The sequence below is a fragment of the Pipistrellus kuhlii genome, unplaced genomic scaffold (assembly GCF_014108245.1).
Source record: "Pipistrellus kuhlii isolate mPipKuh1 unplaced genomic scaffold, mPipKuh1.p scaffold_m20_p_32, whole genome shotgun sequence".
NCBI classification, from domain to species: domain Eukaryota; kingdom Metazoa; phylum Chordata; class Mammalia; order Chiroptera; family Vespertilionidae; genus Pipistrellus; species Pipistrellus kuhlii.
In genome coordinates this window covers 2,567,835-2,639,923 of record NW_023425532.1, presented here as the reverse complement: position 1 = coordinate 2,639,923, position 72,089 = coordinate 2,567,835, and the positions used below count along the sequence as shown (strand labels likewise).

Here is a 72,089-nt window from a genome sequence, read left to right as displayed (position 1 = left end):
TAAGAGACACTCAGCGCCCTCAGCTTCTTCTCTGCCAGCCCTCCGAAGGATCCGACCCCTCCAGAGCACATCCTCACAGTGGAAACAGGAGCCCAGAGCGAGGTGGGTGTGGAGCCGCAGAGGCAGGGGGGCCGGGTGGTCAATGGCAGACTCCACCTGGGGGAATAATTTGATGAATTTGGGAGCTCAGAGTTGTTCAACAATAAGGAGGTAAGGTGTGTTGGCTGGTCTTGGGGGTGGTGCAGAAGGTGGTGACTGGAAAAGACTGGAGGGTGGTTGGAGGCTGGGGGAATGCGTCCCTGGGTCTGTTCTGTCCAAACTGTGTTGAAGCAGGAGACAGATCCAGGATGGCTGAGGGTACTGTTAGTACTTCATTCATTTAAAAAAAAATTCATTATTGTTGAAAGTATTACATATGTCCCTTCCTCCCTCATTGACCTCCTCCAGCCCTCCCCACCCCTGCCCCAGGTCCTTACCACCCCATTGTCTGTGTCCATGGGCCATGCATAGTTGCACGGAAGGTCTTTGGTTGATTACCTCCCATCCCCATTCTTCCCCACCTTCCCTCTGAGATTCCACACTCTGTTCCATGCTTTTGTGTCTCTGGATCCACTCTGTTCATGTTTATTTTGTTACTGAGATTCCACATATGAGTGAGATCATGTGATACTTGTCTTTCTCTGACTGACTTATTCACTTAGCATGATACTCTCCAGATCCCTCCATGCTGTCTCAAAAGGTAAGAGATCCTTCTCTTTACTGCTGTATAGTATTCCATGGTACAAATGTACCACAGCTTTTTTATCCACTCATCTACTGATGGCACTTGGGCTGTTGTAAATTGTGCTGCTATGAACATAGGGGTGCATACATTCTTTCTGATTGGTATTTCAGGTTTTTAGGAAATATTCCTAGAAGTGGAATCACTGGGTCAAATGGCAATTTCATTTATAAATTTTTGAGGAAACTTCATACTGTTTTCCATAATGGTTGCATTCCCACCAGCAGTGTGCCAGGGTTCCCTTTTCTCCACATCCTCACCAGCACTTGTCATTTGTTGATGGCAGCCATTCTGACAGGTGTGAGGCAATACCTCATTGTCATTTTAATTTGCATCTCTCTGATGATCGCTGACTCAGCATTTTTTTTTTTCATTTGTCTCTTGGCCTTCTGTCTTTCCTCTTTGGAGAAGTGTCTATTTAGGTTGTTTGCCCATTTTTTAATTGAATTGTTTGTCTTACTTTTGTTAAGTTGTATGAGTTCCTTATATATTTTGGCTATTAAACCTTTATCAGATGTTATCATTGCCAAATATGTTCTCCAATTCACTGGGCTCCCTTTTTGTTTTGTTGATCGTTTCTTTTGCTGAGCAGAAGCTTTTTATTTTGATGTAGTCCCATTTGTTTATTTTCTCCTTAGTTTCCTTTGCTGCAGGTTGGCAAACTCATTAGTCAACAGGGCCAAATATCAACAGTACAACAATTAAAATTTCTTTTGAGAGCCAAATTTTTTAAACTTAAACTTCTAACACCACTTCTTCAATATAGATTTGCCCAGACCATGGTATTTTGTGGAAGAGCCACACACAAGGGGCCAAAGAGCCGCATGTGGCTCTCGAGCCGCAGTTTGCCGACCATGGCATATTGCTATGAGAGATGTCTGAGATTTTGCTGCCTATGGTTTCTCTCAGGATATTTATGGTTTTATGACTTACATTTAAGTCCTTTATCCATTTTGAGTTTATTTTTGTGTGTGCTGTAAGTTGGTGGTCTAGTTTCATTCCCCCCCCCCCCCATGTATCTGTAATTTTCCCAACACCATTTATTGAAGAGACTGTCTTGACTCCATTGTATGCTCTTGACTCCTTTGTCAAATATTAATTGAGCGTAATGGCTTGGGCTGATTTCTGGGATCTGTTCTGTTCTATTGATCTATATGCCTGTTTGTGTGCCAGTACCAGGCTGTTTTTATTATAGTGGCTTTGTAGTATAACTTGAAATCTGGTGTTGTTTTTCTTCCTCAAGATTGTTGCAGCTATTCAGGTCTTTTTTTTATTCCATATACATTTTTTGAGTATTTGTTCTAGATCTGTGAAATATGCTGTTAGTATTTTAATAGGGATTGCATTGAATCTGTAGATTTCCTTGGGTAGTAGGGATTTATAAATGTATAATAAACATCTATAAGTTATTGATACAGTTAAAGGTCTATATTATCTATCTATATTGAAATATGTATATACCATACATATTTTTATTTAAATAAATGTTGATCACAATTCAAAAAATGTATTATTTCTATATAAAAAGTACCAATTGAGTGGAGAGTTCTCAAAAGAAGATATATTGATTGCCAAAAGGTATGAAAAAAGGTGTTCAACACCACTAGTCATCATTACAGAAATGCAAATTAAAACACAATGGTATACAACTTCAAATACATTAGGATGGCTATTATGAAAAGAAACAGAAAATAGCAAGTGTTGTCAAGGATGTGGAGAAATTGGGCCCATTGTGCATTGCTGATGACATATAAAATGGTGTTATATTGTAAAAGACAGTATGACAGTTCCACAAAAAATTAAACATAGAATTATTATATAATCCAACAATTTTACTTGCACTTTGAGATATATACTCCAAAGAGTTAAAACCAGGGACTTGAACAGATATTTGTATATGAATATTCATAGCAGCATTATTCTTGATAGCTAAAAGGCAGAAACCACCAAATGGGATAAACAAAATATAGTATATATAAGGTGGGCAAATGTAAGTTTTCAGTTGAGTACATGAAACATAGTTTATTCTTGTATAATTTATTACTTACTGTATTATTTTTCACATAAACAGCTGTAAAACTACTTTTGACCCACCCTGTAGATACAATAGAATATTATTCAGCCTTAACAAAAGAAATAAATTCTATACATGCCACAACAAGAATGAATCTTAAAGATCTGCTAAGTGAAATAAACCAGACACAAAAGGAGCTAGAATAGTCAAATTCATAGAGATAGAAAGTAGAATAGTGGTTAGCAGGGACTGGGGGTGGAAAGGATGGGGAGTTTGTGTTTAATGAATAGTCTCAGTTTCGGATAATGAAAAAGTTCTGGAGATGGATGGTGGTGATAGTTGCACAACAGTGTGAATATATTTAATGACATTTAACTACACTTAAAAATGGTTACAATGGTAAATTTTATGTTATATATTTTGCCACAATTAAGAAAAACTATGAAGAGGAGTTTGACCGGTGCTCATCTCTATTTTTTTAATTTATTTTAAAAAGTTTTTAATTGAATTTATTGGGGTGACATTAGTTCACAAAACCATACAGGTTTCAAATGTACAACTCATGCCTCTTCTCATTGTAAAATTTATGATAAGAAGAGGACATTATCTATATTACTTTGGAAAAGGTCATACTCCTTTCCAAGTTTGGATCAGCTTCCAACATTTGTACTTTGTGTTTTCAATGTCATGAAACACCTCTGCAAGTTCCTTTAATGTGAAGTTTTTCACTAGTGTGGCTTCCGCTGGGTCGTCTTCATCCTTTTCATTGTATGTCATAACCTTCTTCATTATGCCCATAAATTTGCCTTTTATTAAGTTCCTCTGGCTTCTAATCTAGAGCCCCTTAAACAGCAACAGTGTGTTAACATTCCCACTGTCAGCTATTTCTTCGATATCTCCATTTCCCTTTGATTAGAAACCTGTCAAGTTACTTACACAGTGCAATAAAAGTTCTTGACATGCTGTGTACATAATACTTGCTGGGTGCCTGAATGTTTTTAATTGTATGGCTTTTGTCTTATTTTTCCCCCCAAAACTCAGCTTAAAAATTACATGAAATCTCTCTCTCTCTCTCTCTCTCTCTCTCTCTCTCTCTCTCTCTCTCTCTCTCTCCCTCCCTCCCTCCCTCCCTCCCTCCCTCCCTCCCTCCCTCCCTCCCTCCCTCCCTCCCTCTCTCCCTCCCTTCCTCTCTCCCCTCTCATTGTAGCATCAATAGCTTGTCTGAAATTCCATCTAATAGGCTTTAAAGGTTGAAATGACTTCATGGTCCATTGAATAGACTAATGAAATTGTGTTTGTTAGTGAAAAGTAAATTTTTACATTTCCATTCAAGAGAATTAGGGTGACCTGGAGCATTTTCCAACAGTAGTAGTGCTTTAAAAGTTAAATTATTTTGCCTGGAGGACCTCTCTATTAGTGGGAGACAAGGAGGCACCACAGTACACACTTTGCTGTCCTTGTGTGACCTGAACAACAGATGAGCAGTGACCAGTCACAGACTGATTTGAAAAGAAGGGATGTGATTGATTACTGACCATAATATGTATTTGTAATTCACATAGTGATTTGTGGACTAGAGGGCTAGTAGTGAAATTTGTACTTTATGCAATAGCTCAGATGTGCTATTGGGGGACTTTTGTTAAATGAACAATGGTAATTAAAATTCATATATATCATAACAATGCCAAGTGAGGACTATCTGTATTATATGTCTATTTGTTTTTTCCCCTCTAGAATGTAATATATACAGGATTGCAACTTAATCTAATTTGTTTACAGCTTATATTCCCAATGCCTAGAACAAAGCCATAGTAGGGTCCCAACAAATACTTGTAGAAAAGAAGAAAGAGAAAGAAAGAAAGAAAGAGTAGGCAAAAAAGAGGAAGGAAGGGGAAAGGGAGATAAGATCATTGAGTCATAGAGTTAGTTCAACTGTCATGTGTAGATGGTGCTTAAAGAAGTAAAATAACTTTCATAAAGGTACCCACTTCTCTGAGGATCTGATTTAGGGTCTGATATGTACCCCCTAACCTACATTGTTCTTCTTCTTCTTCTCTCTCTTCTTCTCTCCAAACCTTCTTCCAGGTTATGCATTCACAGGAAGACATGACTAACAAAATGGTAGGAACCTTAATCACTTGACCTTTGAGGAAGGATTAGAACCTTACCTCAGAAAATCATAGCCCTGTGGGGGGAGGTGACAGTAGGGTCTTCCCAGACTTCCTAGTAGCACACCACAGAGGATAATAATTCTTAGATTCTGTCAAACTATTTGCATTTTCTTTCTAAACGTCCCTGTGTGGTGCTACAGCAGAGCTTACAGGATGCTGGGGTTTTCCTCTGAGCACTTCACTCCCCCGAGGTTAGGTTTCTGATTTACTCAGGGAGTTCCAGTGTCCCAGAGCAGATTGGGCAACCTGGCCAACTTGGAGGGGAACAGACTGACTTCAGATGAAAAACTTCTGTTTATGTGACTCAGGACTTAGTCAGCTACCTAGTTTAGGGTGTACTATTTGTCAGAAAGTAGATCTGGAGGAAGTATCACTCATTCTGGCTAGAGTCATGGCTTTCAATGCATTTTTTTACTCATGAAATTAAGAATAGGGTTCCAGTTTAGCTTTGTGGTTGAGGTTATGAGTGAGAAAGTTAGTTTAAATTGCCCATGGAGACCATTCTCTTAGAGTTTTAGAGCATTCCAGACTCTTGTGTCAACTTAAGCATATTGAGCATCAATAAAATACCGAGAGGGCAAACATTGGTCTGTTTGGAGATTCCCCTTGCCCTTTCTGTTTTTACTTGCCCCCTTGCTCTCTCTCTTCCCTGTCTCCCTCCCTTCCTCCTTGTCTCCCTCCCTTCCTCCTTCCCTCCCTCTCTCCCTACCTTTCTCTTTCTTTCCTTCTTTCTTTTTCTCCCTTTCTTCTATCCTCCCTCCCTCCTTCCCTCATTTCCTCCTTTCCTCCCTTCCTCCCTCTTTCCCTCCTTTCCTCCTTCCTTCCTTCCTTCCTTCCTTCCTTCCTTCCTTCCTTCCTTCCTTCCTTCCTTCCATCCATCCATCCATCCATGGAAAGAGCAGATTTTCTTTATAAGAATAAAATTACTAAGTATTGCTTTTTCACAATGGGTTTATCACCAAAACACAAATATTATGAAAAACACCGATAAAACTAAGATAACATGGGAAAGGAAAATCAAATACTCATATCAATATCATCATCATTGGACCTGTAGTTTTTGGTAAGTCTACCACTACTGGCCATCTGATTTACAAATGTGTTGGGATTGACAAAAGAACAGTTAAAAACCCAAGAAGGAGGCTGCTGAGATGGGATAAACTGAAAGCTGAATGCGAGTGTGGTATCACCAGTGATACCTCCCTGTGGAAATTGGAGACCAGGGCACAGAAACTAAATTAAAAACAAACAAACATGGTTACAGGCACACCTCAGGCAGACTGTGCTGTCCTGATTGTTGCTGCTGGGTTGCTGACTTTGAAGCAGGCATCTCCAAGAATGGGCAGACCCGTGAGCATGCCTTTCTGACTTAACTGACTGTTGGTGTTAACAAATGGATTCCACTGAACCGCCCTACAGCCTGAAGAGATACAAGGAGGTTGTTAAAGAAGTCAGCACTACACTAGGAAAACTGGCTAAAAGTCTGACACAGTAGCATCTGTGCCAATTTCTGGTTGGAATGTGACATCACTAACATGCCTTGGTTCAAAGGATGGAAAGTCACCCGAGAAGATGGCAATGCCCCTGGGACCACGCTGTGTGACGTTCTGGATTGCATCCTGCCACCAACTCATTCAATCGACTAGCCCTGTGCCTGCTCTCTGAGTAAATGAAGTCTGCTGAGATGGACCGAGTAGTTCTGAGTGTCGCTCTTCCTGGGACCCTGGGGGCTTCAATGTCAAGAATGTGTCTGTCAAAGATGGTCATCATGGCAATGTGACTGGTGACACAAAAAATGACCTACCAATGGAATAGCTGACTTCATGACTCTGGTAATTATCCTGAGCCATCCAGGCCAAATCATTGCCAGATATACTAGTACAGCTGTGCTGGATTGTCATAAAGATCACATAGCTTGTAAACTCATTGAGTTAAGAAAACTGATTATCTTTGTGGGTTAAAACCTGGAAAAAAAATGAGCTTGACTCCCTCAAGGGAAACTTGAGAGATGCCAATGGTACCTGAGTCTCTTGTAAGATGCTCTTGAAGAATGTTTGATGGCTAGAATTAGTCTTGGGTTTGGTACATTTCCAACATCTGTGCTTTCCCCGTGGTTGTCATTAGCATAAGTATTTGAAGATCAACAACTGAAAATTTTTGAAAAATGTATTGACTGAAGATTTTTGTCAGACACTCCATTTCAGTTGGCATCTTTCACTTTTTCAAAGGTCTCTCATTTTAAAGAACTTTTTTTTTAATTTCATGCTATTGCATTTAAATTATGTTCAAGCCCTGTTAGAGTTGTCTGACACTGGAATAGAGAAATAGGACCATCCCATGTCTGGGGGACTGGATTAGAATTCAGGATACATGTGTTTCTCCTTCTCTCTGCCAACATCTTGAAGCCTTGGAGAAGGGAGTTTCTAGGAGCCTCTTTATGATATATGACACTGACTACTTACCTTGGACCATAAGAGTTAAGAAAGGAAAGAACTTGGTAAGAGCTTTGGGCTAATCGGCACTAACAAAACTGTCCACCAATAATGCTCCAATATGTAGTCCTTATGGATACAAAGGTTGTAGCCAATATTCCTGACATTTCAGGAGCCTGGGAAATGCCAGTATGTTTCTGCTGTCTGAGGCAGAGCTTCCTCTGAGGAAGTCCTCCTGAAGTGGCAAGTGTTTTCTTTTCCACTGCTTGAAGGTCAAACCAAATCACTTCTTCCTCAAATAGATCTCATTTTCACGGACTCATAAAATGGTTGAGTTAGAATATGTCTTGGTTGATGAAATCAATTGAGGGTGTGAGGCTGACTCAGGCTTACCCAAGTTCTCCTGTTTATTTAGCACCAGGAATATTTAAATCAGACTTGACCTTAAAATAGCAACTCTTTGAAAAAAGGACTCAACACTGACTCCTGATAATCTCCTGTAGCCCGACCTCTTTCTTTTCTGTTCCTGTGGTCACTGCTTAAAAAAATACAATGATATATGCCTCATGTCTGATATTTTCATTCTCACTAATGAACATTATCATGCCACATAAAATTTTAGAATTCATGAGGACTGATGAGAAGACCTTAAATCCCTTAGCTCACTGAAAGAGCATATGTCAGAATTTTATCTCCTGTGCTGGGATACTTGGAAATTGGCCTGCATAAATATCTTTGCTTGATATTTGAAGTATAAAATTCTTTATTAAAGTTTTTCAGATAAAAAGAATTATATATTTTTTTCATTTTATGTACTATGATCAAGCCATAGACCATTGACTCTTAAACCTCTTTCCTTGAGGTCCAGTTGGCTGCCATAACTTTCCACCTGAATGATTCATGAAAACCCCAAATCCAGTGGGACTAAAATAATTCAAACTTATTTTGCCTGCTCTCTCCATCTTAGTTAATGATAAAACATCCATCAATTCTCTCAAATTGGAAAATCTAGAGGTATTTATCTTTGTCTCCTTTTCATTCATTCTTAGTGTGCAGTTGGTTACCATACACTGCAGATTTGCCTGAAGAAATGTCTCTTTAATTAGTCCACATCCTCCCTATCTGTGTTCAGGGACTCATCTTCTTTCTTGGGTGGTTTCAGAAGCCTCCTGCAGAGCCATCTTGTTACCTTCCTCTCCTAGAGAATCCAGGACCCCCATCTGACTATGTCATGTCTCTGCTCAGAAAGTGAGGCTTTTGGAAGATAAACATCTAGATTCCTTGGCTTGGTGCTCATAGTTCTTTGTAGCCTGGCCCCCAAACCCTCTGCAGCCTAATTTCCTGCCAAGTCACAGCCACCCACCCCCATTCCCCTCTGCTCCAGCCACGATCAGCTTTCACCACTCTAGAAATAGAACTTACTGTGTTTTTTTTTTTCCATATTCACTTTTGCCTACCTCATTGCCTCTCTCTCAAATGTCTCCTTCCTCCCATCCCTGCTGAGCCAAATGCTGCTCATTCTTCAATATCAATTTTAAATGTATATTCGCAGGAGAGGCTTTCTATGATCTTCTCACCAGTCCCACCCCAAGATAATGACTCAGCATTTTATTTACACCTCTATAACAATAGAACTCTCCACTATGTGTGAACACTTCACATGAGGTTTCCTATCTTATAATTCACTTTATCCCTGTCACTCATTAGCATTTGATAATTGATTAGTGGATGCGTGGATGGGTTGAGTGGTAAAGTTTAAATTTAGAAGAGTAGGGAGACATTGGAAAGTGCAGTAAGAAAATGGAGGGAAAAAATCAGAAATCATGTCTCCTCATTCATTCATTTGTAATCCTTTATGCAATTAATCCTTTTGTTTAAAACATGGTTACAATGGATATTGATCTTCTTAATAGTCCCATGCCCTTATATTTAAGAAGTTAAAAAACTAAACCAATTTTCCAAGTCTGCTTACTAAATTTATGAAAAACATTTTCCTACAGCTTATTATGGAAAATTTTATTGCCCTTTAAAATTTTTATAACAAAATTGGGACTCAAACGTTTCTTGTTATTATATGTTTATTTCTAGTCTGCAGATGCAAGATTTTTTAAAGAAAAGAAATGGGGAAAAATAGTTATAGAGATAAAGAAGCATTGAACAGACTGTCAAACTATAGTGGGAAGGCAAGGGAGGTTGGGGGTGGGGGGGTTGTAAGAGATCAACCGAAGGACTTGTGTGCATGCATATAAACATAACCAATGGATACAAGACACTGGGGGCCGGGGCAGGTGAAGGCATATGCAGGGGGGTACACATTATTTTTTTGGCTGATGGTGTCACAAGGCAGCACTAGATTCAAGTAGAACCCCATTGAAATGACCACACTTTTCCCAGTGGCTTCACCATAATCTACAGCCACTTCAGGCTAGGATAGGGGGAAAGAGGTGTGTGTGCGGTTGGGTTGAGTGTGGTGTGATGGAGCATGCCATATGAGCTATTTTTTTCTTTCGTTGTTTTCCGAATGTGTTTTTCCATGCGGGGAGCCGGGGCCTTCACAATATTGAGGCTCCATTCCTTTGTGTTTTTTGAAAACATAGTTGTGGAAAGTTTTGATTCCAATTCTTCTGTTGCTCTCTCCGGGACCCACTAAGTATGTGGCCTTCCCGGGCTGCTCTCAGGAACCCAACCACAGGCACAGATGCCAGATGAAGGATGGCATTTGCCTGTGAGAAACAGTGTGGCTAGAAAAAAAATTAGTTTTTAGAAATTCTCTAGAGATGTTGGCATTTGCTTGCTTTTCTTGAATGATAATCAAAATGATAATCAGAAATAATTCTCTATCACATGATCACACAAAAAAGGTTGATCAGAATTTGCAACAACATTTATTGAAGTCGGGTATGTGCCAAGCTGTGCTCGACTCCATTGGAGATCTACAGGCAAGTAAGATCCAGGCCTTGTTTTAAAGAAGTCAGTAGCCCATTCAAGGGGAAGGAACCAGTAAACTAATGGCTGGAACACAAAACTTGTAAATGTGGAGACCCAAGACAGGGTCAGCAGATTTAAGCTGGGGAAGAATTGGGGTTTCTCCCCATGTCTTGCAGGGGCACCAGGCAAACTATTTTAAAGTGAACTCTAGGGCCTCCATCCCAGAGAGCCAAAGTCACAAAGTAGCTTCAAGAACAGAGGGAAGATGGCGTTGCTGGGATCCTGCTGGTGTGGTGATGTGACAGATAACTAAAAGTCATGCCTTCTTGTATTAACACCCCTTTGCAATGTAACTTTGATGCTTTTCCCATCAAGAATGGATGTTTCTTTCCCCTTGTCTTGAATATGGCCTGATCTTGTGACTTGTTTTGATCAATAGAATTGTTAAATTTATAATGCATAAGTGGGGCTTGTACAACATAATTAGTACTTCCTAAATCCAAGCCTTCTTAAAAATTTCTTTATTGATTAAGGTGTTACATATGTGTCCTTATTCCCTCAACCCCAATCCCTGCCACTCATGCCCTCACCCCCCTGTTGTCTGTGTCCATTGGTTAAGCTTATATGCATGCATACAAGTCCTTTGGTCGATCACTCTCCCTTACACCATCCTCTCCTACCTTCCCTTTTGATGGTCTGATTGATGTTTCTCTGACTGGATCTGTTTTTGTTCATTAGTTTATGTTGTTCATTATATTCCATAAATGAGTAAGATCATGTGATATTTATCTTTCTCTGACTGGCTTATTTCACTTCGCATAATGCTCTCCAGTTCCATCCACGCTGTTTCAAATGGTAAGAACTCCTTTTTTACTGCAGCATAGTATTCCACTGTGTATTGTAATAGATGTACCACAGATTTTTAATCCACTCGTCTGCTGATTGGCACTTAGGCTGTTTCCAAATCTTAGCTATGGTGAATTGTGCTGCTATGAACATAGAGTTGCATATATCTTTTCTGAATGGTGTTTCTAGTTTCTTGGGATATATTCCTAGAAGTGGGATCACTGGGTCAAATGGGAGTTCCATTTTTAGTTTTTTGAGGAAACTCCATACTGTTCTCCACAAAGGCCGCACCAGTCTGCATTCCCACAAGCAGTGCACAGAGGGCTCCTTTTTCTCCACATCCTCGCCAGCACTTGTTGATTTGTTGATGATAGCCATTCTGACAGGTGTGAGATGGTACTGCATTGTCGTGTTGATTTGCAACTCTTGGATGATTAGTGACTTTGAGCATGTTTTCATACCTCTTGGCCTTCCTTCTGTCTTCTTTCATAAAGTATCTATTTAGGTCCGTTGCCCATTTTTTGATTGTGTTGTTTATTTTCCTTTTGTTAAGTTGTATGAGTTTCCTATAAATGTTGGCGATTAAACCCTTATTGGTGATAACATTGGCAAATACGTTCTCCCATGCAGTGGGCTTTCTTGTTGTTTTGTTGATGGCTTCTTTTGCTGTGCAGAAGCTTTTTATTTTGGTGCAATCCCATTTGTTTATTTTCTCTTTAGTTTCCATTCCACTAGGAGCAGTATCAGTGAAGAAATTGCTTCAGCATATGTCTGAGATTTTGCTGCCTGTGGATTCTTCTACTATTTTTATGGTGTCCCATCTTATATTTAAGTCCTCGATCCATTTTGAGTTTATTTTTGTGTATGGTATAAGTTGGTGTTCTAGCTTCTTTTTTTTTTTTTTTTTTTTTTTGCATGTATCTGTCCAATTTTCCCAACACCATTTATTGAAGAGACTCTCTTGACTCCTTTGTATGTTCATGCCTCCTTTGTCAAATATTAATTGAGCATAGTGGCTTGGGTTGATTTCTGTGCTCTCTATTCTATTCCATTTATCTATATGTCTGTTGTGCCAGTACAAAGCTGTTTTGAGAACAGTGGCTTTGTAATACAGCTTGATATCTGGTATTGTGATCACACCTCTTTTGTTCTTCTTTCTCAGGCCAAATCCAAGTCTTTATAAATCCAGAAAAAAATTGCTCAGCCTTTCAGTGGTTTTAAGGTGTTACTTCCTCTGCTACTTTCCATTGTCAAGCATTTGCGGTCTCTCTCGCATCTCGGTGGGGCCTTGTGATTAGTTCTCATTACTAGAATTGCACAGAAATGAAGTGTCACTTTCAGGTTGAGGCATTAAGAGGTGGTGGGCCTCCTTTTTGCTTTCTCCACCCACCATGTCTGTAAGTGGATGTCCCCAGGTCACTCTGAAACCATGTGAAGATAGTGGAGCCCCACAATGGAAGAAGTTGCATCTCTGAGTTATTGCTTGTAGCAGAGTCCCCTGTTAGCTTGTATGACACAATAATGTGAGAGAGAGAAATTATTGCTTCAAGTCATGGAGATACTGGGATTATTTGTAACAGCAACTCATACAACCAGTTGTGTGCTGGTAAATGTAAAGCAATTGGATCTCCACTTGAATGAAGTGACAAATATGGAATGGCTCCTCATTTGTAGTTTGCTGATTTTCATTGTATAAATACTCCCACCATGTCTGATTTCAAGCTACTGGAGTGATATTCTGTAACACAAAGCTGAGAAGAAATGCTAACCAATGGCTCTTCTGAGCCAGTGTAAACTTACTCCAACCCACTAATGTGCATAATTTACACTGACTTATTTACTCTGCCGTCTTTAACACAGGCTAGGTTAGTTGAGAAGCCATTTTGTCACATGAAGCCACATGCTGAATAAAGCTTGGATCACCCCACCATCTTGTCTATACTTACTGATTATATTAGCCTGGACTTCAATGTTTAGTTACTGAGATTTCGGATTGTTTGCTAAATGAAGTTCAATACCTTCTTAGCATCTGGCACAGTGCCTTGCACATGGCAGGCATCAATAAATATCTACAGAATCAAATTCTCAAAGTTCACTATTTACAATATTTGCATAGTGCTCAAACCTCACATGCACTTTTAGTATTATTAAGATGTACACTAGAAATTTTAAAATTCAAAATTAGCCTCTTCTGAGCACCTGAATATATATAGGACTAAAAAAGAAAAGAAAAGAAAAAGAACCTAGAAAATCTCAATCTTTCACCAAAATGACAGGCTAATTTCTTTTTAAAAAAATATATTTTATTGATTTTTTACAGAGAGAAAGGGAGAGAGATAGAGAGCTAGAAACGTCGATGAGAGAGAAACATCAACCAGCTGCCTCTTGCACACCCCCTACAGGGGATGTGCCCGTAACCAAGGTACATGCCCTTGACCAGAATCGAACCCGGGACCTTTCAGTCCGCAGATCGACGCTCTACCACTGAGCCAAACTGGTTTCGGCTGACAGGCTAATTTCAAGGAGATAATATGATTATTAAAACATTGAATGTAATAGTTCTAGAACATTACAATTAAGGTTAATGATCATACACATTACTAAGGAACTTCAAAATCCTGATGTCTTCAAAATTAAAAATAAAAAGAATTTAAATATAGTGATAACTGTATTTTATTGAATTTTAAAACTTTGAAAATCTATGCCCCATGTGGATTGAATATACTATTATTTAATTAATCAAACATTTCCTAACCATTGTGGATTAATTGCAACTTAGAGTTTCTATTAACAGATGATAGATAAGAGAACTCTCTTAACAGTTTATTCCTGTTAATTTGGCAATAACTAGTCACAGCCACAATGGATTATTGCAAGAGTCAAACATATTTTTTGTAGAATCTCTAATTCCAGTTATTATATATGTCCTGGGTTACCTAAGCACATTTGTGTTAAAATCTGAAATTGCACATAAACAAATTTACCAGATTTGTGTATGAAAAGGCAGGGAAGCTAAATTCCAAAAAGTGGAATCACTGGGTCATGAGGCAGTTTCATTTTTAATATTTTGAAGAAACTCTATACTGTTTCCAATAGTGGCTGTGTCAGTCTGCATTTCCACCAATAGTGTACTAGGGTTCCTTTTTCTCCGCATCCTCGCCAGCACTTGTCATTTGTTGATTTGTTGATGATAGCCATTCTGGCAGGTGGGAGGTGATACCTCATTTGTTGTTTTAATTTGCATCTCTGATGATTAGTAATGTTGAGCAACTTGTCATATGTCTAATGGCCATTTGTATGTCTTCTTTGGAGAAGTGTGTATTCAGGTGCTTTGCCCATTTTTAAAATCAAATTGTTTGTGGGTTGTTGTTGTTGTTGTTGTTTTTGGTGTTGAGTTGTATAAGTTCTTTATAAATTTTGGATATTAACCTCTTATCAGATGTATCTTTGGCAAAATGTTCTCTCATTCAGTGTGTTGTCTTTTTACTGGTTTTAATGTATCAGGAATAGTCTTATTTGAGAAGGGGGAAAAGAGGCCAAATTCTGAGATAGAACATTTACAGCAATAGACTACATTTTAATTAGATGTCCAAGAAGTTCTTTTAGAAAGGAAATTTCAGTAGCACAGTCAGTTTACCAACCAGAACTCTGAGTTAGTCAGAGTATCTGCCACATTGCCATGTGCTTCTGAAGACAATTAAAAACAAGATAAAAAGATGTAACAAATGATGCTACAGTGATAATGTAAAAAAGGAATTGGACCTGGCTGGCATGGTTCAGTGGTTAAGCATCTACCTATGAACCTAGAAGGTCATGGTTTGATTCCCAGTCAGGGCTCATGCCCTGGTTGTAGGCTCAATCCCCAGGGTGGGGCATGGAAGAGGCAGCCAATCAATGATGAGAGCAATTTTCATTGTTTTATAATATCTAATAATAGATTAGTTAAATAAACTATAGGGCAATCATACCAAGTAGCCAAAAATCATCCTATATAATAAAGAGCTAATATGCAAATGGTCATCACACCCTCATGCCGTCATGCTGTAATGGCTCAGACACTCAACACTGAAGAGAGAGGAATCAGACCAGTCAGGCTGTGGCTCAGGAGAGGGACAAGCCGCCCACCCCATGGTCCCAGGTGCCAGTGGCTGCACCTGCAGCTTGGGAAAGGGACAGGCCGCCTACCCACTGTCCCCTGCAGCTGCAGCCAGCCTGGGTAAAGCTTGCCTGGATCCTGAGTGCCTGTGGCCGGCCAGAGGGAGGGAAGCCCAGGTCCTGAGTGCCTGTGACTGGTTGGAGGAGGGAATCCTGGGTCACGGGGTACAGGGTGAGGCAGAGGCAGTTAGGGGCAATCAGGCCAGCAGGCGAGCAGTTAGAAGTGATCAGGCAGGCAGGCAGAGGTGGTTAGGGGCGATCAAGCAGGCAGGCAGGGAGGCAGGCGAGCAGTTAGGAGCCAGTAGTCCCAGATTGTGGGAAGCAGTCAGACATCCTCCAAGGGGTCCCGGATTGGAGAGGGTGCAGGCTGGTCTGAGGGACCCTGCCCTCCCATGCACAAATTTCATGCATGGGCCTCTAGTGTTTTATAATCTTGAATGTTATGGGAAAAGATCTGTGATGTACTGTAAGCAAATCTGGACACAAACAAATATGTAAACTATAGATATATATTCACAGCTAAGTAGAGTGGGAAAATATATATCAAACTGACTTAGTGGTTGGACTTTTGTGTGTGTGTGTACTTTCTCTATATTGAATATTGCTACTTTAATAGCCAGGGAGGGGGAAAAATTTTTTTCTGGAATTATGGTATGCTAAAATTTTTACACCACTTCAATGAAACTAAATTCAAACTAAATGAAAATGGCCTAACACAATAAATGCCAAGCAAGGAGTAATGAAGTATTTGTATGCACTGTCCTGTTTATGTAAATTTGATAAGTGACACATCATCAACCAGGGACTTTCAAAGCTGGGTTTCTTTATGGGGGTGATGGATCTGAATTAACCAGCCCATCTTACTGTCTACTGCCAACCACCTGAATTGCCAAGGAGAGGGCACTATGTGTCAGAGGTACAATTTGTAACTCCGGGATCAGGTCGCTATGGGATTCTGACTGACATTCTATGGGTCTTGACCTTATCATAGATTTCATTTATGTTAATTTGCTCTAATGAATGCAGAGCTCAACTCTGGATGCTTTAATGCAGCAAGGTAATTTAGTAGGGCTGAGAAAGTCTTTTCAGCAAATGGTGCCCCCCCAAAAAATAATTGAAAATCTACATGGGGGGAAAAAAGAATCTTTTACACCATACACAAAAATTAATTAGAAATAGATAATAAACCTAAACATATATGCTAAAATTATGAATATTCTGTAAAACACACATGAAAATTCTTCCTGTGGAGTAGGCAAGTATTTCTTTAATGGACATAAAAAGCATGATAATCTTAAGAGGTAAATGCATAAATGGATGTAAAATTCAAAGCATTTTGTTCTTTGAACAATATTCTTAAGAAAATGAAAGCCATGCAACAGTCACTCCCCACTCCCTCCTTCCTATAGCTCATGGCATCCCCATTCAACTACTGTGTCTCTAGACTTGTCTGTCCTGGACATTTTATATGAATGGAATTATACAATATGTGTTGTGTCTGGCTTCTTTAATTTAGTGTAATGTTTTTAAGGTTCCTCCAAGTTGTAGCATGTATTGGTATTTCATTCCTGTATATAGCTGAATATTCCATTGTATGGATATACCACCTTTTCTTTATTCATTCATCAATTGATGGGCTATTATGAACAGGAATAGTGCTGCTGTGAATTTAAGTGTACCGTAGGTACTCAGATTACGTCGGAGTTCTGTTCCTATTGCACGGTTTGCATTATGCGATTTTCGCTGTAAGTTGGAACCCACCTACATAAGCACCTATGTCACTCATGTGGAGCATGTACACTGCAGTGATAAAGTGAAACAGTAAAAAAGATTTAAAAGAAAGATAACAATTGCAGCCGAAACCGGTTTGGCTCAGTGGATAGAGCATTGGCCTGCGGACTGAAGGGTCCCAGGTTCAATTCTGGTCAAGGGCATGTACCTTGATTCCGGGCACATCTCCAGTAAGGGGTGTGCAGGAGGCTGCTGATCGATGTTTCTCTCCCATCGATGTTTCTAACTCTCTATTCCTTTTCCTTCCTCTCTGTAAAAAATCATTATATATATATATATATATATATATATATATATATATATATATATATATATATATTATATATATAAATATATATAAATATATATATTTATATATATATATTTTATATATATATATATATATATATATATATATATATATATATATATATATATATATATATATAAAGATAACAATTCCTGGCCTTTGCTTGTAAATAAATAATAAAAACCATAAAGCACATATATACATATGTTGAAATGATGCAACTTTAAAAAAAATAAATAAATTAGAGGCCTGGTGCATAAAATTCGTGTACAGGGGTGGGTGGGAGAGGGTGGTGGTGTCCCTCAGCCCAGCCTGCATCCTCTCCAATCTGGGGCCCCTCCAGGGATCAGGCCTAAAAGGGCAGTCAAACATCCCTCTCACAATCCAGGACTGCTGGCTCCCAACTGCTTGCCTACCTGCCTTCCTGATTGCCCCTAACCGCTTCTGCCTGCCAGTCTGATCACCCTAACCACTCCCATGCCAGCCTGATTGATGTCTAACTGCTCCCCTGCCAGCCTGTTTGCCCCCAACTTCCCTCCTCTGCCAACCTGGTCACCCCTAACTGCCCTCCCCTGCAGGGTTGATCGCTTCCAACTGCCCTCCCTTGCAGGTCTGGTGCCTCCCAACTGCCCTCCCCTGCTGGCCGTCCTTTGGTGGCCATCTTGTGTTCAGATGGGGGCAGGATCTTTGACCACATGGGGGCAGCCATCTTGTGTGTTAGAGTGGTCAATCTGCATATTACTCCTTTATTAGATAAGATAGAGGCCTGGTACACAGGTGGGGACCAGCTGGTTTGCCCTGAAGGGTGTCCAGGATCAGGGTGGGGGTTCCCTTGGGATGTGGGGTGGCCTGGGCAAGGGGCCTGTGGTGGTTTGCAGGCTGGCCACAGCCCCCAGGGACCCAAGTGGAGGCCCTGGTATCTAGAATTTATTTACCTTCTACAATTGAAACTGTAGCCTTGAGTGGAGGCCTAGGCCAGCAAAGGCAGGTGGAAAGCTTGGCTTCTTCCATTGCTAGAGAAACCCAAGCCTCCCTCCTGTTCTCTGTGGCTGTAGCCATCTTGATGGGTTTATTTGCATACTTGCTCTGATTGGCTGGTGGGCACGGCCAGAGCAGAATGATGGTTAATTTGCTTATTGCTTTTATTATGTAGGATGGGAGATGGCAACATAACCATGAAACGACATAACCCAGGGACTGCCTATATATGTATTTAAGTACCCGTTTTCAATTCTTTTCGGTGTATACCTAGGAGTGAAAGTGCTCAGTCATATGAGAACTCTAACTTTTTGAAGAACTGCCAAACTTTTCCAAAACATCTGCACCATTTTAAATTTCCATCAGCAGTGCCTTATGGTAACTTTTTCAAAGCCTGAAATTGTTTCAAAATGGAAACTTAACTGATTCATCGAACTTGACAGGGAAATATAAAGCTCCCCATGTGACTAGGAATAAAAACCTGACCGTGTAATTAGGGAGTTCTTCACACCAGGCCCTATTTTCAACACTATGTTGTGTGATGACAAAGGGAGTGGGAAAACTGTCCTTTGGATAATTACGATTTATGAAACATAACCATGCTGCACAAAGACCTTTATCATTCTTCAAAGGCTGTCAAATATATCAAGTGGAATGACTTTCTCTTCCCAAGGCACAAAGGCCAGTGGCTGATACAGAATAGGTGATGGAACTAATTGCTGAATAGGAAGCCAAAAGGCGCGCGCGCACACACACACACACACACACACACACACACACAAAGAAGCACAATCTTTTTAAAAACTCCAAGACATTAACTTTATTTTTACTGAATCCAGCATGAGTGACAAAAATGCATTACATCATTATAACTGACAATTACATCCAGGCATTTTAATTTTTCTTAAATTTATTGGGATGACATTGATTAATATAGGTTTCAAGTATACACATTTCTATGATACATCATTTGTACATTGCATTGTGAGCCCACCACCCAAAGTCAAATGTCCTTTATCACCATACAGTCAACCCTCTCTACCCTTCACTATTCCTCCCCGTTCCTTCCCCTCTGGTAACTCCCATACTGTTGTCTGTGTCTATGAGTGTTTGTCATTTGTACAGACATTTATCCTTGCATTCCTTATATTCATTTTCTACCTTAAATGTTATTTCATATTAATTAAAATACATATAATTTCTTACTAAAAATCTCCAGTTCATATAACCCAGGGATTATAACTTCTTCTTAAAGTTATATTCCTTTATGATTGAGAATTTAATAGCTTAAATTTTTTTAATATATATTTAGAGGATTAAATATATTTACCAGCAACAGAAAAACAAAGTATAATGTAAAAATGATTTTCCAAAAGGTTTTCATTCTCTTCATTCCTTCTGTAAACTGATGTTTTATCTTTGCAAGTTATCTGTCATTCCATAGGAAAGCTGTTTGTCTTCTGGTTTCATAAGAGATGGTGAACAGTAGTTAAAAAAAAAAAAAACACCCAGTTTACTTAAATTCCAAAGTTCACTTCAGGGAAAAATGACAGGGTGGAATGTTGGGGCAGAGTGAGAGATAAAGATTCTGGTGAAACTGAGAGTCATTCACAAAAGTTACAGGGTTGTGGCAAAGTGATAACACAAACCAGGTTCCTGTGAGTAGACAATAAGTCTATGACTTCTGATAATAATTATGAATAGAAACAGAATAATCAATGATAACATCTAAGTGATCAGTTTTAAGAGTTGAGGCAGAGAGAAGGAAGGATAGCATTACATCTTGTCTCTGGCTCATTTTACTTCTTAGGCTGGTGCATGAGACCATCTTGGATAAAATAAGGTCATTCTTTGCTATGGTGATCCGCTCTCTTGGCATCTTTTCTCTGCACTCTGTCCAATGAGAAAGACTACTGGTTGATGCTTCCTGGAAAAGAGTTATCCCAAAACAGTCCAGGTGAAGAAGCACATGAGACAGGCATGAAGAACATGTTTCCAGGTAGCCTGAAACCCAGCAGACAATGTAGCTGTTGCTTAACAAACACAGAAATCTACATTGTATGCCAGGTTCAAGCCCCAGACCTGGAGATTGGGCCTGCAAGTCCACACAGTTGCCTGCTGTTTCTGATACTTATTCTCTCTATCGCAGGGAAAAGACAACCACAAGTCAGAATGCACTGCTAGGACTTACATACTGCAAGTGAAATTTCCTTATATTGTCATAACATCCAGTTGGCATTATTTAATCATCACATCATCACATTGTCAGGAGAATGCCATTTAAAGGTGCAGAGATAAAAAAGTTCTATGGGTGGGTAAGATAGAAAGGTAAGTAGGTAGGTAGCTTTGTGATCAAATGATCGAGGGAGAGAGGAAGGGAGGGGGAAAGAGAGAGGGAGAAGGGAAGGGAGAGGGAGAGGGAGAGGGAGAGGGAGAGGGAGATGAAGAGATACCTTCCGCAGAGAGGAGAGAGGAGAGAAAATCAATCCATGGATAAAATATCTAGATTTCTCCCACTTCTGGTGTTGAAATCAAATACACTACCTCATTTATAAGACCTTAATGGTCCACCTATTCTGGCTAATAATGGAAGACTTACCACCCCATAACTTAGCTCTGTGTGTATAAATCATGCTAAAGTTTTCCAATAACCTTGGCTCAGGACAGTATAATACAAGCTCCAAGATGCCATCAGAGACCCAGTAGCCAGATGTAGCTACTGATTATCAAAGACAGGATCTACACTGACTACTGAGCCCTTGAGGGCACCTACACATTCCAGCAGTTAGACGAGCAGCAGAACTTCTGGACAGGAGCTCTGTGGAAGGAAAGAGGATACCATCAATCGTGAAACTCATTTGAAAATTGTATCAAGAGATTCAATCGCATATTTTATTTATTGACATGTTAACAACAATCTTATGGATACAGTTTAAAACAACCTCTAGATTGATTTACTTATGCAATATGTATTGATAGTTATACTGAGCGAATTGCCAGATACTCTCTCAGGTGCTAGAGATCCAGCAACAAATAAAAAAGATTAATATCCTCGCCCTTCTAGCATTCATTATTATTTGTGAGAAAATTCACATATGATTACTTGGAATGTTTTATAGTAAAATACCTTATATGTGAAAAACAAACAAGTAAACAAACAAACACCTCCCGCCCTCAACCACCAATCTACCCTTTTATTGTGGCCTCGGAGCATCTTTGTTGCTTTATGTCGGTTTAACTTGGGTAATCTAGCAATGATACACATATGTAAAATGCAGTAAAATTTTGTTTTCTGCTATAAATTGAAGATACACTTATTTATACCAAATGTCTAAAATAACAACAACAAAAACTGAAAAAAGATGTTTACAAAGTAATCAAAGCAGTAAATCACTCATATGTCAGTTCTAAATTTTCCTCCCATAATACAATGTAGGTTAAAAAAATTGAAAGATAGTTGTCCACTCCTTGATTTATTCATTTATTCACTCAGCCACCCCCAAAATGCCTATACTCAGTGACTTCTCCGTACGTTATGCCAGTCACTGGGGATGCAATCCCTCTACTTATGGAACTAAGAGTCTTAAGATTTAAGGTGCAGCTGGAGAAAGACAGAAAAATAAATAAATTTAAATTCTTTATTGTTTAATGTATTACATATGTCTCCTTTTCCCCCCATTGACCTCTCCCTGGCCACCCCAACCCTCAGCACATCCCCCCCCCCCCAGTCTATGTTCATTGATTATGCTCATATGTATGCATACAAATCCCTTGATTAATCTCTTATCCCCTCACCTCCCGCCTTCCACATAGATATGTATGGTCATCTCATTGAGTAATGCAACAGGGAAGAGAAATTCTATTTTTCATAAGATAGTCAGGAAAAGCCTCCTTGAAACTGTGACATTTGAGCAGATCTCTTGAAGGTGAACATCTATGCATAAACCTGGGGTGAGAAAGAGCACAGCTGACTGAGGCAAGAGCCAGAGCCAAGCCTTGAAGCAGGAAAAAACCAGAAGTAATGAAGAAGGCACTTACATTAGCATATGATCACTGTGGCCCATTATTGGTTTTGACTTCTAAAATTCTTCTAGATAGTAAATGACTATGTAACTTTGCTCCAAGTACACATGTTTTAGAATCCTACTTTTTTATGAATTTTAAATGCTTTGGCGATCACTTAGAAAAGATTAGGAAAGTTATCCCTCAATTGAAATAAAGACCATGCTTAGAACTTTAAATTAGTACAATTTGACTGGACATGCAGCTGGAACTCTGAATGAGTGATATTGCCAAAAAAAAAAAAAAAAGGCTTTAAAAAAGTGTTAGCTATGTGAAAAGACGTCCAGCTTTCTGAGAGCTCTAAATATACAGATTTCAAGGGAATGCTTTCATTATTTAATCACAGATGTCTAATTTTAAGAAGGAACCCACTTGGCAAGTTGTAGTAATACTGTTTCACCAGGAAGTTAGCTCTTAGGGGAGGAGAATGGTGGAATTTACAAGGTGAAGGAGGTTTTTGATTGCTAATTCTTTTTCTTTTTTAAATAAATTGAAAGCAGCTCCATCTATGAAGTATATACTGGCATTGCCTAAAACCCAGGGCATATACACTGAGTGGCCAGATTATTATGATCTCTGAACTCATAATAACCTGGCCACTCAGTATATATATATTAGAGGCCCAGAGCATGAATTCGTGCATGGGTGGGGTCTGGCTAGCCTGGCCAGGGGGAGGGGACATGGGCGATTGGGAGGCCTGCCTGCTGGTTGAACTCCTGGTCAAGGGGACAATTTGCATATTAGCCTTTTATTCTATAGGATATACACTGAGTAGCCAGATTATTATGTGTTCAGAGATCATCATAATCTGGCCACTTAGTGTATACCAAAGAGATAACAAAACAGTAACGCCCTCTTTATACATGTTTAACTGAATCTTATCCTCAATGTAGAAATCAAACAGTTATAGAACACAAATTTATCTTTCATAAACCACTAGTGTTAAATGCTCTTACCAATTAGACTAACAATTATAATGAAGCAAATATTTACTTTGGTTAGTTTTAATGCCAAAATCCGAATGATTATCTTTTTTAAATTTTGGTTCATATTTATTGTATGTTACAAGAATGGTATTTTTAATGCTCAAAGCTTGCCCTATTTATCCACAAGTCTTACTAAATCTGAAGAACTATAAAGTTAAGATGGTTCTTCCTCCCACTTTTAAATTTTCTAGGTAATAAAAAAAGGAAAAAGTAAATATAAAATTTTATTTAAGGCTACTTACTCTACAGATTGGTGTCAACTAGCTACTAATACACATCTTAATGTGTATTAAAATATAGACACTAGAATATATAAGGAATATACTGTAGCATAGAATAATAACCAATAATACATTTTCAAAGATTATGATAAAACACAAAGAAATAGGGTCTAAGTAAAAATGTCACATTATATAATTCCATTATCTAACAAGAACACAATTAAGCCACAGGGAGGGGTGAGAAAACTATAACCAAGGTACTCATAACTCAAGTTCTAGTCAAAGTGTACACAATCAAAAGAAAAATAATAAAAAACCTCCCTCCATTCTGATTTAAGATCATTTATTTGAGGTACATATAATGGGAAAGACCGTTTAAGGGGAGGAAAACATTGATTAAAAGTTAAGCCTGCCACCTGCTGTTGGAAAACTACTTGAACTGGAGTAAGGACCATTCCTTAAAATGTCAATGAAGAGGTTGAAGAGTTTACCATACAGAATTAGAACAGGGGTGCCCTGTAAGCCAAACCAAGAGGTAAAGAACCCCATTGATGTTTAAACCTAAGGTGACAGATATAAAATATCATTCTCCAACTTTCACCAAAAAGAAAAGAAATACTGCATTATGGGGCATTCAATGAAAGGAAGAGTATTCTTGCCCTGTCTTTTGAACAGATTGTCTAATTCTATTTTGCCCCCATAAGTATGTAAAACTTTAGAAAACATAGTTTTTGAAAAGAAATTTTGATCCCAACACTATATGTGGAAATAAATAAAGAGGGACGAGCAATTTGATAGCATTGTCAGTGTTTATTTTCCCAGGTCAGAATTGTAAAGTTTGAGGCTAGATGTCCCCTGCAACCCCCATCCATGATATCTCATAGTTCAGTGCATGTGCCAGGAGCCTTATATAACTAAATACGATCATGGGCAGCTTCTAAAACATATTTATGGACTTGACAGAACACATACAGCACTATGCTATTCTAACAAAGTCAGTGTTTACTTTAGAAATGAACTAAAACTGCCTCTCATGAGGTAATCTCATGTTAAGTGTTCTTTTATACACACACACACACACACACACACACACACACACACAAACACACACACGGACACTGAGAGGTGTTGGATATATATGTCTTATTACCTTGATTGTGGTGACGGTGTCATGGTGTTTGCCTATGTTTCAAATTAATCAAATTGTGCACAGTGTGTACAGTTTTTTGTATATAATTTTACCTCAATAAAGTTGTTTACAAAAAACAAACTGCCTCCCATGTGGTTAAGAACAAAAGTTCCGTTAACTCTCTAGCTGGGAAAGAAATGCACAGTTATACACACAGCGTGTCACAGGGTGAAATTATGCCAGAAGTAAAACTGGTCTTTTAGATACAGGTGTCTAATGAAAGCATGTTCTCATGGACTTTCATTCCTATTGTGTTACGTCAGAGTATATTTGAGCCAGTCTCTCCATAACTAGCACATGGCTGCAGCCCATCCAACTGTTGCATACCTGAGATCCTGTGACCACACTGACCCAAAACATGTACACCAGCTGATGGTCACTTGATTCTCACATCACTCTGTTTAGTAAATTGCTCTGCAAGTCAACTGGGAGATTTGAGGTGAACATTTTTGAGATGTTCCTGCTCAAGGCATTTGTATAAAAAGACATTCCTTGCCAAATAACTCTAGTCTGAACAGGACTGGGAAGGGATGGGTTTGGCATAAGCTACTAAAACGAGCTTCTAAAGGTGAAACCACGCACAGCCCATAAAGACAGACTCAGACTAGTTTTTACAAATGATAGTTAGCAATCCTTCTCAATGAAACCCAAAAATTCTTAAAACAGGCATTGGATAAAAAAATGAGTCATTTTATTCATTAAAAACATGCAGAGAAAAAGGATAGTTTTTAGCAAAGTAATAACCTTTTTATGAATAAGTTCTAGAAATTAATTGCACTAAATTCCCTTGCAAATATCTCTCTGAAAGAAACCCCTTAAGCATTCTCTTCATACGATGTTTGTAGTGTACAATACTGGTAAGGAATTCTTATAATTGAAAAAGAGTAAAATAATTTACATTCTATCAATAATAAATACAAAATCAAAATAAGGTGACTGTTTTCTGAACCTGTAAGTAATAGAAAAACCAGTTGGTTCCCCAAGAATTCTTGACTTTAAAAACTTTTATTTAAATCACAATTAACTCATTAGTGTTTTTTACTATTACTGGTTGTTGTTTTTTTCTCTCAAATTTGTTCTCATTTCCAAGCCTTGGGCTATGTTCTAAAGGCATCAACCTTACATACACATTATATTGCCATTTTCATTTATAATCAAATCTCCACCAAGACTGCATTTGCCACTGTACAGAATGCTCAGCATTCAATGTTCTTGTGGTACAAAATTCATTTGATCTCTTCCCATCAAGTTTCACTCAGCTCAGATGGACTGAAGGAGGAGCCTTTCCTAGAATTCTGAGGGACCTTCCTGGAGTCCTCCAGGAAGTTAGTTGCATGCTGCTATACTTAGTTGGCCAACTCCCTGATCACTCAGTTTGTGTGTGTCAGCCAGAAACACAAACCAAACTGCTCTTTAATGATTTATTTAGAAATGTGTCTCCCGGTGAGGAGGTGAGCTCCTTGAGGAAAGAACTGAATCTTGGTCTTTTGAGATTCTCCAAGTATTAGTATGAGATACATTAATGCACTAGATCATACTAATCTTATAGTAAATATTTGTAAGATAAAATGAAAAAAGAAATGTGAGTGAAGTACTGATAAAAACACTTAAAGGCTATCTTAACTGCCTTCAATTCTATACAACAAATAAGACCTATGGTGAAAGAGAAAAAAAATTGATAAATTGAACAAGTAATTGCAGCAGGGGTGGGGAGGGAGAATAAAACAGATAAGACAAAGGGAACATCCATATGTCAAAACTTATTTTGTTTGTGATGGTTATAAAGTGACCAATATTGGAATCAAGTGAAGCCTCTTCCAAGAATCATAGACACCTTCCAGAAGCTAACACTGGGCTTCACATATGAGAGCTATGGTGTTAAATGAAAGAAAAAAGGGGGGATATGTTTAAACTCTAGAGAGTGAAAGAAAGATAATGGTGTGAAATCCTAACCTACACATAAAGTATTTGTTCCAAGAGTGGTCACCACTGAGTAGATGTGTGGCCAGTTCTTCAACTGGTCCTAAGGAAACCAAGTGTTTTGGTGGTAATACTCAGTGCAAAGCAGGGACCATTAAAGGACCTGACAACAGCATTTCTTCCCCTTCTGCTCTCATTAGTTGATGCTAGAATACGTCTATGCTCACAATGGCGGGTTTTGAGAGTATATGGATGGTTCGGTAAAGCCAAAATGTCTGGAGAAATGCTATCAATGTAATGAAAAGTAAGATTAAAAAAATAAGAAAATATCAAAAGATCAAGTTCTCAACTTACAATTGGAGATGGATTCTTGAGATGGTCACGGAAGGAGTGTGGAATGTAAAAACGAAGAGGGATACTGAAGAGGTAGTGTCATTGAAAGCGACAAAGAACAAGAAGGAAAGGTGTTGGTCAGTAGGGCCAAGGAGAAAAGCAATGTGAAGAGAAGGCCAAAACATCGCCACAACATTGAGGCACTCAATGAGGCAACAACCTCATGGGCATGCACTGTGAACGAGGCAGAAGGGGAAGTTTATCAGATGGAGAAAGCCAGAAGGTTGGGAGAGGAAGGATGAAGGAAGAGGAACTCTTGGGAGTTTAAAAAAAAAAAAGTTTGAAAAGGTGAACATCCGGAGTCCGAGAGAAAGGGAAGATATTCATAGGCCTGGGCAAAGTCAAGAAATTGAGGAAGGAAGTATTTCTTCCTGTGCAGGGTTGGGGAGGGGGGAGTAGTAGTGGCCAACTTTATCACTAAGTTGGAAAGGGGAAATAACAGAAACAAAACTGCTGTTTATAATGATGGTAACGCAGGGGAAATCTGGTTCCTCTTTCTATGAGTGGAGAAAGAGGTCAGTAGAGGTACTTGGCACTAAAGGATAGTATAACCTTGACAGAACTGGCTCAAGGAAGATAAGAGAGTGAGTGAGTGAGTGTGTGTGTGTGTGTGTGTGTGTGTGTGTGTGTGGTGTTGGGGATAATCTGAGGAAGTGTAGATGGCAGTGGGCTGAAGAAGTAATTTTCAGAAAAAAACAAAACAAACAAACAAACAAAAAACACAAAATCCTTTCGTTTAGACAAAACGCCAAGGCATAAGAACTCAAAAATAAGGGGAACCCTCAAATTCAAATGAGAACAAACTGGATATATAAGTTGGCAATGCGAGAAAAGCAGTGAACTTCGGAATCTGATGAGCAATCCAAACCACAACTGGGGTGTTCAGACTCTGGATTGCCTATAAAATCCTATGTGGGTGTGACAAGCCAGGAACGAACCCGTTTACCTAAGCCCAGAATTACCTTGTCCCCTTCCAGACTCAGTGTTCTAACCCCATGTTCATTCTCCTGCCTCCCATTTCTAACTAGTATGTAATGGCACCAAACTATTCAAATTTCTCACTGACAACTATTATTCATTCTGACACTACCTCTTTTATGAGTCCTGTCCTGATGATTAAACTTTCTGTGGTCTGGGAAAAAACTAAAAAAAATCCATATGATAATTCTTTTCATCCTACTTCTGAGATCACCACTTTTCTTTCATATTTGCCCTTATGAAAGCCAGGAGGGGACGTGGACTTAGGGATGAACTAAATGGAGGTACTTAGAAGAGCAGAACCTATAGGATTTGTTGGAAAAGCAAAATAAAACAAACCCAAAATATGGATGCCCTCTATTGAATTTTATCCTTAGACAAAACCTTATAATCTTTGTGCTCTCATAATATTATATCTTCTGATTTTCTAAGATTAGAATAAACCTGAATAAATTTTAAAAGCATGAATAGAAAATTTAGAAACGGGAACTCTCAGGATTAAGTCAAGAAAACAAGTCAAATTTTAGATGTGCCACTAGGGACAGACAGAAAACTTGGGAAAATTACTATTTTACCAATACATCAAAGAACAGGTTACAAAACAGCATTTTCCAAAGTGTGTTCTTTGGAGTATTAAAACACGAGATGATTTACAAAAAAAGTTTTTTGAGTCTACTAAATTTGGGAAATGTTATAGTGTATCACATGCTCCTCATAAATTTTCAATACAAAGATAAAACATAATCAGAATTTCTGTAAACAAGAAGCCTATTTACTGTTGTTCAGGACAGCATAGATATTTTTTAACTTATTAAGAAAGAGGGATACTTAAGATAGTGGGCCATTGAAAACTACAAAGAGCAAAAAGAGATGTCAGTCAACCCAGCTAAGGAGGAAAGGGGTGCCAGACATGGGCCAATCTTATTGGCTAACAAAACCCTAATGGCATCTGCCTTATCTCTGTTTTATTTCATTTCAAAGCCACCAGTTTCAGTCACTGGGATCCAAATAATGACTGTTTAGTATCTTTTAAAGCAGTGGTTGGCAAACTCATTAGTCAACAAAGCCAAATATCAACAGTACAACGATTGAAAATTTTTTTGAGAACCACATTTTTTAAACTTAAACTATATAGGGAGGTACATTGTTATTAACTTAATTGGGGTACTCCTAAGCTGGCCTCTGCTAAAAACTCAAGGGGCCAAAGAGCCACATATGACTTGAGAACCGCAATTTGCTGACCACTGTTTTAAAGGAATTGAAAAGCATTCAGTACCCCAAATTTCACTTATTATGGAATTTGACAATCTTGATGGAAACCACGGGGCAACTAAGGAAATTAAGCTTTCATGTTTCCGTGTTGGTTTCACGAAGCCACTCTCTCAATTCATGCCATCAGCAATCAGGCCGGATGAGGGAAATCACATAGTAAATGTCAAAACCCACTGTGTGTATGGTGCTGTCCAGCTACTGTGGCTCATTTCTATAGGAATCTTTGACCCTTACAGCCTTAAGGAGCCTGTGGTTGTTATTAACCATCTACAGAACAAGACTAGAGGGGATCATTGTCATAAATGCCTCATATACAAATAGAAGGAGCTCCAGTAACTGTCTGACATATGGAGCAAAGAGTCTATAAAAATACTTATCAATTTCTATGCACTCTGCAAATAAATGTATTTCTCTAATGGTAGACTCTGAAGGTGGTATTTTCATGTCTTATCTTTGCAATCTGAACCCCACTTCACATGCTTCCACCTTCATCAGATGGTGAGTGCTACAGTAGTGTTTAAGTGCAAATGCTTACAAACTAGGCAGATGGCTGGCCCCATAGTGCTAAATAAGGCACTTGCTGGGCCACTTATTTCAATGCCTTGTAAACAGGAGCAACGAAAGCTGTCACATTTATGTTTGCAGTTTAACTTTGGTTTCTCATCCGTGCTAGGAAGTTACATTTTAAACCCCAAGCCATTAGTCAGCTTTTTCTCTAAGAGATGCTAAGTTGTTGTTTGTTTGGTGTTTTTTGGGGGTGGAGTGGGGCCAGAAAGGTCATCTAAAAACCTTCCATCTACTATAACAATGACTGCTCATTTTTAAGGTAGTGAAATTATCCACCAGCCCCAAAGAATCCTCATGCTTTTTTTTTTTTTTTGCAACCTCTAACAAATACCCATCCCACTTTCCCCACCCTAAGCAACCACCATCTGCTTTCTGTCATAGATTTCTTTCCATCCTTAAGAAATTTTATATAAATGGAATCATACAATATGTATTTTTTTCTGTCTGGCTTCTTTCATTTAGTCCAGGGTCATCCATGTTCTCTATTATTGAGTAGTATCCATCCTGGATATACCACAATTTGTTGATTTGTTCACCTATTGGTGAATATTATTAGTGTTGCTTCCAGTTTTTACCTATTATTGGCAAAACTGTTGTAAACATTCATGTACAAGTCTTTGTGGAGACATGTTTTCTTTTCTCTAGGATGGAATATCTGGGTTTTATGGTCAGTGTATATTTAACATCTGAAGGAACTGACAAATGGTCTTCCAAATGTTTGTACCATTTTCCGTTTCTACTTAAATGTACCGAGAGTTCCAGATGCTCTGCAAACTTGGTATGGTTGGCCTTTGTAATTAGCCAAATAGGTGTGTAGTGGTATTTCATTGTCGTTTTGATTTGCATTTCTCTAATGATTAATGATGCTGAACATCTTTGCATTTGTTTGTCATTTGTATATCTTCGTTGGTGATGCATCTGCTCAAAAAATGTATCTTTTATTCTGTTGTTTGTCTTCATATTATTGAAAATTCAGTCATAATGGAATTCCAGTCAATAATGGTACAAGACTGATAACTAAGAACTCAAAATTTTACGTGATTCATGGGTACTCAAGGATAAACATTTCACAATGATTATTTTCTAAAACCTATACTGAACGAAAATATTCTCTAAATGTTGACAAACTTGAAATTCCTTTAAAGCTTGAAAAGGATTTAATTATTTTTAATTAGTATTGCTGCTAAGTCTACAGAGACTCAGGACTCAATTAGTAAACAAAATAGTCTTATTTCCACATATTGTACTGGTACCCAAACCATCATAGTTTTTCTTCAGTGCATTAGCTAAAATCAACAAAGTTCCTGTCCCTAAGCCACATTTTACACTTTGTACTAATTATGGTCTAATTCCATAGGTTCCATTTTACAACAATAATTTCTTGGCAAACTTGTGTCCACATTAAAAAAGCGATGGATGCCAAAGCTTCTATCACATTGTGCACACAGTAGCAGCGAAAACATGATTTGCAAATATGAAGATGAATTCTGCTGATGATCTAAAGAACAGGCTGGTAGATTCTAGGGGAGCTACAAGCTTTCCTTTGAGGAAAAGCTAGGCCATAGGTTCGTAGCTCAGTTGTTACAGTTGATGTGGGTTTCCTTTCAGATGCCTGGAAAATGACTATGCTGACCACATCCACATTCTGAAATACTTTTTGAGAACTTGTAACCAAACTGCAGGAACTGACTCATTTTGCAGTGCCCACCAGCCACCGCACAATGGTTCAGAATAGACTCCAGTCAAATGCAGAAATATCAAGCAGCAGATTGTCTGCTTATATGGAGCAAGAAAAAAAAGGGAAATCCCCGGGCGCATGGGGCAAAATGGCTCAAGTGCCAGCAGACCAGCAGACATGACCAGAAAGACCAAACAGAACACACCACTTCTTGGGCAATACATACATTTTCCTCAAAGCTAGAAGTCAGAGGCTAATAGCAAAGGGACCTTTCTGTCTAGCTCTCTATATTACACCTAGAAAGTAGGCTCAGTTGAGAAAAATATATGCAGGAAGACTTGGAGAAGATGGTATCTTAAACACCCATTCCTAAATTCCTTGTTCACTAAATCAGGACCTATTGTCTTCCAAGAGATGAGCAGGAATGTCATGGATGCTAGAAAGAAGTGAGGCAAGGGTCTAAATAGGCATCTTTCTCTCTCAGCTCCCAAGGCATCTCATCCAAGGAGGTCGGTATCTTCATGAGGTACCAACTCTCACTCCCTCTGTCAGCGCAGAGTCCTACTTCAGAGGAGAACAGAAAGGAGCACACTAGGGCCCCTTCCACAAAACACTCTGTGTTCCCAAATTACTGATTCCTCCTCCCCACAAGTAAAGCTCTCATTCTCTCAGTCAGTTGCAGCCAGAGGCAGTAAGGAAATCCGATCCAGTGAAATTGAACTATAAATGACAAAACCAATAACTCTTTTCTGCAGGTGGGTCCCTGGCTAAAAGAATATGAAGGTTAACCCAAATGCATAACTAACTAGTGGAAAGTCAGGCTAGTATAAGTGTTAGGTATAAAGTCTCAGGAGGTGTGTAGTATGACAAACCTGGACTATACCTACTAGTATAAATAGCTATCAAGCCCCTCTAAGATTGGTTACATGGTCCAGTGTTTATAAAACAACATGTCTGTTCTCATTGATGTCATCATGTTTCTTAACATGTAAATTCCTACATGACAGAAACTGTATATACCTTACACAAAATGTAGAAATTATGATAGTAAAATAAGAGATCAACCAAAGGACTTGTATGCACGCATACAAGCGCAACCAGTGGACACAAGACACTGGGGAGTGTGTGTGGCTGGAATGAGGGTATGTGACAGAGGGTAGGGGAGGCTGGGGGAAGGTCAATGGGGAAAAAAAAGAGATATATGTACTATTATATGTAATACTTTAAACAATAAAAAAAGAAATGAAAAAAATGATAAGGGGCTACAATCCATTTACTGCAATCAACTCTAAGAAATTGCAAAAATGTTTTTAACACCAATTTGAAAGATAAAAGTAGACATAACCCCATTCTTCCCAACTGGGCAACTGCTTTTACTTTCCCACTCTTCCTTTCTGCCTCCAGTTGTAAAACAAGTACTATGCAACAAAACCTTTTAACCTATATCAGAAAACTTTCATGCAGAATTATGAGTGAACCTATCATTTGCATGAACATAAAATGGAGGGCCACCAAACATACTTTAAACACACAAGTACTTAAAACCATGCAGTTCCAACATTCTAAAACTGTTTATCGCCAAGGTTTCCATATTATAATAATTAAAGTTACAATAGTAGCATTTTATGAGAGCCCTTACCAACATGTGCACGCTCAGGTTATGGCCCACAATGGATGGATTCTCCAGAATCCCTCTATAAATAGCCTATACTCTAGAACCTGTACCAGCAAACTCACAGACCAAAGTTGTGCCATTACAAACTTAAGTTCTCCTTATCTTTAGTTATCACGTCTAATGTTCCAGCAGTTTCTTACCATGGCCAACTGCGTGATCTGCATTCGCTACCTCCCAACCTCATCTACTACTTTCCCCCTTGCCTGCTGTTCTACACTGGGCTCTTTTCTGCCCCTTAAACCTGCCCAACTTGCTCCTCCCTCCACTGCAGTGACTGTCTTCTCCGCCTGGAATCCTCTTCCTCCAGACACCCTTCTGGTTGGCTCCTCATTTCCCATGGATAATTCTCTGCGTCAACATTAGAAAAGCTTTCCCTGTCAGCCCTAGATAAGGTAGTTCTTCCCCTGTCCCCAGGGCACTCCCTCTCTGTCTGACACAGTTGTATTTTAATCCATAGCATGTACTAGCTCCTGCCATGTATTTATTTGCTCAATCACTGTCAGCCTCCCCCCTCCATGTGAGCAGAGACCTGTTCCCTGCTATATTCCAGGACAGAGAACACAGTCTGGCATGTAATAGGTATGTAATAAATATCTTTTTGTAAAATGACTACTTCCCATATGGTATCTTTGCCAATTGTTCTGTTATAAGCTTATGAGGTTTATATAGAACCTGGAACAATTTTTGCTAATACCCCGTACTTCAAAGGCCAGATGGTCATTTTCCCAACATTAAGAGAAATTGTGCAGGGATGAGTTAAGAAGGATCACCTTTATACTCTCTCTACTATCCATAGGCAGAAGATAAGGGTCTTTTAGAGTATGACTATCAAACAGGATGGAGAAAAAGATAGGATTTACTGTCTTTACTAACTTAACTTGTCTGAAAGAGTACTTATTGTACTAAGTCTACGACATAGACTTAACACTTCATATGATATAAAGCATTGTGGCGTGATCAAACTGGTATCAGAAAACACACAGACCAAATTTGTGCTATTACAAAGAACTTGATGACTACCGTGTTTCCCCGAAAATAAGACATCCTCTGAAAATAAGACCTAGCGCAACTTTGGGAGAAAAATTAATATAAGACACTGTCTTATTTTCAGGGAAACAGGGTAGTTGTGTGTTTTCTAAAACGTATGGGAAAAGAGTCACATGTTTAAATCATTACTAAATCACAAGTAAAGACTCTGTCTTAAGGGAGAGTATCCCTAACTACAGCATGGTGACAAGTAACACTTTTTGAAGTGTTAGTAGCATAAACCCTCCTCCCTGTCTTTACCTCCCCAGAAGAGAGGAGATCCCTCATTTTACACATTTTTTACTTAGTGATACTTAAAAAAAACAACCTTATAATAAATTTAATTGAGGGCAGAGCAGGACTTTGTACCTCCAAATTGGTTTAAATTCTATTTAAAAATCATCTTTCAGGACATCGTTGTGGAGGCCTTTGTTCTCTCTTAATGTTCTTTAAACAGGGAAATGAGTTGAAAGCTCAGGGGAATTCTTAGACATTATTTATTAACACATTCTCTCCTATGAATCTTTCTTCTACCTCCATTAAAGAAAGGAAATAAAAAACAACAACAATGTCTCTGCATTATTTTCCTGTCATAAGCCTTTTCTTTCCCTTATTAAAAAAAAGGAAGCTGGCTGCCAAAGGAAGATTAACTTAAAAACTTTTATGAATGTCATTAGGTAAAATGTGCCTTGTCTAAAAAATGACAAAGAATCAAATAAAAGACGTAGTCATTGAGGTGCAAGGAAGAAAGTGAATTTGTAGTTATTCCTCTTCCTTCCTTTAATGGACCTTAACCCTATCCTTCTTTCATCCATCTGCAGGTAGATGCTGAATGAGGTATGGGAGATAGTGGATGAATGAATGAACAACTTAACAAATAAAATGGTTAGTATATCCTCCTACAGACAGGCTCAGTCCAAGGCCAGGAGATTTTTGAAAAGATTTCTAAGCACTCTGAACCCATGGGTTAGGGTAGACTGCTCTTACCCTCCCAAATTCTCAGCCTACATCTGATAGGAGGAAATTCTCAATGTGAATTCCCTTTCTCATATTCTGAAAATTTAACTCCTTATCCAAGCACAAGGTTTTATGCAAATAGATGACTTCTTATTTACTTAGAAGTCTTACCCCTTTAGATATCCCCTAAAACTAGATGGTGACAAAGGAGAAAAATATTAGTCATTATAGATTGTTCCTCATTTTACTTTTCTATGGATTAATTCTACACCAGATAGAAGAATGAATCTCTAGAGAGGTTGCTGAAAGTACATCCCTAGGACTCAAATGCTCACATAACCTCTCCCTTTCACCCCCACTTTTCAAGTGAAAACATTAGAGAGAAAAAAATAGGGGAAGTTACATGAGTAAATTTGTTAGTGCATGAGATCAACTGAAAACAAGGAATTCCCCTCATGGACTTCGGTGGCCTAATTAAAACTCATAAAACACAAATGACTCAAACTGTTCCTGTTGCTTTGTAAAATAAGAAACAGAAAAAGTCAACTTTGTATTTCAATACTGAGAGGGCCAGGTCTGGCAGATGTGACACTTTGCAAATGAAAAATGAGAAGACCGTTTCTGAAACTTTCGGGTTCAGTCAACTTTTATTCTCCTTTTCTGCCAGAAAGAAGTACTTTCCATTTATACTGGCAACTGCCTATTTGGATTTAAAGCCTGGCTCCACAACTTATCAGTCACAAACATATTCTTTTACCTTACTATGCCACGATGTCTTCATCTATGAAATGGGTATAATAATTGAACCGATGGGTTGTCAAGAAGATTGAGCAGTTGAATGCAAGTAGAGCTAATACTATAGTGCCTTATCTAGAACATGGTTAAGTATGCAACAAATGGCAGCTGCCATTGTCATCACTGTTTTACTTAACCTGATATGAAAAAAATACATATGGATCCATAGGGTTTAAGATTAAACTGAAGTCTGATCCTAAAAGGATTTGAGAAGGGAACTCAAGTAAGCACCATTACTCCAGGGACCACAAAATGGAGTAGCTTACTCAGCTAGCAAGGAGCAAAGTCAGCTCAGCACACAAGTCTACTTGTTTCCAAAGCCTGGGCCCCTTAAGGAGAAAACATTGTGATGGATACTGGGAGCAGGCACCTCCTTGAAGTCATGGCAACCACTATCCTATATTTGACACTCACTGCAAAATGGCTGGAGGTCTGGAGAATTTCTTCAGGTAGCCAGAACTTTGGAAGGACCCTGCAAAATGTTGCTGGACCTGTCCAAATTCATAGTTTTTCTCATTTTTAAGAACCCTGGTCACACATTATATATATGCCCCTCAAAGCCTAATTGAGAGAAATCAATGGGTTTTCATTTTAAGCGTCTTTATCCCTCTGCTTTCAGAAAGGGAGAGAGTAAGCTTTCTCCCAATACCACAGCCAACAATGGGCTTTCTGGAGAGTCTGCTTCAGGAGATAAAACTCTTCCAGGCAGAAAGGAAGATCCTCTACAAGAAAACCTTTGCTAGCTTCTCATAATCAATGGCTCCATCTTCTACCGTAAAGTAACCAGCTACATTTCATTTTTCAGCAAATTATTACTTTGTTAGATTAACCTTTAAAAGAAAGCAGCTGGAAACTATTGTGTTAATAAAATATAGCTAAGAAAACAAAAATATCTCAATTATTATGTGGACTTACAAAAGCATATTTAACGTTTACATGCATCTCATCTGTTCCTTTAAGGATTTAAAAGAAAATTAATTAAGTGTATAAATGATCTAATGGTGTATTTACATGACTACGATATTTTTAGTAAATAATATATGTATTTTTAAATTATCTTTAATACTTCACAATGCATAAACTAGAATAAACATAGGATTAAAAGACAATAGACTGCAGTTGAGAATTAAAGAACTTGAGCCAGGAAATGTCCAAGATTAATTCCTTTACAATTTTTAACATAACATATAGAACATTTTTATCGATATTTTTAATTTTTCCAAGGAAAAGGATAGCACATGAGATAGTTTTAATTTTGAAGGGGGATTAAATGTTATGTATAGTTTCACACCTCCCTATCTAAGCTGAAGGTAGTTCACAAAATATAAAAATATTTTACTATGCATGTTCACCTTTGCAATTAATTACAATCTTATTGAATTTAAAAATACTCAGTGATTGCAGTCCTCCAAAATCTGATTGCACAATCAAAACAGTTTAAGAAAAAGAAATTTCCATGACTTTGAATATAAAAATGACAACTAATAATGAGAATAATCCAATAAGCAAAAAACCTTCATTATTTATAGCAGTCTAAGATTGACAGGAGAAAATTAGTTTGAAGATGGAGATCAAAGAGAAACAAATTTGAAACTTTAAATTTGTTCAAAGGTAACATTACCGCTGGGGTTTGACTAAAATACCAAATGAATAAATAAGTAAAGCATACAATATGTCAGAGATAAATGCTAACAAGGAAATTAAGCAGGTTAGAAGGATAGGGAATTTGGAAAATGGTTAGAATGGGGCAGTTGCTATTAGCATGGGATGAATTTTTTATACCTAGAAAATTACATGATTGGAAAGACATCTTCTATACTTTCCTGAAGTACTGTTAAAAGTATCCTTTCAGAGTCACGAAGGCTGTTGCTGATTCCTCTCTGGGAGCCCTTGCTTTGTCCTAGTGCGGCTCCCATACCATGGAGCTCATCCCTCCCAGGTCCCCCATGCCCTCTCTCCTCACAGCCCAGACCTCCTGCTGGAGTGAAGGACCCAGAGAATGTCTACTCAACAACTTTTTCCACTATTCAAGATCCGTTCCTTGGGACCAAGGAAAGAGTTATTTTTGTGTCTTAATTTTTCCAACTGAAGAAGTCAGACTGTTGATAGAGATCAATGTTAGGAAACTTGTGAAGAGATTAGGAGCCTCGAGACCCCAGGAACTCACACACTCCCACCTAGGAGAGCCTTCAGGTAATACCATGGTGGTAAAGCCATCTGCTTCTAATGGCACCAGGCACAGAGTGGCCAGGAATAAAGAAAAGAGTTGAAACATCTTTTAGACTCGGCGCCATGTCTCCAGGCCTCTCTCATACCTGAAGTGGACTCAGTAAGAGTAGACTGCAGTTAGACTACTGGCTTCCAAACCCTGGCCCTACAACTTCCTGGCTGTGTTACTTTGGGCAAGTTGCTTCACCTCTCTGTGCATCAGTTTCCCATGTAAAATGGAGATCATTATAATGGCCATATACAGTTTCTGTGAGGATTAAATGAGTTAACATAGGTACCAAAACACATCTACTGAGTACCTACTATGTGCCAGGCATTATAGATGCCAGTGACTCATTTAAAGTTGTGCCTGGCACATAATATAAGCTCCATGCATATCAGTAATTAGAAGTCCACAAATCCTTATCTGACATTTTATTAATTTAATAGGTAACTATTCCATCAATATAAAATTCCAGAAAAGTCAAACATATTAATATTGCTACAATAAAACATACTAATATTCCTATGAAGTGGGACAAAGACAACAAATAGCTTCACATCAGTTCAGGTTATGATCTGCTAGCAAGTTTTTGACATGAAAATCTTGGTTTTCAGAGTTTTTTGGAATTCAATAGAGATGGTAGACCTATATATTAAGTAAGGGGTAAAACCCACTGAGATCTATTTTTCCTTTCTGACTTCTGGATATGCTAATGACCAAATAAATAGTCAAAACCATTTAAGAGTAGAAAGTAAGGAAGTCCTTTAGGCATGGAAAATCCACGCTGCATAACTAATTGATCCCCAAAATTAGTCTAAACAACCTTTGCCCCACCCCACCCCCCAAAAAAACAATATGCCTTAAGATTCTCAGTCAACCAAATCATTTCCACCAACAACTGGTCTCTAACAATCTTTAAGGGTTTTTTTTAAGTAATTTTTGAACACAGGGTGAAATACCTAAGTTTACCACTTTTTAATAGCACACTTTATCTTTCCCATAGGAAAAAAAAGACAAGTTATTAGATGAGAAGTAATTAAAAGCATGTACCTTAAAAGAATACAGTGTCCTCTGTAATCAGCCTAGGGGAGAGAAATAAGCATTAAGCTGAAGTGGTAAACTATCCTGCTTCCTAAGGCGTTTTCTCCACATTGCATTTAAAAAAAAAATTTTTTTATTGATTTTTCACAGAGAGGAAGGGAAAGAGAGATAGAGAGCTTGAAACATCATGAGAGAGACACATCGACCAGCTGCCTCTTGCACACCCCCTACCGGGGATGTGCCCGCAACCAATGTACATGCCCTTGACCTGAATCGAACCTGGGACCTTTCATTCCGCAGACCGACGCTCTACCACTGAGCCAAACCAGTTTCGGCTCCACATTGCATTTTAAGGAAATATTTGCAGCTCTTGAAGAGATATACAATAATTCATTCACCATGTTCTCACTCTGGTCCGCGCTGGATAAAAGACTTACACAAACCCATGGAAGCCAACTTCTCCTACCTATTACCCTTGTTTGTTATTTATCTTCCCCAACTTTTTGGATCCTTTTCCATTTATTTTATACTGAAGTATTGCTTTGTTCAAGATCTAGGGCTTACCACCCCCATGGTGATCCATACACAAAGCCAAGTCAGGAAGACATGAAAAGAATGGAGATACTTAAAGTGCTTCGTGGTTTCCCCCCTTCTCATTATCCTCCTACTCACTCAGTAAGACTGTGGTGGGAGGTCTGAATGACATTTCCAAACTGAGAACTTCAAGCTACGTTTCAACACCCAGCCCCTCAGTTGTCAAAGGAACAACACCATGAGGCTTTTCTAGGTTCTAACAAACACCACTTGTTTTGCTGGCAATTAAAGCTCCCCCTTCCAATCAAGTATCTAAACACATATATATGCATACCTTAAAAAGTTGGGCAAAAAGGTATAACACATCAGAAAGGTAAGAAACAAGCCCAAAAGGAAAATGTTTCTATTTTTGACTATAAAAATACCAAAGACAATTTGGGAGAAAATATTTTGAGGTCTGTCACTTGACCAGATTCTTTTTGGTTTGTATCTTTACATACCCATAAAGACAAGGACGCATGCACACTGTTTACAGAGTACATAAAATATTAATACTTTCAATAACACCAGTGGAGAATTCAGGACAAGGCCGTGTTATTTATTTTTCATACATATTTTGTAAATAACAACACAGCAAACAGAGCTGAAAACATGAAGATCTAAAAGAATTATTCTGGAAAATACTTTCCAGCATTTACTGTTTCAGTCCTCTTCATTTTTTTTTTCCCATTCATGACAATAGATTCTAAATGGATGAGTCAAATCTACAAATTATATAGGGGATTTTTTCCCATTAAAATGGTAGTTTTTTTTAGCTAGATTGTTAAATCATCTTATTTTGCCCAAGTAATTACATGAAAGACAGAGCTGAAAATACTTGTGAATCACTGAATACAACTAGCAGTGAGTGGGATGTAAATTACCTGTCAATATCTTAATTCTTCATCACCATTTTTCTGTCTTCAAGACTCTATCTAAAACCTATAAATTCATGTGATTCAAGGGATTGAGTAGTCTTTTTTCACATCTTCAGCCACACCTTAATTAAGTCAAATAATTGTAATATTCACACTTGCATCAGCGATCTGACTTATTAGAGGAAGTGCCCCTAAAGGCCATGCTTATCTTGCTTTTTGTCAATGTCTTTGAAAGCTGCTTGAGAATAATAATCTTCAACATTATCTAATTACAAGAGAAAAAATACCAATTAACACATCCCCATGGATTCATTTCCTTCTCCTCTACCCTCACCCCACTCCAGTGCCAGAGAGAACTGCAGCATTGCTAGCCTGCATTTTATTGTACATTTTCCATTTCGAGTTATGAATTTTAAGATTTTGAAAGCAACAGAATGGGAACCGAGTCAGAAATGCAGATTCAACCTTCAATTTGGCTTAAGATACTGAAAACAAAATAAATAGTATTATATCCTATATAACCCAAAATGCACAACTCTGATAACAGCTTTAAGTCTATGAATTCACATTGATATAGGGAGATCACCAAAGTTACCTAGACAGTTGCTAACAGTTAAAGAACAATTCCTATGTGATTCTATAAATATGTATCACATGACTGCTTCTATTAACCATTAAAAATCAGGTAGTCACCCACCGTTCTAATATGATTTTCTTATTCTATTCAACTTTTCCAGCAAAATAATTCTGAAAAAACCAAGAAAAGAAATCAGATATTCATGCCTAATATGAACTTGTTTCTTTAGAGTTCATGAACAAGAACCTACTTGTAGAGAACATAGGTATTCAAAGCTTTATTGTATTTTTATGGACAACTTAAACACAAAGGAAGTTCAGATTCAAGATCAGAAAACAATTTAAAAGTTTGAGAGAAAGACAGACAGACAGGCACACCAGTAAGAATTGCTAATCAGAACCTTTCAAAGTGTAATGGACCATATGGAAAAAACTACTCTTTTGCTATATTAATGTAATCAAGTAGAACAATCTTAAAATTCATGATACAAATGTAAAAAAATCTATTATCATCTTCATCTGCCTTTCATAATCAGTAAGAAATGCATTACTTAAACTTTCATTTTGTGGAGTTCTAACTAAATACTTGACATCCTTAGGTAGAGGGTTGAAAAAAGGAGAGCAAGTTGACTAATTATAAAAGCATTCTTCCAAAAATCATACATACTATCCATACTAAATGGAAATAAACACCCATGGCAAGTTGATGTCACAGTGTTACCAAGTAACCCATTTTGATTTCCCCCATTAAAAAGGAAAAGGTAAAAATGGGGTAAAGCCAAACTAGTTGTATTACATATATCGATAGTTGCCTAAACTGGCAATGCTCAATTAATCTTTGTTCAATACCTGGCTGCTTCTCAGCCTTCATGCTATATTCTTGGGCTGCTATTTTTTTGGAATTCCTCACTCTGTTTATGGGTTCTGTGGTCCAACGCGGTTGTTAGGGATCTATGAACCATTTCACAATTCCCACACATCCCATATGATATCTATTAGGGAGCAATGCCATTTTTCAACTTACCCAATTCTGGATCAAGCAGTATTTCCTGGTGACAGAATGCTGCTTCTGTTCGCTCAAACTCCCTCTTCACAGCATGAGAAATCTGATTATATAATGTCTTTGTTCCAGATCACACGAGGTGCTTTCCTACAAAAGCTTTCTAAACGGTTATCTGCATTTCATTCCTGTGACAAAAACGAATAAGAACAAGTGGGGGGGGGGGGGGGAGAGACAAGGAGTAAGTCCACACAAGTTCCTGGCAAAGATTTTTAGTTGCATTTTTCTGAGTTTAATCAGTAAGCTATATTAAAGTGACAGTTACCAGTTCAGGAAGCCAGAGTTTGATCAAGCCAGTCACAACCCATTGGGTGTCTTCCACGGATGCACCGACTCCAAGGAGCAGTCCCTTGGTCATCTGTCACATGTGGCTGACTCACTGGCAACCGGGCCCTCTCCACCCTCTGGCCCCCACTGAGTAGCAGCCCGGGCAGGAGAGTGGTCTGACTCCAGAAGTGGGACCTCTTATAGGGACCCGCCAATTAGCTGCTGACCAATCACAGGCAGCACCTAGTACCCAAGTCACGTGACAGGGCAGTCCCTCCGACTGCAGGATTTCTGAATTACTGGGGTTACACAAAGGACACTCATTCAGGAAAAGAGAGAGGGGAAAAGAGCCATAAGCCGAAACAGAAAACGCCCAGGCTGAGACAACTCCGGCTTTCAAACAGGCAACACCCAAGACTCACAGACAGACAGATAGCCACAACCAAGTCAGGATGGAAGTCAGAGGAATGCCTGGCACATGTTAAAAAAAACAATCCAAAGCGGAGGCTGTTTACAAAGCCACTTCAGCTATAACCCCAGTCCTCCTCACCCTTCCTCTACCGTCTCTGCGACAATTGTACATCCTGAATTATTTTAACAAGCTCCAGGAAGCCTCTGCGAAGCCACTGTCAGAAAAATGTGTGACACACGCGAACCTCTTCTCTCCTCATCCTCCCAACCGCCCCCCCCCCCCCCAAAGGAGATTCAGCTTGCCATGAAAGCGTTTCAGAAATGAAATACGTCTCTCACAATGGTTGGGTCAATCAGGGAAAATTAAACAACTGTCAAGACACATGTGTATGGTAACCACCAAATCATATGCTTCTCACACCCGTCCTTTGCCATGTCATCATTGTAGACTGTTCACATCCAGTTCATTCTTGTGAAGGAACTGAGTCCCCCTTCTTTATTTTTATCTTAACACCATTAATTTATTTCTTATGTATTTTTTATATCCTAGGAAAAATTCAATTGTGAGCACTCCTACCATTTCATTGACACAAGTTCTCCCCGCCCCAGCCTCACCCCACCCCATATGGTACTTACAAATGCTCTCTGTTAGGGTTGGTCATTTCTTCCTACCCCCCACATCTGAAGGCAAAATGCGGGCTCGGCTCCATCCTTTAGGTAAAGGCCCTGTTTGGTTGTGTAAGGCTGCGACAGCTCCTTCCCCGAGACAAGCCCAGCACGCTGCGCTGCTTGCCATCCCCAATTTATGGAAGGAAGTGTATGTCAAACAAACCAGGTGGTGACTCAGACTGCCTCCCCCGGACACATTTTCCCCAGAATGGGAGGGGAGTGGAAGTGCAGACCGTTTGGATGTGACTCAGTTTTATTAGACTGGTGGTTGCAGTTAATCTGACAGGCTCGCATTTTTTCTTTTATAACTTGGACATTTTAGGATCAGAATGCACTTTCTCAACGGTTTCAAAGAACTGGATCCTGTCAACGAGGAAGTGACAGGGATTACTTTTAAAGTATAGCAAGTTTGGGGTCCTATTCCCAAATATTTAAAGCTTCAGAATTATTGGTTGAAAACTTTACAGCTGAGACAACCAAACATTTGAGTTTGCCCGACAGAAGTAACAGATCGTAGACCTGTAGGTCTACTGGAGACTCTTAGCAGGGAGGCCTCTTCCTGTCCTGAGGGCCCCAGTAAGTCTCTCAGTCTGGGGCTCATGTGGCAGGTTCTTCAGGAAGTGGTTGAGAGCATGACATCCATGTTGCAGCTTTCACTTTTGCATTTACTGCAATTCACATTCTAAATGGAGCTACTCACACGCTAGCACACATGAAATACAACCACATCTCTCTCTCTCTCTCTCTCTCTCTCTCTCTCTCTCTCTCTCTCTCTCTCTCTCTCACACACACACACACACACACACACACACACACACACCTGTATAGTCCTTGTAATTCCAACTTGCCTAAAAGCAGCAAAATGAAAACCTGAAAATCATCAACATGTCATCTGTGAAGGTTCAAATTCAGTAAGTTGACATGCCTAAAAGTCTCCCTCTTCAGTAACAAGTTGACTACCAAGATGGGGTGGCATTCCGTGGAATAAATGGTCCCCAGGTATCACACAGACAGGAAGAATACAGTAATAAGAAGTCCAAGTCCCCACACCAGAAATCTGGGCGGCTCGATTTGAGCAGTTGGACTACAGTTATCTCTTTTCAGCACACTTCCTTTGACCTTGAGCAAAGTCAGCAACTGCTTGGGTGATACCTTAATGTATAATTAATTTTGTTATAACACAGAAAGCATGTTCTATAACATAGAAAAATGCTCAAATATCTAATTTTCAAATTGGCAGAAGAGGGCAGAAAAAAGGTACCGTATTTTTCGGACCATAAGACGCACTTTTTTTCCCCCAGAAGTGGGGGGGAAAAGTCCCTGCGTCTTATGGTCCAAATATAGCCTACACATATACTTTTTAAAGTTTTTTTACTTGCCCGGCTCTGTGTGGTCTCTGTGTGCTTGCCCGGCTCTAAAATGGTTCTAAATGCTGCTGTTTACTTTACAGGGTTGATTACATGTGTTTATGACTCTGATGTTGGGTTTTAATGCACATAAAATATTTTAGGACACTATTTGTTTCAGAATCTTTTTTTCTTCATTTCCCTTCTCTAAAAACTGGTGCGTCTTATGGTCCGGAGCGTCTTATGGTCCGAAAAATACGGTATATACCCCAAGACAGTGAAAGACAGCTAAACTGGGAGTTGACTATTCATTTTACCAAAATATTCCCTTTAGGGTTTAACTGGAATGCACCCCAACATAAAGCTTTCTCCCAGTCGCCACTCCGGTCCGCAGGCAATCTGCAAATGATCCAACTGTGTCAAGTTCTCATAAAACAGACATAGAGGTAGCGATGTAGACAGACAGCCTGGGTTCCAATCCTGGCTCTGGGAGGGACTTGGAAAAATCATTTTATTTCATAAGGCTTTTGTTTTATCTGGAGAATGGGAATGAGAAAATACAAGGAAGGAACAGAAGCCAGTGCCTCAATGTCTGCCACCACCATGGGCTCACTAAGGGTCAGCTGTCTCCCTCAAAACCAATCCTCCAACTCCTGAGCACTGACACGTGATGGATCATGTATGTTTGACAGTGATCAAACACACTTGGATAGCTGCTAGATTCAGTGTTTTATTAAAACAGGTATCCCACTTTGAGACCGGATGACTAGTTTTATATACAGTGTATGTGAGATTCCCAATATTAGAAAATATTCATAGAAACGTAACTATGCAGCCATATGTATGCCTCTACACACACACACACACACACAATGTCTACTTATATAAGACAATGTGAACATTTCTTTTATGAGACCTTGCCTCTGTGTCAGCCTTTTCATATTATATAAGCAGCCACTTTACCGGTCCTCCTGAAATGATTTCAGATCTAAGGAGTATAATGCCCTCAGAAAAGTTTTATTAGTTGTCCTCTTTCCCCACCCATTTTAAAGAACGAACTGACTCAGTTTGTGTGTGTGTGTGTGTGTGTGTGTGTGTGTGTGTGTGTGTTTATGGCAACTGGGTGGGAGTGAATATGGGAGTGGGCAGGGTGGGAGGAAGAGGAGGTGGTGGGAGCCAAGAGCTGAATCATAGCCATGTGAGTAATCTTAGGGTTTTTTTTTTCTTCCTAAGGGCATGAATCAAATTAAGCTTGTTTTGCTGTGGGTGAAGGAAGAGGAATAGAATAGCATGAATCAGAGCAATTATCAAATATGCGGCACTTACTAAAAATTAATTACAATCACTGCCTTTTCTGACATGTCTGCCAAAAATGCCAGAGAGCTTTTGTTCATCAATATAATCCTTTACAAGAATTCTTAAGTTTGAACTTGAGTCTCACCCTCTTTCCTTTCAAAATTTCCTTTTACACATAAATTTCAGAAACAGGAATCATTTTGGAGCTTCTGGGAGATAATCTTTGGCCTTTGGAGAGAAGTGTGAAAACAACGCATGTGGGGTAGAGACCAGGTTACAAACTATCTAGCCATGAGCTCTGGAAACAAAAGACCGAGATTCTGAAAACAATTGCTCAGAAAAGAGTTGAATCTCTCAAAGGCATTCTACCAGAAGGGAGGCATACAACAAACCTTCAGGGGAAAGTGGGCATTCCTTTCCTAATAGTGTTCAGTGAGAGTCAAGTTGTCATACAAAACTTGAGCTGCTTCATACGGAAATAAGTGAATCCTCATTAATTTAAGAATTTATTAGGAGCAATACTGAGAAAGAGATGGATCAAAACTAAAATCATGATTTTGGAACTTAAGTAGAGAGTAAGGACATGGCTGTTGTTTATAGACAGGGTACATATCTAACCAACTGACATGAAGACACTTCCTTTTCTGCCATATTTTTTAACCCAGCCCATTTAGTAATTTGTGAACTATAAATATTACCATGGGGAAGAAACTGGCTTTCTGAAGAGAAAGGCTAGATTGACCAAATATTTTCTACTCCCAGGCAAGTCTGTGCATTAGGAAGTCAAGAGGGCATATTTTGAGCTCTAGTTACACATGTACATTTTATTTTTTACTATACCAACAGGCTGAAATGCACAGTCCCTTTTGTTATCTATCCATGGTGATTTTTCCTTTTAAACATGGGTATGGACATTCTGTAGACAGACAAATGCTACCGATGCATTAGTGCCCTTACAGAATATTCCACACACAGGAGCTCAAGGACAATAGTGTCTTACACAGTTAGGTTTCCCAAAATTCTATTTTTGGGATGATGTTTTACGTGTGTGTGTGTGTGTGTGTGTGTGTGTGTGTGTGTGTGTATGTGTATGTGTGTCTGTGTGTGCTGTAACAATCTTTAGAGGGGTCTCCAAATATATTATTTCAAGAGCACTCTGAATAAGCAAAAGCTTTTAATTTTCCATGTCCATGTGTCCCACAATTGGAAATTTTAATCTGTAATGACAAGCTTTGTAGGGATGACAATTTGTATCTATTTCCAAATCTGCATACAAACCATTAATATGTTGATATTTTAGTCAAGATATATTTACATAATCTACAGATATATCAATACTGATATATCAACTGAGTTCACATAAAATGAGCCAGATCTGTTTTCAGAGTAAGTGACTTGGATTTCTCTACCCTGAGCTCACAAGTTCCTTGTCCTGCAACCTCAGCCAAGTTAATGGCATTACCTTGTATTTAACCTTCTACCTTTCAAGTCGCTATGATCCCTATTTAGAATCTCTACTACTTTTGTAGTAGAAATAATATTGCCAAACCCAACTTTGTCACGCCCTCTTCTGTGTCTATTGCAAGAGACTAGAGGTATTCAGAAAATTGCAATACATATTTTAGTTCATCCTCTTTTTAAAAATGTTCTAAATAGTAATTGTGGGAGAAGATACTGAAAAATAGGTCTTATCAATTCTTAGAGTTTAAGTCCTCTGAATAGTCCCTGAGTGTACTTTGCATAGATTTTTTTTTCCTCCCATATACCAAATATGGGTTGGGGTAGGGTGATTACATTCTGAGGTATAATTAATTGATGCTAAGTATAATTTGATCTATTATAAACTGCAGCTGAATTATAGTTATGAGAGTTGTCACCATGGGAGAAAGATGGGTGATGGATCCTTTAACTCTCTCCACACTATTTTTGTAACTTCTTTTGTGCCTGTAATTATTTCAAGAGAAAAGGTTGAAAACCAAAATCTGCAGATGTCTGATAATTTTATTTACAAGCTAATTATAATAAACCAAAGTCAAAACTAACGTCTGGATAATTAGTCCCAATAATGCTAGCTCTCTATTACTTAATGCTGGAGAAAGACATTCGGTAGAAAATCAAGAAACTATAACCCAAGCACCTGACAAAACCTTTCTCCTGGTTGAATGCATACGGAAAAGTAACATTTATTATCTTAAAGATGTAATGTAAATTAATAACTATGAATGATAAAATTACAATTTATATATTAGTTTTGTAATTATACAACTTAGAAGAGAGATCTACTCTATTTCAGCCAACCTGAAATATTGATTAGAGGCACTTCATGTTTTCATGTAGCATGAGGAAAGAAACAAACATTGCTATTAGCTACGATAATAGCCCTGGATGACAGTCAAACTAGCTTCTCATTGCTTTGTTCTAGGAGATTTGGCAGTTTATCCTGACCTCAGTTGTATTGCTTGGCTTGTGTCTAGAAGTCCTTCTGCATGTATCTCAGCAACAAATAACACAGCTTCAACTACATGTATTTTCCTAGCTGTTGCTTTATAAGAAAAATGTGGGATTCCAGTCATTTCTCTGATAATGAACATTTGCTTCACTAATATCAGATTTACTCCCTGCTGCTCTCACACCTTTCTTTCTGTGTACAATTACATTTTGTTTCAATGCGAATCAAATTTTACTTCAATAAATGTAATCTTATTGAGAGCATAACAAATGGCACATATCCTCAGCCATACGCAGAACCAGCAATACAACTCAACTCAACGGAGCACGAGAACAGCTATGACCAACTATGTCAATGTATTGGTAGCAGCAATTGCTTCATGACCACTGACTGATAAATGACAACTGAGAGAGGCTACCCATTCTATTGTATTGGAGTGCATTCTAATAGTATGCACTCCAATCTTATCAATGGTCAAATATGGAGGGTGGATAGAGGGGTACTTATAATATATGAAATATCAAAGATGCTATAGGTCTTATTACAGCCTGAGGAAATTCTCACTTCCTATAGCCTGTTTCTGACCACCTTATCCAGATAATTCATTGATTCATTAAAAAAAATTATTAAGTACTACTAACTTCCAGGTACCATGCTAGGTTCAGGAGATACCAATTAACAAGAGACAAAGACTCTGACCTCACTGAGTTTCTTAGTCCGGGGGGGGTGGGGCGCGGGGGGGAGACCATACAATTACCGTATTTTTCAGACCATAAGACGCTCCGGACCATAAGACGCACCAGTTTTTAGAGAAGGGAAATGAAGAAAAAAAGATTCTGAAACAAATAGTGTCCTAAAATATTTTATGTGCATTAAAACCCAACATCACAGTCATAAACACATATAATCAACCCTGTAAAGTAAACAGCAGCATTTAGAACCATTTTAGAGCCGGGCAAGCACACAGAGACCACACAGAGCCGGGCAAGTAAAAAAACTTTTTTTTTTAAAGTATATGTGTAGGCTATATTTGGACCATAAGACGCAGGGACTTTCCCCCCCCCACTTCTGGGGGAAAAAAAGTGTGTCTTATGGTCCAAAAAATACGGTAAATAAATGCAAAATATGCTAGCTGATGATGAGATCTCTGACAGAACGCAGAAGGTAAGCAAAGGTGGTGTGTGTGTGTGTGTGTGTGTGTGTGTGTGTGTGTGTGTATGGGGGGTGGGGGGTAGAGTAGCTGTTATTTTGTTCAGATTGATCAATGAAGGAAGGCCTCTCTGATCAAGTAGGCATTTGAAACAAAGTGCTGAAGGAAGGGAGGAAGTGGATCGATCCCATGGAGCTAGGCAACAAATGTGGAAATAAGGCAGAGGAGAGTTTTTGTGCAGGAGCAATGAAATAGAAGTATACCTGGTCAGTTTCAGTGACAGTAAAGGGAACACAATCACTCCAATAGAATAGGCAAAGGAGAAAGAAGATGACATTAATTAGGTTGGGTAAGAACGGGATGAAGTAGTTCACACAGGACTTTCTAAACCACTGTCTTTCAAGGAATATATATTCTTTACCCTGAGAGGAATAGAAGACCACATTAAGCTTTTGATTACAGCTGAGTGGAACAATCTAAAAGGATAAATCCTGGGGGCAAGGATAGAACAGAGCACCTAGTCAGATTAGATGACAGTGGATCGGCCTAGGTGTTCTCAGTGGAATTAATAGGTACTGGTCAGATTATGAATATGTTTTAAAGGAAGAACAGATAGGATTTGTAGGAGTCAATAGTGACTCCAGGGTTTCTGCAAGAATGGAGCTGCCATTTCCCAAGATTGAGCAGGCTGGGGTTGGCAGGGGTGGGAAGATATGCAGAGGCAAATGAAGAGTTGGGTTTTAGACATGGTAGGTTAAAGATGTCAATTAGACATCCAAGCAGAGTTGAAGCTGAAATTAAGCAGAATTCCAAGATGAAATCATCAATGCTTAAGTGTTGTTTAAAGCTGGGAGATTAATTTTACTTTGGGAGGGTGGACAGATAGAAAAGTGGTAGGAGGATCAAGATACTTGAATATGAACAGGTTGGGGTGATGCCCAAAGGAGATTGGCAAACACCACCTTCCAGGTAAGCAGAGCACCAAGTGTGGCATCAAGAAAGCTAAGTGAAGAAAACGATTTCAAGGAAGAGGGCAGGAGCAATTGGATTCACTCCTGATGGCAGGATGAATAAGTTAAAAACTGGGGACTCATCACTGGATTTGAGATGGGGAGGTCCTGGGCACGCTTGACAGGAGTCATTTTGGGGGGATAGAGGGTCATGAAGCCTAATTGGAGTGAAGACAATGGACAATGGGAGGAGAGGTATTCAAAGCAATAAACAAAGATGGTACTTTCAAAGAGAAAGGGAACAGTAGCTGGAAGGGGATGTGGCCGGGAGAAATGGAAGATGCTGGGAACACATGGATGATTGCAGGAGCCTTGATTAAGAAATGGATAATGGGTAAGGTCATAGAGGAAGACAGCTCCATGAGCACCAGCAGAGGTAGGAATATACGGAAGGTCAAGTTTTACATCGTAGGTCTGTCCAAGACCTTCTCTTTGGACATGGATTCGTTTGTTCTCCTCTGTGACTCTTTGTTGTTTCTGTTGTCACATCGGATATAGTAAGCTAAAGGCCCTGATCCAAATTGTTAAATAACTAAAAAAACACATGAAAAAAAGAAAGGAATAAACAGAAAAACTTTGTTGTTGATGTCACCCTGAGTGATCTGGGGCCATATATTGAAAGATCTGGCCAACGTTAAACCACAAGCATGAAACAGAACTGTGAGTAATAAATGGCGTTTGCTTTTTGTTTGCACAGCTCACAAACACAATGAACTCACAGCGAAGTGCAACAATACCAAGTAATACTTCAAAGCCACTATAGCAACTATAATATTAGTATCTTAGTCACATTGTTTGGAAACACCCAACTACAAGGCTTATGCAGATATATCATCTGGAATTCCAAGACAAACTTCAGATTGAATCTCTCTCTACTAGTGACATTTATTGCCCTAGTCAGAGGCCCTCCCTTTGTCATAGATCTCAGTTGACAAGCTGGTACTCATCAGGTAGAGTCTAGCTGACCAAGTTATTGGCAGCTGAGGACATCAAGCCAAACCATTGAGCTTCTTGAGCTCTGGACAAATTAGTAACCTATAAATGACATGAAAATTTATCCCCAAATTTCTGTGTCAGGTAGTGGCTGTGAAAAGAAGCACCAAAATTCTCAAACCATCATCAATGACCAAAACCCCCAATTGGTTTACCTAAATTAGTTTACTCTAGCAAGGAGGACAGCAGAGTAAGGTTAGGAGCACTGACTCCAGAGACAGAGTGCCCAGGTCAAATACCAGCTCCAGCCCTAACCAGTTTGGCTCAGTGGATAGAGAGTTGGCCTGCAGACTGAAGGGTCCCAGGTTCGATTCCAGTCAACGGCATGTACTTGGGTTGTGGGCACATCCCCAGTAGGAGGTGTGCAGGAGCAGCTGATTGATGTTTCTCTCTTATCGATGTTCCTAACTCTCTATCTCTCTCCCTCCCTCTCTGTAAAAAAATCAATAAAATATATTAAATATATATCAGCTCCACAGTTTACAAACTGTAACTATGAGTAAATTGCTGAACATCTCTCTGTCTGTTGTCTGTAAAATGAAGGTAATTAATAGTATGTATTTGATGGGTTACTAGGAGGGTAAAGTGATCTGCAATATGCAATAATATAAAATCTTGGAATTTCAAACTAACCGCACAATAAAAATTAGCTTGAAGTAGCATAAAGATCCTCTGGGAATTCACAAAACCAGGGACTCAACACATTACTTATTTTGAGGTATCAATTGTGCTCCAAAATTTGAGGACAATTAATAATGTACTTTGGAAAAATAATTGTAAAAATTATTTTGATAGGAAAACAGACATATAACACATTGAACATTCACATTTGAGGATAAGGCAAAGACTTGACATAAACTGTATGTATGCTTGCTCTCTGAGGTTTAGTGTCCTCTTCTGAAACTTAAAGGGAACACTGGCATAAAACTTTGTCCGCTGCATCACAGAGGAGATTTACCACCTATGAGGAAATAATGCTGTGAGGACTCCCCTGTATTTACTAGAAGAAATTGAACTAGATGAGTTTATTGACTGCTGAAGGCTAAACAAGCAGCAAGTGTGGGGTTACCAACTTGACCAGGGCTCCCTTCCACCTTGCCTTTGAATGTGAGATCTCCTCTGAACAGTACTTAGTTGCCCAATGAGAGCTGCCAGGTGGTTATAAGGACAGTAATTCTTACAGGGAGAGTCCAGGATTCCCCATGGTATTTCTGAGAGGACTGTGGTTTCCACCCTGAACGCTGTCAGTGTCCATCCCTCCCTGCCTCCCCCACATCAGGTGTCTTGAGGTTCCCAGGGTTGTTCTAGCCAGACCTGTCACCACCTGTCCCTTACTTTTAGGCCCAGACTTAAAAGAGACAGAACTCGATGGATGAGACAGAGAAACAATTCTATGGATAGCTTCCATTTCAAAAACTGTACACATTGTCAGAGGAGAAAGGATAGGTATGCCATCAGAAGGAGAACCTCAGGGTATTAAATTTTAAATTTGTATTACCTATAAATGCTGTGCTCTGACAATCAGTAAATGAAATATTGATTTGCTTGTCTAAAAAGTACTTTTACCTTACTATGTGTGCAGTCTCAGGATGGACTTTGGGACAGTAGAGACATACAAAGAAGAGACCACACCCTCCAAATTTTAGACATAATTGTAAAAGCCAGGTACAAAGATTAGAAAAGATAACAAATAATAAGGCAACATGTAGGCTCTAAATTAATGAAACAGGCAATATCTTCAATTTTGGAATGCTTTCTTCAAAGGAAATTTACAAGAAAGCCCAATATATAAAACAGATCAAAGCAAGTATTCTGGTAGATGCTCTGGCCTCTACTGCCTGTCCTCAGCCTCAAACCCTGCCAGCACTCAGCCTTCAGAACATTCGAGAAGAAAAGAGGGGTGTGCTTTCCAAGCATCACCCATGAGCAGGTAGAAATGGGCTCAATGGGAAAGAAGAATTGCAAAGACACAGATGTGGAGGCAGAAACAATGTCCCAGGTGTGCTTAGAGGACAAAAACACACACACACACACACACACACACACACACAAAAACACACAACTCTCAGGAATTAAAGATTCAAGGATGGAAGAATTAGAAAAAAACTGACACCTTGATTTCCCCTTTCTGACTTTAATTCTAATCTTGAGAAACAAGCAGCATGTGCTGGGCAGCTGTGGCCTGGGAGGGCTGCATGAAGCATGAAGATGTGTAGCTCAAAAGCACTGTCCACTAGCTGTTGAGATACACTTCTCATCCCAGCCTGGCTTCCTGGCCTGGCTCTCACCCCAGACCCCCATCCCACATGATAATCCCTACAAAGGGAGGTACATGAAGATGAACGATTTAACCAAGATGCCCCCAAGGCTAAAATATCCAATAAAAGAGTGGGAGGTCAGGGCAAGTTTAGAACATGTGTCTCTGTTTAGCATGGCAGACATTTCTCAACCCCCTCTCCCTACGCACAATCCCCCACATTTTACCTGTCGAAAGGTGGGTTCAGTGAGCCAAGTTTCCCATTATTTCAAGAAGAAGAAACACTGCAGCATGTATAGCACTGTTTGAGCCAAAGAGACTGTATCTACAGACACCAGTATGCATTCCTACATTAGAAGAGGGATCAGAGTCTGCCTTGTCTACTGTATTGGTACAATCCTGCATAAGAATCAAGTATTAGATTAGGCAGCTTGTTGTAAGCCAACGTCTTTGGTCTCTCCTCTATGAGAGAAACACTGCATCTTAGGGGAAGCAGATAGAGAAGCAGCTTCTAAGAAAAGGTAGATCTATGTATAAGTTACTCACCAAGTCACTAGCTATTCATAGTGCCAGGGCCACTGTATTTACTCTCCCTATCTCCATTTTTCAAGCTCTTTTGTTAGGCTGCTATGTTTACCTTAATTTCAATCTAATCTTTTCCTTCCTCTATTCCCCTCTCACCCTCATCAACCATTTCACTCAGGGTTTTACCAAGGAAAAAAAAATCACACCACAAAGTAAATGGTGAGTGTTAACTGCAGCTCCATATCAGGCTGGCAGGTACCACTGTATCTATCTCCTCCTTCCAAGGAACAGAGGTCCTGGGCTCCTAGTCTGAGCCACCCATGATCCATGCCAGACAACTAGAAGGGATGTGTCTGTACACCATCGGTGGAGCTCTTATATCAAAACAGATTTCTGGGTTTTTGAGATGTATCTCAATTCTCTGGTCTCAACAGCTCTGGTTGGACTTTATAAAGTGTGAGGTGTGAGGGATCAGTGAGTTCCAAGGTGGACAGGGTGAAAGTTGTACCTAAGGAGGATCCTGTACATCCAAATGAAACAACCCTGCACAGTGATAAGGAGCTAGTTCCCCAAACCAACCACTGAAGTGAGGTACTTAATCAGAGTGTTAGGACAAAGACAAAATGTCACAGAAATGAGCAGCCGCTAGGATTGCCAGGACTGAAGACATTTTTGATCACCTTGCTGAGAGCCTGCAGGACTTTGGGAGAAGGTGGCAGACTCAGCATATGAAGATCTACCATTTAGGGCCAACTTTTAGAGAAAAGGAAAAAATGGGGCTTAAGAAGGCTTCATTGGAAAGGCCCATTTACTGGAGGGTTTATGGTTGGTCATGACTCAGCATTCACAACTAAGGAATTTCTATCTGCACCCATTCTTGAACACACTCCCTTCATCTTCCACTCACCTCAGACAAGTTCTGATCCCATACTATGCTTATATTTGCACTTGGCCTCGTGATATTCTGATCTCTCCCCTATTCCTTTAAGAATGCCAAAAGGTAGTCCTAGAACAAGGTTTAGTTTGATCTATTTCTGCTTGATTAATTGACATATTTGCATTATGAAAATTCTTAAAAGCATGTGTAAAGGTAGACAGAATAGTAAATGAACTGCACATATCTTTAACTGGCTTCAAATATTATTTTTTCCAGTATTGTTTTATCTATTTATTACATTGTTTTTCTCTCCCTCAGTTTAAGTTAATAAAATTGGTATTAGAAGGCAGCTGCCTCATTCAAAGCCACCCTGTTAGAAGCAGATAAGATTATAATTTAGACCAAGTTTACAAAATTGGAGAAGGTTCTTTTGAGAGATTAAAACGGAGGGGAGCCCTAAACCGTTTGGTTCAGTGGCTAGAGCGTCGGCCTGCGAACTGAAAGGTCCCAGGTTCGAGTCTGGTCAAGGGCATGTACCTTGGTTGCAGGCACTTCCCCATACGGGGTGTGCAGGAGGCAGCTGATCGATGTTTCTCTCTCGATGTTTCTAACTCTCTATCTCTCTCCCTTCCTCTCTGTAAAAAATCAATAAAATATATTTTTTAAAAACTGAGGGGAAACAAAAAAGACAGACCCTTAGTGAAAACCACTAACCACCTTTTTCAGTAAATCCTCTCACCATAGGAAATTAAAAAGATCATTATGAAAATAGGTGGGCAATATAATACATACATCTTTTCAGGCCAAGAGATATATTTTAAAAATATTATTTCTAATGGTTAGAGTGTTATGTTTTTTTCCTGTGGAATTTAAATTACTAGGAAATGAAAAATTACTATTCAGTGAACAACACTAACAAAAATCTGCATGTCCATGCTCAATAATCAAAAGGTGATATGGGGCAAAGCTTAATTTTTTAAATTGAAATTCAATGGCTATAATTGAAGAAGAGAGCTCAATTTATGTTATCTTACACTCACCCTTTTTCAATATAGTTTTAAGATAGCAAAGACCATTTCTTTTTGAGATAACTAAAGCACACTTCCTAATTAAAACAGAGAAACAGACATCTGGTCTTCTCCCAGGACTATGATCAAATGTTTTATTTTATAAAATCAGCAGCTCTGATTATTATATTTGTTGTTCCTCCATCTGTCCTTTCAGTTCTGGCTAAATCTCATCCCCCTTCTCTCTTTACAGCATCCCCAAGTGCCTACAGAACTCACACCTGCCAAGGGCTCAAAAATATTTTAATTTTATTTTTCAATTCAAAAATATTTCCTACACACAGAATTAACCTCTGATGGTTTATTCAACACACTTCCCATTCTTCACAAACGTTACCTTTCTCAGCTTTCCAAATCTATACCCTTGTCCCAGCTCCATTCCATATCTTTATTGATTTTAATGTTCTGACACTGAAAATAATGGTAAGTGCTCTAAAGTGTCCTAAGAATGATGCATTGTGCCAAATACTATGGGTATATTACCTTGTAGAAATCTATGACTGAGTAAGAGAAGCTATTTGAATGCTCCAGATAGGAGCACAGAACCTCTACACTGCTGAAGCCTTGCAACGGAATCTCTGAGTCTCCAGGCACAAGCTAAACATTGAAAGATAGAACTTAGGTGTTTATTAATAAGAACCACATATTCATGCCACTTGATGCTGACAAAACCTTATCCTTACAGTGCGTTATATTCTGACTTTGGAACCCTATGATTTTTATGTTTAATAACAATCTAAACAATGTTCACACACTATAGCACCCCCTACTGTTTGATGGATCTAAACCTAGTAAACAATATAATAGCAGCCCCTAAATTCGCTGGGCAAAGGAATCCTTCACACAGAATAGTCGCTAGCTAATTATTACCTCCATGATGGAGAGATCAAGTAGAAGTGGAAGAAGCCATAATTACTCCGTGAGAAATTCAGACTTGAGGAGAAATAGTGTATCCTGAAAGTGAAAACCTAAAATAATGGACCCAGGAAAACACAAGTCGTTTTTGTTAGTAAGCTATAGTTTCTACGCTTTGAGATGTCTGGAAGTAATATTTTGCTCTAGCTATTTGTTATGATGGGTGAATCAAGCTAAAGTTTCTTCCATGCATCTCGGGGAGGCAGGAGACATTGGTTTTAATTTCTTTTGCATCTAAGCCATGGTTGCTCAATGTCAGCACTTTTGATATTGGGGCCAGATCATTCCTTGCTGTTGGGGGGCTGTCCTGTGCATTGCAGGGTATTTAGCAGGCAATTGCATCTCCAATCCCCAGTGGTGGCAACCAAAAGGAATAAGAGGGGGGCTCCAGACATTGCTGGGTGTCCCCTAGGGGGCAAAGTCATCCTCAGTTCAGAACCACTGTTTTAAATTCTCAAACACGCCCATCTCTGTGTAGCCCATTTTCCTTATCATCCCCCACCCAACAAAAGCCAAACTCAGTATAACCTATGCATTTTTCCTAATCTATAAATTTTCTTCAGTGAACAGTTTTGAAAATTTAAAGAAACCATAAGTGGAATTGGTGACTTGCCTCTGGGATGATACATAAAAAGTGCTAAAAAAAAAAATAGTTGATTCCTTCTCTCCTTTTTTGTTAAGGAATTTATAGCTTTTCAGGCCTATACTTGTCATTTCAGATACCTTCTTTTAAAGTTAAGCTCACATATTTTGAATATGTCATTGCATTCAAAATAATATAACTAAAATGTGATTTCTTCTATCTTTTCTCTCCATAAGAGCAATGCAAGTATTAACTTTTAGGAAAAACACCAGAATTATAAATACTTATTTAGATCTTTAAAGGAAATGTTTTTTATACTTCAATGAATTCTTGCCAGAAGGTATGGTCTTAAAAACATAGCAACTTCAACAATGATATCTAACAGTAACAGCCCACAGTACTTAAGGCATCCCACCCAAGTTTCTGTGATGGTACTTGAACTCATATAATTTGAATTCCAACAACCTAGTCTCTAAATAAAACCCTTTTCCTAATTCCTTAAAGCATTTTTAATAATTTGTTGGGGGATGGAAAAGATTACTAAAATTTTCAATTAGTTTATATTTAATACTAGTGACCTGGTGCATGGATTTGTGCACATTGAAAGGAAATTAATTAGAAGGTGGCTGGTGGAATGGGATTGGGTGAGACAGACCTGACACATCCTGGAGCCAACCTCCCAAGGTCTCTCCCCGGTGTCTGTGGATTGAGCGGGATCCCTCCAGCAGGTGAGGTCCCTCAGCCTGGCCTATGGGGATTGGGCTGAAACCAGCTCTCCAACATCCCCTGAGAGGTCCCAGAGTGCGAGAGGGCACACTGCAAAGTTGCTGTTTTACAGAGTGTGTAACGCAAACACAAGTGTGCAGTCAACCAGATTCAGGGCCAACAGTGCCCCAGCAACAACATAACCCATGGCCGGAGGTGGAATTGCATGGCTCCCTCCTCTCTGGTTTTGGGGTGTGTCACCTGAGAACCACCACTGCCAAGTCACTGCAGCTCGGCAGCTCCTGTGTTGAGCACTTGTCCCCTGATGGTCAGTGCGTGTCATAGCCATCGGTCTGATGATCCAACACTTAGCATATTAGCCTTTTATATATAAAGAGATTAGTTCCAATGTACAGCATGTGGTTAGACCAGTATATAATTTACAAAGTGATCCCCAATAATTCAAGTTTTACTTTATACTCTTAATAATGTCTTCTAAATTAAGAAATTAAAATTTGACATGAGACTTCAAATTCTAATGAACTGAGGATAAGAATTTACATCAGTTTTCTGAGACTCCATAACTTTTTACAACTAGGAAATACTAGACATCGTTTAAGTAGAGGCAGGGTTTAAGCATGCCAAGTAGTTGAGAAATCATCAGCAAAATATTAATCACAGCTGAAACCTGACAACATGGTCTTCCATGTTCCTTAGGTACAATACATTCCAGCAATTAAAAATATATTTCATTGCCTCTAAGTGCACATTGAATCTGTCAAACTGGATGACAACATCATAAAGCTGCTGAAACTCTGAAACCCAATCTGTTAAACATCCTGAACAGCACTTCTACGAAGAAGAGTTAAGAGAAATATACGTATCCTTTTCAGATGTGGAAAGGTATTAAAACTACACAAGGATTTCAAAATAACACTCTAAACTGCTTCATATGAGTAGCATTTACAATTCTTGATCTAATTTTAAACTCCCGTTTTTTGGGTAAATGGTATTCAATTTTCCTTGCGCTCCTAGGAATGGTAGAGTTTAAGATCCCTCTAGCAAACGTAGGCATACACTCTTGAAACCATGGAGTATGTCTTTAAAAGGTGTCAAAGGAAAAGCAGATGAAATGCTGTAATATCCACCCACTGTCACTTAAGACCTACAGCCCACGCACTGGGAACGCCAGCCAGCATCCTGCATCCACCCTTTCTTTCAAGCCCACTGCATTAGACCATGGAAACTCAGGATGTGTGGCCACGGCAGCCCCTGCTCTGGCACCGGCCAGCCCACCACGTGGTGTGGCCATGACCTTAGTCACACTTCCCCCTGACATCCTGTGAGTGGGCTCAGGCTGGAGCCAGCCCTTCCCACTGAGCGGCCTGTTCTGCTCCTGGAAATGACAAACCCCAACTCCCTAAAACATTCCATTCTCCTCTAATATCAACAGAGCTTCCTGCTCCCCACCCTCCTGAATAACAGGTCTTTAAATGTCACTCACCACCCTGGGCACACCTTTAACCATTTAGCTAATAAGGAAGGTATTTACGATTTTAATTCAGATGTTCATAGAAGCTTGTTCTTTGGTTTTAACTAAATTATTTCAACTATGAGCACAATAATCACCTCTCCAGGAATGATAAGCACATACAACATTTAGAATCTAAAATAGGGCACTGACAGATTTGTACAAAACAAAGCTCTCTTCCTTAAAGAAGTACTTCTTCACATAGTAGAAAGGGTGCTCTTTGGGTTCAGATTTACATAAGCATTATCTTCATGGTCCTTTTTTAGTTGAATTAAAAAGATTTCAGAAATCTTTGACTTGTATATATAACTCTTTGGGAAAACTGTCATTTTAATAGGTTAATGATAAAAAATACTTCTCATTTATCAATAGTTTTGGTTGTAGAATCAAGTAAGAAGCAATTTTTGTTTCATCAGATGATAGCTATAACTCTATTGATTGGCACTATTCATCTCATTTTCCTCCTAAAATGTGCATGCAGGTTCTAAGGATTGTTTTTCAAGGGAAGACAGAAAGTTGGGTAGACTAACACTAAGAGAAGGGTTAATGCATCCATCCTTGTTTAGACACATAATATTCCACACATTCAAAAACAGACACAGAAGTTTCAGTTCTGTCTAAGATAGTATGAGCACACTGCATCCTGTCTTTATCAGTGAACCAAACTGTAAAACTTGGAGAGACTGCCTGAGCATCTAATTGAAGATTCTAAAGAAGTAAATAAAAGCAGGCAAATCAGGAAAGACTAGAATTGAAGTAACACCAAACTGGAAATGAGTTTATCTTACTTTTCCTCCAATATGACAAGACTGAATTCACATTGTAAAAAGGCACTAAAGAGGGAGGGAGGGAGAGAGAGAGGGAGGGAAGAAGAGAGAGAGAGAGAGAGAGAGAGAGAGAGAGAGAGAGAGAGAGAGAGAGAGAGAGAGAGAGAAGATGCCCTGTAGCTCTGGCTCAGGGAGCAGGAAAGTCAACTCCTAATGCTTAGAAAGTAGGGAAAATCCCCACTTTCCCCATTCTTTTTATTCTCTCAGGCCACAGCTCACCAAGTGGTGATGGCAGCCTACAGGATCAAAACTTTGAGGGGGGAGAACCTTTCTCTGGGTTCAGTGGAGCTGTGGTTCCAAGAGGTTGGGGTCAAACCTCACCATTTTTAGTTTCTCTCCTCCAGTTGCTTGGCCCCAGGGACATGGGCAGAATAGAGTAATGAAATCCCAAGCTTTCTGACTAAATGACCGAAATAGAAAAGCCCCACAGAATTGGAAAGTATTAAGAGATTATATTATGGATAAGTGGAAGCTTGGGAGACCCCCAGTCTAGTCCCTGGGGGCTGCACAAACCAGACACGTGCAAATGGCACTGCCAAGGTTTGTCAAACTGAATTGACTATGAATTGGGACTGCAGCTCACAGAAGGTGGATTAGAGCTTGCTCTCTAAACCTAACCAAGTCGACAGCTTGCAGAAACAAATACCAACATCCTTTATGGGATTTAAATAAGATCCAAAGTCTCATAATATAATATTCAAGATGTCCTGGATAAAATCCAGAATTACTCAGCATGAGAAAAGATAATGAACAGATACCAATGCTGAAATGACAGATGTTTGATCTGACAAAGACCTTAAAGCAGCTATTGTAGTGCTCCAGCAACCAATCACGAGTAATCTTGAAACCCATGGAATAATAGAAAGTCTGGGCAAAGATATAAAAGCTATGAAGTAGACTGTTGGAAAATGTAGAACTGAAAGATAAAAGACCTGAAATAAGTACTCAATGGATGGGCTCAATGCAACATGGAGATAAGAGTTAGTGAACTTGTAGATAAATCCTCATAAAAATTATCTAATCTGAACAAGAAAAGACATTTTAAAAACAAAACAACAGAGCCTAGGAATTTAGACGACAATAAAAGGTCTGCCATTTGTGTCATGGAAGTCCCAGAAAGATACGAGAAAGAGTGCACAATTTAACAAAATAATAGCTGAAAACTTCAGAGACATAAATCTATCAATTCAAAAAGCAGAGTGGACCACGTCTAGAATAATCTCAAAGAAAAATGTGCTGAAAACAAGACAAAGAAAAAAATCTTGAAAGAACTGAGAGAAAAATGGCATATTGCCTATAAGGCTATGAATTTCTCACTAAATATGACAGGGGAGAGAAAGAAGTGGCATATCATTTTTAAAGCACGGAAAAGAAATGTCAACACATAATTTTATATCCAATGAATATATCCTTCCAGATGAAAGTGAAATTCAGGAAACCACATATAAAGGAAAACTAAGATCACTCATTAGCATCTGACTTTGTCTAAGTTTACAGCTAAAGAGGGATCTTTAGTCAAAAGGGAAGTGATGCCCCAAAGAACATGAAGAAGGAAGGAAGAGCCTAGGAAATGGTAGATATCTGGGTAAATATAAAACACTATGCTCCTCTTGAGTTCTTCGTTGAAAGCAAAAATTCTAACATTTTCTCTGAGGTTTTCAATGATTGCAAAGGTAACAGATAAGATAAAAGTAAAAAAAGAAGGGAGGACAAAAGTACCTATATGATGGTAAGGTTTCTATAGTCCACTTAAAGTGGTAAAATGTCGATTCTAAATTGTCAGTGCAATATGTACATGGCAATCCCCAGAGCAAGCACTAAAAAGGGGAAAAAAAAAAGATAAAGATATACAAGAGACCAATCAAAATAAAATGCCAAGAAATATTCAAATAACTCAAAAGGAGGCTGAATAAAGGAAACAGAGGAATGAAAATAAAATAAATAGAAAATCAAAGCATGATAGGCATAAATCTCAGCATAACGTAATAAATAATGACATTAAACTCAAATTGTCTAAACATGTAAATTTAAAAAAAAACAGAGACTATGAGAATGGATAAAAATATGAAGCAACTACATGCTAACAAAAACTCACTTGAAATATACCAGCAGATAGGTTAAAAGTGAAAGCATTGAAAAAGGTATACCATGCAAACACTTCAAAAGAAAGGTGGAGCCCGATTAGAGTGGCTCAGTGGTTAAGTGTAGACCTAGTAACCAGGTGGTTGAAGTGGGAAAGAGAGGTGACGGGAATGAGGGGGAATTAAATTTCTGGCTCCTAGCTTCTGAGATTGACTTATTACATATCAACATAGTTAATATAGTTGTCCAGATCCCCATTACCTGGCCAGCGCTAAGGGTTTGAAATGCTGTTCTATTAAGAAGATGGAAAGTGTGGAGCTGCAGATAGAGCAGGGGTGGGAGGGAGGGGTAGGGAGTAAGATCAGGTTTTAAGTGTAAAGCTGGCCAGAGAAGGCCACAGGCTCTCCACCCCACTCCCACCAAAGCAAATGCCCTCTGAATCACTTTCTGGGATGCCTCCATTTTACACGCAGCAGATATGCAGGCATAGGTTGTGCTGACATGGCTTCTGCCCACATAGCTTCTGCCTGTAATGAGCAGTCTTTTAAATTCTCTTATTATTTTGAAGAGAATTCAGCTGCTACAGAAGAAAATTGGAAAATCCTGCCCTCAGATGTCCCAAAGGAGGTGACTCGGGTTCTGGCATGGACTCTCTGGAAAGGCAACGGGCCAGCCATTCCCAGCCTCAGGGCACTCCAGTGGAGTCAGCCTGCATTTGGAGACAGAGTTGTGGCATTCAACTCACTGGCTCCAATTCTTCCTCCAGTTAGTCAGACACACACGGAGACTCATAAAGCTGAAAGCGACTTCATGAGTCTCCCTGCCCATGCCCTCATTTCACAGATGAGACTGCGGTCTAGATGTGGGAAGTGACTTGCCTCAGGGCATATACCTTGCTGAGGCAAAAATGGAATTAAAGCCCAATTTCCTGGGTCCCAGCACAGTGCTCTCTCTACAGCGCACATAAAACTAGTATTGATTGGACAGCTACTTTATCTGGGAGGCAATGTGATGACAGCTTCTGTCGTCGTGTCATTTGAACTTCAATGGGAAATGTAGACATTAAATAATCACACAAATAAATGAAATGGAAACGAGTGTTACGTTACTAAAGATAAATGAGAAGTGTTAATACATCGCCTTCAAAAATCGTCAAGATACAATCCACCACCAGTAGCACCACCTTCCTACTGATTCCAGTGGAAAAGTTTCACCTTGAAAAGTTGATGAATTATCATATGTGATCTTTCAGTGATTAGGTGAAATCTCATGGTAAGCCTGCAACGTAGGCAGTGCTTTTGTCTTATATCCGAAGCATGATTTTAGACAGGTACATGGAGGAAAATGTCACATTGGTATACTGAGAAGCTAGGAAAAAAAGATGGGCGGTTAAAGTCATGATGCTAGCCATGGGCACTTGGCTTTGTTGGACCAGGATGAAAGAGCCATTGTGAGGTGACTCAAGCCAAGTCTGACCCACATTCTGCAGGGGAGGTAGCCCTGGAGCCACAAAGGCCTGACACAGGCTCCCGCAGCCAAAATGACATACCTCAGAGAGCAGACACTCTGCTGAGTAAACCAGGTCATTCCAAATACCAGGGAATGGATGCATCTAGGAGTCTATATGTTTCAAAAGGACAGGATGGAACTTGACCAGACAAAACTTCTCATTTCTTCTTAGAATCTGACAAGTAGGACACTTTCAATGGGAAAAATGCGAGGGAAATTGACAAGTTATTCTTCGGGGAGATGTTTCCCCCACAACTGGCACTCTCATGGAAGCACTTCAAGTGTCTCTGATTTCCCCCTGCACTTTCAAGGGATAAACGCAATCACGAAATCTGAGACTTGGGGTGAAAGTGGTCATTATTTTGCAGATGGCAAATTACTCCATGGGAGAGTTCAATACACCATACTCAAGTCTGTAGCCCAGGAACTGATCATTCTATTATCATAGTCAGGCTCTTACTATATCAACAACAACGAAATACAGCGTGGGGTGAGGGGGGCTAAATAAAAGAAGGTGAAGAGGTTATCCAAAGAACATATACGCATAGCCCATGGACACAGACAAGTGTGATGATGGCCAGAGGGAAGGGGTTGGGGGCTGAGTGGCAGTGGGTAAAGGAGGGAAATGGAAGATATCTGTAATAGTGTTGGCAATAAAAAGTTTAGTCGAATGCAAAAAAATGGTATACAGCCGAAACCGGTTTGGCTCAGTGGATAGAGCGTCGGCCTGCGGACTGAAAGGTCTCAGGTTCGATTCCAGTCAGGGGCATGTACCTTGGTTGCGGGCACATCCCCAGTAGGGGGTGTGCAAGAGGCAGCTGACTGATGATTCTCTTTCATCGATGTTTCTAACTCTCTATCCCTCTCTCTTCCTCTCTGTAAAAAAATCAATAAAAAATGTTTTTTTAAATATATTTTTATTGTTTTTTACAGTGAGGAAGGGAGAGAGATAGAGAGTTAGAAACATCGATGAGTCATCGATCAGTTGTCTCTTGCACACCCCTTACTGGGGATATGCCCGCAACTAAGGTACATGCCCTTGACTGGAATCGAACCCGGGACCTTTCAGTCCCCAAGCCGATGCTCTATCCATTGAGCCAAACCGGTTTCGGCAATAAAAAATATTTTTTTAAAAAAGGTATACAATTCTGTATGCAGCATAGAGCCTTTTGGAGGACAAAAAAAAGTTACTTAGAAGGTGGCTGAGATAACTACTAGAAGAGATGTTCTAAAAGCTTCTAAACAACATTGCAAAGTGAGGTAAACTGAACAGATAGTTTGCAACAGAAAACCAGAAGTAACTATCAGAGATTGTCACCTCAGGGTTTAGGATTCTGGCCGCACAGGTACCAAACTGGTGTCTGACCACCTGCCAGGGCTCCCTGCTTATCACTTCCAAAATGGATGATTTTCTGAATGTTTTATGTATTCAGCTTAAAACTGACATTTATACCAGCCAACCCTTATGGGACAGAAGTAATTTATTATCATCACAACAGGCTCTAACAATCTAAAGCAGCAGCTACCACAAAGGCTTACGGAAATCTCCCTTCTTGAAATTTATTAATAATATAATGGTGTACTTCCCATTTCCCCAGACCCTAGTTAACCTCAGAAGTACCCTCTTAGTTCAGTAATTCTGTGAGTCGATGGGAAGATTACATGATTCATTTTGGGTTCTCTGTTTCAATGTCTTCATAGTGAAGAAGGAACAAAATGAAATATGCAGATACACAGATAAAGCTTCCAATTCTATCTCAGGACTTGATAAAAATAATACTTGTTTTTATATATTATCACTGCTGCATCCAGAGCACACAGTACAGAGTCTGGCAGATAGTGGGTCCTCAAAAAATGTTTTTATGATTAAAAACACAATCTCACTATTAGACAAAAATTCTTCAAATCTAGAAATATATGCCCTGAAAATAAATCTGTTATTATTTATATTGATATGCAAGTAAGAAATGAAATATCTAATCAAACATCCATTGTGGTGAGCCGGCACGGCCATGGCATACTCAGCCCCACGTTGGGTGCCTTATATGTCATGCCAGCTCAGCCAGGGTCAGTGACCCTGAGAGGGGGCAGTGAAGGATTGAGAAAAGACAGACAAGAGAAGGAAAGCTGGGTCTCAGTGGGATGTTGCTTCTCTGATGGAGAGACAGCTCCAGCGCTGCATGCTAACCACCCCACCCTTGCTTAGCCGATGGCTAGGAGTGGAAGGTGTCCAGAAGGCTGGTTCATTTCATATAACATCACTACATTGGAGTTGATTTGGGACAGATTGGTGTGGAGCAGCACTACAGGAGAACATTATACTCTCTGTGGAAATCCCAGGCCTTTCTGCTGCTTCCAGGTACACTGTGCTCATTATATTCAGGGGATAAACCTACACAGTGTAAAAGGCAATATTCTAGGTAATGAGGCCACAAACCAGTAAAAGAAGCATCAGGTTGTCTCTCCCATGTGTTATTCTCATCTTCACATACAGCATGTTCTAAACATAACCAGTACCCTTCAAACCATTACATTAACTGGGGCAAAAAAAAACGATGTTGTTTAAGGACCAAAAGTCACTTTTATTTTAAAAAAACAACTTGTAATAGAAATATTTGTTTCAATATACACAGCAGCAAAAAGTCTTGAACTTTTGGGATAGAAGGTCAAACTATTTCTTTTAAAAGACTAGATAAATATATATGGTGTTTAAATGTGACAAATAATTTGAGAGCATTTGAAAGCATTTAAGTTGTCAACTTATAAAGAATAAAAAATTTGATATAATTTTAGAAGATTTGTCTTTTGTTTCAAATTTTTGGTTACTGTCATAACAAGAAATGTTGGCAAAATGAGGTTTAGTTTTCAATTGCTGTATAACTTATTGACCCTTTTCTACCTGCCAGTATGCATGAGACTGCTGCCCAAATTCCCTATGGCTCAATTTCCTTTTAAGCAAAATGAGAAAATTGTCAAAGATTAGTTCCGGTCTCTCACTACTTTTCAGAACACATAAAACTTATAAAGCACTTTACAAAGATTTTTTTTAAAAAAAGGCTATTTTAAAAGATTTTGGGGGAAATAAAATATATAAGCAGGATAAATATTTCTAGATGAAAAAAATCTTATTTTAAAACCACCTTTTAATTTTCTAAGTCACCTATATTATCAAATGTACTTTACAACAGACACAATCTGTAGACAAATATTTTTAATAAACACTCTTGAATTGGGGAATTATCTCAGATTGTAGACCAAAAGAGACATGATGACTAAAAGCACCATGGAATCCTGAATAGGATCCTGGAACTGAAAAAGAACGTAAGTGGAAAAACTGGTGAAATCCAAATAAAGTCTAGAACGTAGTGGTTTTGTACCAGTGTTCATTTTCTGGTCTTGATAAGTACACCAGTGTTAATACAAGATTGAGGAAGCTGAGTAATGGGTACATGGGAATTCTGTGTACCATTTTTGCAACTTTTCTGCAAATTAAAATTAGTTCCAAATAAATAAGTTTAAAAACACTTTGAGAAAGAAAATCAATTGTTAGATGTTTTATTAACCTAAATCTAAAATAGTTTATTACAATGCATGTGAAATGATTCCACTAGATGGCACCCTGTTTTCTTCAGACACCTCTTCACATGTCTGTCATCCATCACTTGATGTAAATTTTTCTTGAGCTTATTTTATAGCTGTTTAGATTCTATGCTTTAACTCATTGCATAAAACAATGTTTGCTTTATTTTCTTGAATGTCTTCTTGCAGGATTTAAGCTTTCATTATCTTTCCAGACATTTAAGGTAACATTTGTAAATTCAACACACTTATTGAGCCTTCACTTTGTGCCATGTGATATCCACATCTCTTTAGTGGTGACCAACATTAAAAACTTCCCATCCTCCTGCACACTTGAAAACTGCATTACATTCAGAGCGAGGAGCAAAAAAATGTTTTCTCAGCTTTGTTTCCATGACTCTCGATACTCAACACCTCATTGACCTTTACTACTCAAAGGAAGGGTTAGCTATTCAATAACTTCTAGATTCCTTTTTTATGTCTAAGCTAAAAACCTAAGCTCACTAGAAAGTTAAAGCCAAATATAAGTTTACCAGTTCCAGTACAGGTTGGTTTCTGCGAACACCACAAGATGGCCACCCCCACATTGTCACAAGATGGCCGACGGGGGGGGGAGGTGGCAATTGGGGACAATTGGGCCAGCAGGGGAGCAGTTAGTTGTCAATAATGCTGGCAGGGGAGCTGTTAAGGGGCTATCACGTTGACAGGCGTAAGTGGTTAGGGGCAATTAGGCAGCCAGGCAGGCGAGTGGTTAGGAGCTTAGGAGCCAGCAGTCCTGGATGGTGAGAGGGATGTCCAACTGTGGGTTTGGGCCTAAACCGGCAGTCAGACATCCCCGAGAGGTCCCAGATTGGAGAGGGTACAGACTGGGCTGAGGGACAGCCCCTCCCCCATGCACAAATTTCATGCACCAGGCCTCTAGTATCTATATCCATATAAATCTCTCACTGAATTTATTTCTCATATATTAATAAAACCTATAAAGTTTAGACAATAATCAAATTGTATCTTAAAAATGATTCCCTTTTAAATACAATTTTCTCCCATTGTGAAGCAATTTTTTTAGGAGAAATTTTCCTTAAATATAACACAAAGTTCTACAGTATGGTTTTTCTGGTGCGCTAAACTTCATCTAAATTTATCACCAGTTTTGAGGGAACAGGCTGTTAAAGTTAAGACATAATTACTTATATTATATCCAACTTTAAATGCAAAGACATACTTTTTCATGTTGAATTAAACTGAGGGAAATATATGCTTTAATAAGAATTTTAATTTACCATTTTTTAACTATTAGGTTTCTTTTTAAAAAAAATCAAAATTGCTTATCAACTTGCCTACAGCCTCAAATTTATTTAACAAATATTCCATTCAATTAATTATTCAAAGACCTTTAGAGAATGTCTTCACCAAGAAAACATGATACTGGTCTCTTCTCTTCATGCCATTCAAATTCATGCACTTTAAGATACTTTTCTTATTTATCAGGCTAAAAGGAAGGGAAATTATTCATCCAAAGCTTTATCCAAATGAGTAGAACTTAAGATTTTCTTCCATACATGTGGAATGTATTATATTCCATATACATTTTACATATAAAATATATATTTAAGAGCGAACCCTAACTGGTTTGGACCAGTGGATAGAGCATTGGCCTGTGGCCTGTAGAGTCCTGGGTTTGATTCTGATCTACGGGAAGGGCTTGTACCTTAGTTTCAGGCTTGGCATGTGCGGAAGGCAACCAATTGATGTGTCTCTCTGACATCAATGTTTCTCTCTGTGTGTCTCTCCCTTTCCTTTCTGTTCTCTCTAAAAATCAATGGAAAAATATCCTTGGGTGAGGATTATCAAATTTTTTTTTTAAAGTGACCCAAGCCCCTGGAAATCTCAAATAACAAGAGAAAACAAAACTTAACAACAAAACCAATGGAAAAATAAGCTCACTTAAAGATATTAGTTAAAAATTAAATAGTCATGTCATATTTTTAGCTAATGACATCAAAATCCCCAAGACATATCTGGATAAATCCACCTTTAATGTATGTGTCATGATCTTATTTCTTTGATCAAATAATAAATGTCTGATCACTGGGTTAGGTGGGTGCTGGTGTTACAATAATAACCCACAACATGGTGCCCTTAAGTGACCAGTCAATGATCAATATCCACAAAAATAAGACAGATAGGATGATAGAAAATGACAGCAAATCCCTTTATCTGGCTCAGGATCAAGTGTTATTAGATAAAAGGAGTCCCAAGGAAAATACATAACATTTAAAATATTTTCAACATGAATGAAAACAAATTTTCTGATTAAACACTCATAATTGAAAATCCGCAACAGACTTTCCTGTCTTCACATTTTGGACTGTTGCATTTTGCTCTATTTATATGCTATCATCTTTTGTTTAAAAAGAAGATAACATCTATGTTTATGCAAAGGATGGTTGGTTCGTTCTTATACTTTTATACCGTGTTTAGAAACAAAAGCTAAGAAAATAAATTCAAACAAACCGTTTGTGTTTCCAGTTCATAAACATCACCACCGACCTTTAAAAAAAAAAAAAATCAATGGATTGTTCTTGCTTACCACTGGCACTTCTTCAATGCAAAACCACAAGCAAGTTCATCTGCCATGAATTCCCCTCAGGAAGCCAGTGGAAAAGAAGCCATACTTGAAAGAACTCTAACTTCCCCAAGATGACTCCTTCAGATAAAGGAGAATGAGGACTTTGTGGGGGTGAACTGAACTACTTCCAGATTTCTTAGAGAGAATCCTTCCTTGTGACCAATTCAGCTGCCTTCAGAATTATAGCAACCTTTAAATGGTCCCCCTTCTACTTATATTCCTTCTAGATTCACTATTGTTACTCCCTTCTGAATACACTGGGATTAGCACAAGTCAGTTACTCACTATAGTTTTCAAACCACCAACTCCCTACCCCCCTTTCTGTTTTCCTCCCCTTTGGTATTTTGCAACCCTTAAGAATATGAGTAACTATACACAAGAAATGCTGTGTGGCCTTTTTGCTTGTTTGTGCTTTAAACAGTAACCGTATCCCATTAATACAATGAGTGCAACTCATCGTGGTCTTGGCTTCTCATAAAAAGGCGGTATTGATGTTTAAACCTTCAGATTAAACATTTATCCCACGTATATTCTTTGATCATCACTTCTCACAAATCCATTTAGAAACGGTTCGTACAAATTCTTTTATTTAAACCAATCAGTGAATGAGTACCATTTTTTCTTTTGACATAAAGGCACTACTAGTACAGTATGATTTCTGTTAATCATGCGAGAGGGATGCAACAAAATTGAGAAAACTACAGACTGTCCTAGCCTTTTTAAATTGTCTGTCAATTAGGGCCTGATAGCATCGACCCAATTTATCTTTTCAATCTTATGTGCCAAGTCTTCCTGATATCTGCCATCAATCCATGCTGGATTGAAGGAAAAGGCATCTCTGCTAAGAGCGATCCACAGGGACCTTGAAAGCCCTCCCTTCTCCCTCCCTCTATTCACACCCACCCAACCTCCTCAAAGCAGATGCTCCTCCTGAAACCTTTTCTAACCACTGGCGCTGTCAGCCACCG

General features: G+C 39.0%; 2 long non-coding RNA genes across 3 annotated transcripts; both read right to left on the bottom strand.

Annotated features, from left to right (window-relative positions):
• Positions 1-37,367: 37,367 nt before the first annotated feature.
• On the bottom strand, positions 37,368-38,558 carry LOC123651065. The gene is made up of 2 exons (XR_006739535.1): positions 38,420-38,558; positions 37,368-38,291 (listed from the first exon to the last, which is right to left on the bottom strand). It is a non-coding gene; the product is annotated as an uncharacterized LOC123651065 (long non-coding RNA).
• Positions 38,559-39,863: 1,305 nt separating this feature from the next.
• LOC123651064 lies at positions 39,864-43,705 on the bottom strand. Of its 2 annotated transcripts, XR_006739534.1 has the most exons (3): positions 42,710-43,705; positions 42,409-42,572; positions 39,864-41,293 (listed from the first exon to the last, which is right to left on the bottom strand). It is a non-coding gene; the product is annotated as an uncharacterized LOC123651064 (long non-coding RNA). The 2 variants fall into 2 exon arrangements; XR_006739533.1 differs by lacking the exon at positions 39,864-41,293 and having other exon boundaries at positions 41,611-42,572.
• Between the last annotated feature and the right edge of the window lie 28,384 nt (positions 43,706-72,089).